Here is a 69,539-nt window from a genome sequence, read left to right on the forward strand (position 1 = left end):
TCCTCTGTCTTCAGTTCATCGTCACCGGGATCGTTTCCGTGGCGGCCGGACAGTCGTCCTCTTCCTGCCTGGTGGGTAAAGAGATCAAAGCTCAGCTGGAGGTTTATCTGGAGATGCACCAAAACCGGGACCAGGACCAGGACCAGGTCCAGGACTGCAGAGTCCACATGACAGGTCCTGGTTCGTCCCAGCGGGTTTCACATGACGTCCTCCGTCAGCGAGAGGACAAAAGGAAGACGGACTGGAACCGACGTTCTGATTGAAAATCAAGAGGAGGCTTATTTTCCTAACTAGAAAATAAACCAGCACTTAACCAGCATCTTAACTGGCAACTTAACCAGCACTTCAGCAGCAGCTTAACCAGTAACTTAGCCAGGAGCTTAACCAGCAACGTAACCAGCAACTTAACCAGTAACTTAACCAGTAACTTAGCCAGAAACTGTATAAACAACTTAAAGAGCAACTAACCCCCAAATCACTTTTTTTTTTGCTGATAAACTGTATAAATGCATGTCTTATATTGTTGTCGACTCGTTTCTGACATTACTTTTACAATTTAGTGAAAACTTGTTGAAAATCCTATTTTTGTGACAGAAACCGTCTCACTACCGCCCCAAGTGGTTTAACAGCGTTTACTGCATTTGAATTTCGTGATTGGCTGGATGATGGCATCCAACGCACGCTTCGCCCACGCCCCTGCATCCATCGTACGTCGAGTACAGCCCTATATAAGCAGATGCCTCCCCTACAAGTTGGAGTCGGACCAGAGCGAGCCATCTTTTTCATAGCGATTATCAGATTAGCATTGTTTTAGCATTAGCATCATTTTAGCATTAGAGTTAGTTGGTTAGATCATTTAGCGTAGTCCACAGGCGTGATTTACGTCGGGTTGGTGGGTTATGAAAACCCACGGGCGCCGTGTTCCGAGTGAGCACCGCTCTGCGCCGCTCCGACGCTCCGTGTGAGCGCCGCACCGCTTGCCACCGCTCGGACTCGCTCGATGCCAGCGTGCGCTGTCACAACAACTCAGCCCCCCCCTTCCAATCCGCTGAGCTCGCCTCTTGTCAGATCCTGAGGGGGGCGGAGTAAATCTCTGTCAAAGGGGTTAGTTGCTCTTTAACCAGTAACTTCACCATCAGAGACGTTTGGAGCAGCAGAGTTCGAACAAAGTGGTGCCGCAGTTTACCTGCTCTGAACTGTGGTACATGCTAGATGCTACATGCTACAAGCTACCTGCTACCTGGTACAAGCTAACTGCTATATGCTACCTGCTGCTACCTGCTACAAGCTAACTGCTAACTGCTACCTGCTACAAGCTGCATGCTAATCCTGCTGACTGCCACACCCAGCAGCTCAGTCCCTCAGTCCAGGGTTTCCCAACCCTGGTCCTCGGGGAACACTATCCTGCGTGTTGTGGATGTTTCCCTCTTCCAACACACCTGATTCACATGACCAGCTCGTCATCAAGCTCTGCAGAAGCCTGATAACAATCCTGATCATTTGGATCAGGTGTGTTAGAAGAGGGAAACATCCAAAACACGCAGGATAGTGTTCCCCGAGGACCAGGGTTCAGTCTGCAGTTTACACAGTTCAATTCAACTTTATAGAACGCTAAATACAGCGCAGCCATTTCAAGGCTGCTGTTACAGAGAAAAGCCAGCAGATCCATGTGAGCAGGAGAGACTGGGGACAGACAGACTGAGGACAGGAAAAACTGCCTTTTTACAGGAAGACTGTAAAGTCTTGTGGCGTAGCACTAACTCAGAGACTGTTGGAGGTGGTTCAGGACAACGTTCAGATTCCACAGACCGCCAGCGTCTGGAGTATAGATGAGGTTCTGTTGTATTTAGTTCTGGTGTCGGTGCTCAGTGTCAGCAGGCAGCTAAAGGTTAGCGCTCGCAGCTAAAGGTTAGCGCTCGCACCCGTCCGTCGGCGCAGTGGTCCCGGTGCATCTCCAGGTTTACCTCCACCTCTGTCCAAAACAAGAACACTGGCTCAGTGACAACGGAGGAACGTTGCTCTCAGATGCGCTTCGCCGTGCTCGTGAACATGGTCGGCGCCGTCCTCGCCCTGACCGGAGTGGCGCTGTACGTCACCGACCCACAGCGTTCCTCCCTGACCTGGAGGTGTGAGCGTCCAGCGGACGACGGAGAACCTGAGGAGGACAGATGCAGAAAGGTGGCGCTGCTCGTACAGGTGCGCAGATCAGCTGAGATCTGTTTCAGCCACAGCCTTCAAAAGTAGTCTGATTACAGTTACTTCATACAGAGTCAGTAGCTGTCAAAAATAAACAGCTGATATTAAAGTAGCTCCTCTGGTCATTTAATGTATTCTGTTAACAACGGTCACATGGCTATGATGTTGAAGTGTTAGCATTAGCATTAGCAGTGTTTGACTCAATCATTAAGTTCAACCTAAATTGTTAGAAGAAGAAGATGCTCTATTGTCCGGATGTCAGAGGAAGAAGATGCTCTATACTCCTAATGATAAACAGCTGAGATAATAATATAATATATATAATAATAATAAAGACAGCTCTTAGAAATAGAAACTAATAGCTAATTTTTCCCATTCATGATAATACTAGCTAATGTGGAATCAGGCTAATGCTAATGCTAGTTGGTTATTTTTGCTCTCAGGAGGACTGAGTCCAAGATCAACCATCAGGACTACAGCATTCGCTAATGCTAATGCTAATGCTAATGCTAATGCTAATGCTAGAAGCCAGTAAAGGCAGCAGGACAGAGGAGCAGCTGACTCATGAAGCAGTTTTAACAGGACGTGGTCCAGCTGTTGGTCTCCTGATGGTTTTCATCGTGACGCTGTCTTCTCTGTCCATCCTGTCAGAGTGTGTTGAAGACGACGGACGCCGCCGTCGCGTCCCTCACCGTCCTCCAGATGTGTGTGAGCGCTCGCTTCGCTCTGCTCGGCATCACGAGGAGGACGAGGCGACACGGAGACGCCGCGTTTCAAACTGAACCGCTGTGAACCGACGACTGTCTGACAACTACAATAAAAGATCAACAGACGTTCTGCTTCCGCTGTTTTCCTTCAGTCTTCAATTGAAACATCATCAAAATAAAGAAGGATTCTACTTTAAGGCTCCATTTACACGGCGACGGTTCCAGTGGAAACACATCGGTTTTTTTCTGTTTCAAAAGAAAAGTTTCATGTTTCCACATTTTGACATCATGGTGACTGTTGACGTGTTCTGCCCTGCTTCTTTTCAATGCCTTGGTGGAAAGGGTCATGTGACCGGCTGCTGGGGCGGAGCGACGCTGCTCTTTCCCTGCCGAGCCGTGAGGCCCTGAACGCACCGCCAGGTGAGCGTGAGGACACTGAGGACGCTGGACAGGTGAGTCAAACCAGCAGGACGCCGTTTCAAACTTTATCCGTCCAGAAGGAACTTCTTCACAAACAGAAACAAAAAAATGAAATGTTAAACTTCAAATGACATAACAGCCAATAATAATAATAATAATAATAATAATAATAATAATAATAATAATAATAATAATGATAATAATAATAATAACCTCTTTATAGCCTCGTGAGTTCAAGTTTGATCGACTGTTATATAAAAATGATTGTTTATGTTTGATGGTTCGGATTCCGATTGTGTGTGTCTTTGGTTTGTATCTGTATTGCGTGTGTGTCTCAGTGTGTGTGTAGAGTGTATTGTGTGTGTATTATGTGTGTGTGTGTATGTAGAGTGTATTGTGTGTGTAGTGTGTATTGTGTGTCAGTGTTTGTCTAGAGTGTATTTTGTGTATTGTGTGTCAGTGTGTGTCTAGAGTGTATTGTGTGTATTGTGTGTCAGTGTGGGTGTGGTGTGTATTGTGTGTCAGTGTTTGTCTAGAGTGTATTGTGTGTCAGTGTGGGTGTAGTGTGTATTGTGTGTCAGTGTTTGTCTAGAGTGTATTGTGTGTCAGTGTGGGTGTAGTGTGTATTGTGTGTCAGTGGTTGCAGCAGGAGGAAGTTCTCTTGTCTGTTAAACTTCCTTCCTGATAAAAACTGGTTTTGATCCCAGAAGAGCAGAAGAGCCAATCAGATCAGATCAGATCAGGTTCCTAAATTTCATCCTCTCAATAATTCAGGACGACGTTCTGACAAGAAGGAGAAACAAAGAAGAGGCGAAACCAAATCTGGGAGGAAAACAAAATATTAGAGGAAACCCGGTGAGACGAGAAGCATCAGAGAATGGGGGGATAAAAGCTGCGTGTAAAGAATCGGTGTCAGGCAGAGAAGAAGGAGACCGAGTCCACATGCAGAGCATGAAGGGTGATCAAAGATCAGCCTGACCATGTGAAGGATTATGAGGTTACAAGGTGATGATGGTTGCAGGATATTGTACCGTACAGGGTCGTTGCTCATACAGTGGTTGTCCAGTCTGAGCGATGGACATGAAGGACCTGCTCTGTCCTGCTCTGTCCTGCTCTGTCCTGCTCTGAGGGCGTCTCAGTCGGCTGAGCTCCTCTACCGTCTGCTGCAGTGGCTCAGAGCTGATGTCCGTCATGGATGTGAGCTGGGCCAACATCCACCTCTCAGCCACATCTTCCACAGAGTCCAGAGGACAGCCCAGCCTGGAGCCCCACCCTGGAGTCAGGCCCTGGAGCCCCACCCTGGAGCCCCAGCCTGGAGCCCCAGCCTGGAGCCCCAGCCTGGAGCCCCAGCCTGGAGCCCCACCCTGGAGCTCCACCCTGGAGCCCCAGCCTGGAGCCCCAGCCTGGAGCCCCAGCCTGGAGCCAGGCCCCGGAGCCAGGCCCGGGGTGGGGCTCATATGTGACAGCCTGGTGGACGGGCCCCGTGGCCCCGGCTGGGCTCAGTCCAAACCAACGACATGGGCCTGACCTCTGGAGGACTCGCCACCTGCCGAGGCTTGTGAGGGAGGTTTAGAGGTACTGGCAAGATACAGTCAGGCTCACCTCCACACACAGCCTGGACTCTGGAACCCAACCCCTCCAGAGGAGCTGGACTCTGGAACCCAACCCCTCCAGAGGAGCTGGACTCTGGAACCCAACCCCTCCAGAGGAGCTGGACTCTGGAACCCAACCCCTCCAGAGGAGCTGGACTCTGGAACCCAACCCCTCCAGAGGGGCTGGACTCTGGAACCCAACCCCTCCAGAGGAGCTGGACTCTGGAACCCAACCCCTCCAGAGGGGCTGGACTCTGGAACCCAACCCCTCCAGAGGGGCTGGATTCTGGAACCCAACCCCTCCAGAGGGGCTGGACTCTGGAACCCAACCCCTCCAGAGGGGCTGGACTCTGGAACTCAACCCCTCCAGAGGAGCTGGACTCTGGAACCCAACCCCTCCAGAGGAGCTGGACTCTCCACTTGTCTGGCGTTGCCGCGGTGAGAGGCAGTGGTCTGGTGCGGTTTGCTTACAGCCCCACAGATCAGCCTCCATGTGTTTGAGTTCACCCCAGTGAACCAGGCGGTCATGACCTTGGTCCTTTAGGTTGCAGACAGGTGCCTCACTGTTGTCTCTTCCTCTGGACCGAACAGCAGAGCAGAGTACCCGGCGGTCTTGGAGTCCGCAGGAGGGGTGCTGGACAGAGCTCCGACTGGGGACTCCATTATTCTACTGGGGGACTTCAACGCCCAAGTAGGCAGCGACCAGAGGGTGTGCTCCAGCTACAGGGGGGTCACACTCACCTCCCTGGGAAGGTTCCCTCCAGGGTCCTGGAGAAGAAGATTCCACTGATAGGAACAATATGTTTTTCACCCTGGTTGTTGAACCCTGAACCAGATCCAGACCCTCCACAGGGTGCTTGACGGTTTGTTGGAGTTCGCCCAACCTGTCCACATGTGTTTTGTGGGCTTGGAAAAGGTGTTTGACCGCGTCCCTCATGGTGTAATCATGCACTGGGGCGGTTCACAGCCGAGTGTGAAGTGATGGGGATGAAGATCAGATCCTCCAGATCCAAGGCCCTGGTCCTGGACCAGAGGAAGGTAGTCTGTCCTCTCCAGGTCAGGAGAGAGACTGGTCCAAGTGGAGGAGTTCTAGTATCTCAGGGTCTTGTTCTCGGGTGGAGGGAGGGTGGAGGAGGCTGACAGGAGGGTGGAGCAGCAGCTGCAGTGACGTTGTGGTGAAGCTCTGGATTCATGGTCAGTCTACGTTCTCCCCTCACCTCTGGTCCTGAGTCTGGATCAGGACCCTCTGTGGGGGGGCTGGACGCTGCCTTAGAGACAGGGGGAGGAGCTACATCACCAGGGAGGAGCTCAGAGTAGAGCTGCGTCTCCTCCACGTCCAGAGGAGGAGGCTCAGCATCTGTTTAGGCTTTAACCTCCTGGACGCCTCTCTGGAGGAGTTCTGGACGTGTCCCGCCAGGAGCAGGACCCGGGGAGACCCAGGGTACTCTGGAGGAGCTATGTCTCATGAGGGTCTTCAGGTGTTAGATACACACATACCCATATCTTGCCGTCAGGTTCATAGACCGGGTGTGTATTTATTCCGGAGTGTGTGGTTCTGGCAGGATGCAGATTATAATCTGGCTTCCTGTGTTGGATGTGTAACGTTGTAGTGTCGAGTCAGTCCTAAGCTGTTCCTGCTGTCCTCACATCTTCAGCCACTGAAGGGTCTGCAGCCACCTCCACGCTGGCGAAGAGCATGTTCCTCCCGGCGATTCAGGCTCGGGGCGGCCCCTCCCACACCATCTTCATCTTCATCATGTTCGGGGTGAGAACTGCTCAAACTCCTCACGTGTCCGACACTGAAGCACTGAACTCCTGGGATGGTGACGAGTCGGGCGTTGATCGGCAGCCAGACCAGGATACCGGGGTCACCAGGCGGTGCCGTGATATTCTGGACAAAAAAAAAATGAATATAACACAAGAGACAGTCTAGACATGGGGGTTTAGTTCTGCAGTCCACTGGATCATGGGGGGTTTAGTTCTCCTGGATCCAGAGCTGTTAGATCCACCATGTAACGTTTCAGTCGGTGTTGCAGTCGTACGTCTGCACCAACTTAGCAACTCTGATGAACTGACTGATGCCTTTGTGTGGGTGCTGCAGGTGGTCCAGGTCATGGGGGGTCTGTTTAACGTCGGACTGGGTCCCGGCCGGACGAGCCTCCATCCTGACGACCTGAGCGATGAGGGAGCGGCGTACTGGCTCGGCGCCGTGGTAACGACTGTCCTCCTCCGGACCGCACTCCGGGAGATTCACTAAGTCTCACATCAAAACAACACGACAGCCACACTGTTCCTCCTGTCCTGTGTCAACTTTTCACATTTAGCTTCGTTCACGCAACGATTAAATGAGGAACCTGATGACTTCTGGGTGCTTGTTTCCACGGCAACGGTGCTCCAATTACTGAAACCCACTTTTTGTAAAGGATGTGGTCCTGTGGGCCAAAACGTGACTTTCTGAAGAAAAAAAAAAAAAAACCAGAGCTGTGGACATGAGATCTGCATGGTTTCAGAACGTTGCCGTGGAAACGTAAAACATTTCTGATGTGTTTTCACTGGAAGTGTCGTCATGGAAACGGCGTCTACAGTTTGTTCATGACGGTGTTTTGCTTTCAAGCTGTTGGTGCTCCTGGCAAGGCTTCGGGTCGTTCGCCTCTTCTGCTGCAGTTTGAAAAACTGCACATCAGAACGTCGGGAAACGGCGGTGCTGTGCAGTGAAAACCCATTCCCAGAAAATTCCCCCAAGAAACGCCATTTTTCCCCCATGTGAGCAAATCTGAGACAAATCATCCCCCAACAACTCTGCTGTGCCTCACCATACTCTGACGTAGCAATGTCATTAATTATCAAAACGTTGCCATTTTTGTCCTCTATCCAGGTGTGAAAACCTCTTTTCAATAACTTCTATCAAATTTAAACTGTGAGCTTTAAAGTGTGGTGAGAATTTCAGCCGTTTCTGGAGTTTATAATGGGAGTGTAGTGGAGAGGGCAGAAGGCCCCATGGCCACAGTCCTGGCTCAATCTTCACAAATAATGCATCAAAATGTAGGTATTTTTCTTGTGATTCTCATCAATGCTTTGCTTTTCTTCTCCATCTCAAACGGTTCTCTCTCCAGATGCATTTGTTTGAGGAGAGTGCAGATTTTTCTCCCATCCGCTCCAATGCATTAACAGAGAGATTTTCTCCCTGAATCCAAAAATTCACACATTTCTACAAACTGGCTGTGGATGAATGGATAAATCTACAGATGGGAAAACCTCAGGATGAATCCATGAAAAGCTTCTGACGCTCACAGTAAAAAAAAAATCATTTTCAACTCTGGGTTCTCAAGAAATGACATTTCTTCAACCATACACACTGGATGAAATACTGCTGATTCACTGCTGAGTGCAGCTGGTCTCCATGGCAACACACACACCTGCTGGGTGCACCTGGTCTCCATGGCAACACACACACCTGCTGGGTGCACCTGGTCTCCATGGCAACACACACACCTGCTGGGTGCACCTGGTCTCCATGGCAACACACACACCTGCTGGGTGCACCTGGTCTCCATGGCAACACACACACCTGCTGGGTGCACCTGGTCTCCATGGCAATACACACACCTGCTGGGTGCACCTGGTCTCCATGGCAATACACACACCTGCTGGGTGCACCTGGTCTCCATGGGAACACACACACCTGCTGGGTGCAGCTGGTCTCCATGGCAACACACACACCTGCTGGGTGCACCTGGTCTCCATGGCAACACACACACCTGCTGGGTGCACCTGGTCTCCATGGCAATACACACACCTGCTGGGTGCACCTGGTCTCCATGGCAATACACACACCTGCTGGGTGCACCTGGTCTCCATGGGAACACACACACCTGCTGGGTGCACCTGGTCTCCATGGCAACACACACACCTGCTGGGTGCACCTGGTCTCCATGGCAACACACACACCTGCTGGGTGCACCTGGTCTCCATGGCAACACACACACCTGCTGGGTGCAGCTGGTCTCCATGGCAACACACACACCTGCTGAGTGCAGCTGGTCTCCATGGCAACACACACACCTGCTGGGTGCAGCTGGTCTCCATGGCAACACGCACACCTGCTGTGCTGCCTGCTCCTTGATTAGTCTGGATTTCTTGCTACTGCTGGAGCTCTGTTGATCGTCTGTTACTGTCACACTCACTCTACTGCTGTTTACTGTTGATAGAACTTCATTAATCTCTTTCTACTGTCATCGGCACTTCAGTCAAGACTTTCTTTCTACTTTTTCATTTTTTTTCAGGTTTATATAAACTTTTTTTCACATTTCCAGCTGTTTTTTCAGCTTTTTCACATCCTTTCCTCTCGCTGACTCCCTGTCATGGCTGATCTCATATTAGAGCTCACAGTCTAACAGAGGGTGTTGTGGAAACACACACACCGCTGGTACTTTGCTCAAGGTTTACCTTGAGCTGGTAGGCTCAAGGTAAACTTTCCTCTGGAATTTTCTAGTTTGTTTTCATTCTGCTCCTGCTGTCGCCACAACATCTTCAAATGGAGATGAGAAACCTTCATGGTGCTTTGAGAGTCTGTTTCCATGACGACGCTGATGAGCGGCGGACGTTCTGTCTCGTTCCAGTTCATCTCGGTGGGGATCGTGTCTCTGCTGGTCGGTTCGGTCCGCGGCGGCTGCTATGTGAGTACGGAGGATGGTGTTTATGGGTGGCGTTTCCGCTCTGGGCAGTTGCTAACGGGTCTCTGGTCTCAGCTGGGGTTCTGCGCCTTCATGAACGTGGTCGGCTCCGTCTTCTCAATCGTGGCCATCGTGCTCTACGCCGCAGACCTGTCGGACACGTCGCTCCTCCAGATGTGTGGCGAGGCAGACATCGCCGACCCGTGCACCGACGTGGCCAACATCGGTCAGGTAGACGAGAAACACGACAGGAATCAAACCGTCACTGCTTCACCTTCAGTCCAACATGGAAACACTCAAAACACATAAAAGACCAACAGGAACACAGGAACAGGAACCCGCTCTGCTTTCTGTGCTTCTCAGCGTTTGTTGACAGGAATGAACGTCAGTCTGATCGTCCTGTCCGGCCTCCTGCTGGCCGTCAGCATCAGCCTGACTGTCACGTCCATCTGCGCCATCTACAGGATGAACGGCCAGGTACGGACTCACATCACAGAGGAGGAAGATGCTCTACAGTCTGGTATTAGAGGAGGAAGATGCTCTATGCCAGGGGTATGCAACTAAAATTCACAGAGGTCCGGTCAGGGATATTTTGTTAAAGCAAAGGTCCGGAACATCATAATGTCTAACTGAATTAGTGTGATATATGCTGCTGATGTAACTTAGTAGTTCTATGAGCGTCTGCATGTCATCAACAGCTGACTATCAAATCAAATGAATTCATGCCCTCCTTGACAGCCTCCCATCACTAAATGGTTTTTTGTGGTGCCCCAAAATCCAAGTAACTCTGAGGGAACATTCATTTGCACGGTGCTGGGCGGTGAGTGACTGTCAGGATCCTGGTGGACTGATCATACTGGGCTCCAGGCCCGCCGACAGGGGGGAAAACGGGTCTGTTGTCCCAGGCCCAGGGTTGGGGGGGCGGGGACAGAATTAAAGGCGGGGGGGCCCATCCAGCACCCCACTCACGGATCCCGACGCAGCAGGCAGGCACCGCACCACTCCGCGCCTCCCCAACCCAAGGCTGGCCCATGCTTCACATGTACGCGTTTCTGCGTCCGCTTTGGAGTGTCCGCTTTGGAGTGTCCGCTTTGGAGTGTCCGCTTTGGAGTGTCCGCGCTCCACCGATGGACACGCGCTTTCTCCCATAGTTCTCCCAGACTACATTTTGAGCTCAGTTGTGCACAACATTCAATGCTGGAACACTGACCCACGCATCCTCGAAGCTTTTCCGGCACTACAGACTGTTTATCTGCTCCTTTATTACAGATTATTTAGAGAAAATTAAGCACATACATTGTCAGTACATTATCATTAAGTATTGAAGTTTATTTAGCCTTTTTTTCCTGTTTCTGAATCGCGGGGCGGCGCCGGAGCGATTAGTTACTTTCACTTCTGTCTGCAGACCTTCTCCTCCCTCCAGACAGAGTCTCTCTCTCTTTCCACGAGTTTTTCACTCTTTCGGTGTCTTCAAGTGGAGCCATCAGGCTGCAGCTCCGTCTACTTTCACTTTTCTCGTCATGTTTGGTTTGCTGTGGCGCTCCGGCGCATATGGATCCTGCTGCGAGCTGCGCGCAGCACGGTCTCAAACTCTGGCTGCTGCGCGGACGTCTGCGGATCGGTCCGCGGGAGCCTAGCGGACAGGAATTCATGACGATTTTTACGTCACGCGGACCAACGCGCAACGCGCACCCACGCGGACACGTGAAGCGTGGACGGGCACCGCATGCAGGCACCGTGCCGCATCGTTCTGCGCGCCGCCGCACCGATCCGCGCGTCGCACGCCGTACTGCTCTGCACACCATGCTCCGCTCCGCTCAATATAGTCCGGGTCCGTATTGGATGGCGTCTGGGTCCGGATCCGGACCGCGGTCCGCCAGTTAGTGACCCCTGCTCTATAACCTGGTGTCAGAGGAGGAAGATGCTCTGCAGTCTGGATGTTAGCTGAAGTTACATGTTTGTACAAACTAAATTCATTATTTTCAGTCTTCTTCAGTTCTTTGCTGAACTCTCCTCCACTCTGACTGTTTCGTGTTTCAGGCTGACGAGAATGTTGGATTTTACTGTCCGCTGCCGAAAGACGTCCAGATCTCCCGTCTCCATGTTTGACTCCGCCCTGCTGACTGGAAACTCGTCAGATTCAGCTCAGCTTCATGTCTCCAACCAAACCCTCCGTCAGAGAAAATCCTCAGAAACACTAAAGTCTTGATTCACTCATAAACCAAATAAAAGAATTATTTGAGAAGATTCTTGAGAAATGTGTGATTCTATGGCATCTTTTATGTATCAAATGTTCTCCTCTTGTATATAAATCCTCCTGACGTTCCACAGGAATTTCCAGGAACTGAGTGAGAGGTTTGTCTTCTCGATCGTCCTGCTGACTTCAGAGCCTGCAGGATGAGAAACCTCCTCCAGAAACAGCCTCAGCCATCAGAACCGGGCCCGGGTCCCCGTCCAGGACCAGAGTGTGGAAGCCTGCCCCGGCCCAGACGACCACACTCAGCACAGCGCCACACCTGAAGCTCCGTTTGGACTCCGTTTGGGCTCCGCTGGGCGTCGGCCAGTCAGCATCAGCTTCACCTGCTGCAGATCCACGCCTCCCGTTCTGCTGCAGAGCTACGCCTCCCGTTCTGCTGCAGAGCTACGCCTCCCGTTCTGCTGCAGAGCCACGCCCCCATTCTGCTGCAGAGCCACGCCCCCATTCTGCTGCAGAGCCACGCCTCCCGTTCTGCTGCAGAGCCACGCCCCCCGTTCTGCTGCAGAGCCACGCCTCCTGTTCTGCTGCAGAGCCATGCCTCCCGTTCTGCTGCAGAGCCACGCCTCCCATTTCGCTGCAGAGCCACGCCTCCCGTTCTGCTGCAGAGCCACGCCCCCCGTTCTGCTGCAGAGCCACGCCCCCATTCTGCTGCAGAGCCACGCCTCCCGTTCTGCTGCAGAGCCACGCCCCCCGTTCTGCTGCAGAGCCACGCCCCCCGTTCTGCTGCAGAGCCACGCCTCCTGTTCTGCTGCAGAGCCATGCCTCCCGTTCTGCTGCAGAGCCACGCCTCCCATTTCGCTGCAGAGCCACGCCCCCCGTTCTGCTGCAGAGCCACGCCCCCCGTTCTGCTGCAGAGCCACGCCCCCCGTTCTGCTGCAGAGCCATGCCTCCTGTTCTGCCTCTGGAGGCCTCTGGACCCCCGGGTGGAGGCGGAGGCCTCTGGACCCCCGGGTGGAGGCGGAGGCCTCTGCACTCCACCGCTGATGCTGTGAAGTTTCCGGGTGGAGCAGGACGGATGGAGGAAAGGTTGAAGAAAGTTTTGCTTTCCAGCCTTAAAACTGAGCTGAAATACAAAACAGCAGAACCTCAAACATCCTGTTCAAAATGACCTTAATCAGGATGAACGCAGGAGATTCTGAGATTAATCAAATCGAGACATTCATCTTCCAGCAGCCTCGTTTAGATAGCATGTTTGAAATCTTCCAGGTCTGAGGCGGCAGTGCAAACCACTGATCCACTGCCTCACATCACTCCTTCCTCCCTCCAGGCTGCCATTTCTCGTTTGCCCACTAGGTGGAGTTCTCTCTTCTTCAGCTGAGGAAGTAAAGCAGACGGTTCAGCTTCAGGGAATATTTACAACAGTGTTTCTCAAACTTTTTAAACCAAGTACCACTTTGGAAAAAATTAGGCTAAAAATTAGGTACCACCATTATGACCAAAGTAAAAAAAAAATCTTTTCAAATGACGCTAACACACACAGGAAGCAGGTATATTTCTAATGGTCTTGGTCTTTATGTTTTTGTTTAATTCTATAAGCCACATTTAGCAAAGGCAGAACACTGGAACTGTCACACACAGAGTGGCAACTCTCCCTCTCTCACATCCTCACTCTCTCTCCCTCTCTCTATCACACACATGCGCACACACTCATGCAGCACCGTTTGTTGCTAACGCTAGCAGATGCCGGTGATGCTTCGGCTACGCTACTCAAATAGCCACCTGATAGCTTCGTGTTCGCTTCACTGTCGTCAGCTTCAGGTCCAGCAGGGCTGCTGGTTCTATTCTCCTCCTGTTCTGCACCTCTTCCCCTCACAGCTCCTGTTTGGAGCCACATTTGTGGAGTTTTCGGACCTCTCATTACACCTCTGCACGCTGATGACCGTGAAGCTAAGCTAGTAGTTTAATCGTCGATGACGTATGTGCACGTTACTACGTGACTGAACGTGACCACGTCGCAGTCCAGCACATTATATTAGAAGAGAAAAACTGAATGTGAATACACTAGAGGGAGCTCACGTACCACCAGTGGTACACACACCACAGTTTGAGAACAGAGCATGAGAGCAGCTGATCACAGGGAGAACATGCAAACGACACTTCAGATAAAATGAGGGTATTGTGAAACCCAGTCAGAGGAGAACCGAGCCGCCAAACGTTTCCTGAAAACCTCGCGTCTCTGTTTGGAGCGACGCTTCGCTCTGAGCCTCACGCTTCAGGAAAACAGGAAAAAAATCCCAGAATCTGACTTCAGGAGAAGGAAAAGTAGAGAAAAGCTTCTGGAACTGAAGAAAGATACTCCAGAGGAGGAAGTCAGAGCGGTGCAAAGGATGATGGGACATTCCTCCCTGGGACTTCATTTCTACATAAATGTAATGAAGTCAGACTTGCTCGTGTTGTATTTGTGTCATTTTCTCCTCATCAGTCGCCGTTCCTGTGTTCTTATCGTCTGGTTCCTCATGTGGAGCTCAGTGTCGCTACGCTAAATCACCAGGGCCCTCATTTATCAAACGATCTTTCAAACGGGTGTATATCTGAGCGGTGAGCTCATCGTACGACGGGGTTCGCACGGCATTACAGAAACTTCCGTACCTCGCCGATCTCAGCGTTTGAGTGATCGGGTGTTGATAAATGCGGCGGCTGAATTTTATCGTCATTAACAATGTTCCGCCCTGAAATATTCATAGTTCCCAAGCCGCGCCCAGTGAGGTCAAACACGGAAAAGGAGCGATTTTGGCGAAAAAAGAAACTTTTGGGAGCTGGAAATGGATCCTCTCAGGTCTGAGGTGGAGAGAAATCAGGAGGAGCTCTTTGGAAGAAAAAAAACTGAAATTAAAGGAGAAAAGAAAAACGCAGTCTGGAGGACGCTGTTCACGGCAGCGGTGAGCAGCGTCACCTGGATGAACGGGCACCGGCTGAGGTCTGAGCAGGTTATAGATCCGTTAATTTAACCCTGATATTACAAATAATGAAGCCGACTCATGTTGTACAGCTCAGAGTTTTATTGTTTTGTTTTATGATGTCTCAGAGTCAGACAGCGTCTCCTTCACACAGCGGGGACGGTCCCACCGAGACGCACCTCGGACCGAATGGGACACAGCACAGGACCGAACAGGACCCGGGACTCAGGCCACCGGGGGCGGCGCGTGCCCCCCGCTGCCGGTGCTGCTTCAATTAAAAACAATTTATAGAAGTTTTCATAAAATGCTTGACTAAACGTTCTCTGTCTGTATTTAACCTCCCTTTAGTTCATATGTTATTTTCCAGGCTGCTGGCATCACATCACTGATTAAATAAATAATTTTCTACACTTTAGAGTTTATTTACTTTTCAGTCCTGTCTCCTCCTCCAGACCCATGGAGGCTCTGCTGGTTCCCGCATCCTCTTGTGGCGCAAGCGCATCAAAGTAACTCTGTCGCAAGTGCAATGTTGTGTAAACTACCTAAATAAAGTCACACACCTTTTCGGGGATGAACAGGAACAGCAGCGTTTCCCCCGCTGGATCTGAGCGTCTGAAGCTGCTCCGCAGCAGCAGCTGTGCGTCTTTGCGCACTGATAAACTGCTCCTCTCCGTGGCAGGATGGACCAGCGGACTTATTGAAAGTTAAAAATCCTTTATTAATCTCACGAGGAAGAATTTTATTAGATATTCCTTAAGGGCATCATTTTATTTTTTTTTTATTTATTTTTTAATCTGTACTGAATGTGTGCTGCTCCTGCTTTATGGCGGGTTTGAGATGTGCTTTATAGTTATTTTCACGGTCCGCCAGGTTCTTCTGCGCTGCACCGCCAGTCCGCACTGACTGAAACTTGGGTACACGATCTCAGAGCTGTCGTGAGATTTCATCTTTCCGAACGATCACGACCAAATTGATAAATAACCAACCCGTCTTTCATATGGACGTACGACGGGCGTACGCCCGTATACGGTCGTACTACCATTTGATAAATGAGGGCCCAGGTATTTCACTGGCGCTCAGGTGAAGCAGTGTGGCCGCCATCTTGGATGAGGACCCAAGCAGAATCCTGGGAGTTTACAGCATTTTTTAATTTAGCTTGTTAAAACATACATGTTGAAATGATCCAGGATGCCTGTGTGTGTGTGTGTGTGTGTGTGTGTGTGTGTGTGTGTGTGTGTGTGTGTGTGTGTGTGTGTGTGTGTGTGTGTGTGTGTGTCATGGCCCTGTTGGCCACAGGGGGGCGGTACCTCTCCAGTTTTGTCCCTGCTGAACCTCAGTCATTCCTCTGCTACTAAAATATCAACTTATTTCCCTTAAACCGGTTTAATCCTTGAAAATAATTTTAGAAATCATCAACATTTCAGCACCGAATCAGAATTTGTGATGAATCAGCGGTTTTATTTGAAACATGCTGCAGTTGAACGTGTTTTATTGAGCTTCCTCTGGTTCTGATCCCGGCGGATCCTCCTCATCAGACCAGAACCACAGGACCGGATCACTGACAACCTCCACATCAGAGAGAGAGAGAGAGAGAGAGAGAGAGAGAGAGAGAGAGAGAGAGAGAGAGAGAGAGAGAGAGAGAGAGATACTGTGTGAATCACCTCTCATCCACAGACTCGGGGTTTCTTCAGATGGTTTCTCAGACGTTTGTTCAGAGAACAAAGCAACGTGAAGCAGAGCAGATTAAACAGGGATGTCTGAAGGAAACACTGAACGAGAGAGAGACAGAGAGACAGAGAGAGAGAGAGAGAGAGAGAGAGAGAGAGAGAGAGAGAGAGAGAGGGAGAGGGGGACTGACAAAATGGTTTTGAGTTAAACTTTTGATGAAGTTCACGGAATGTCACAATGATGAACTGTAACCATCATCCAACAGTCATCCATCCTTCATCCATCCATCATCCAACCATCTCTGTCTTCATCCATCCTTCATCCAACCATCATCCATCATCCATCATCCATCCATCCATCTCATGACTCACACTTTTGACAGAAGTGTGACTTTTATTGTCAGTTGATGAAGCTTTTTTTGATGAAGCAGTTTTTTTCAGTCCTGTCATTAAGTTTCTCTGTCAGCTGATTCCAGTCGTCCTGAAGATTCTCTGCTGGAGGAAATCAGCCAATCAGTAGCGAGATCAGGCTGGACCTGGTCCCTCCAGCAGCAGGCAGGTTCTCACATTCCCCACATTCCTCCTCCTGCCGCCGCCGAGGATCCGTGAGTCATCCTGATGGCAGCAGGAGGCGGGAGGAGGCAGGAGGAGGCGGGAGGAGGCGGGAGGAGGCGACACGCAGAGCCAGGAGGCCTGTCGGGTCCTGCCCGGGCGCCGGAATGTGAGGGAGACCAGGACGAAGAGGCGGACCAGCAGGGAACGTCTGGGAGTCACAGCTGTGATCTACATGTTAGCTGGCAGCTCCAGTGAAAAGCTGATTTGTTGCTGCTGGACTCAGGGACTTCCAGTCCTGTTAGATCTGGACCAGGGTCCACCTCAGGGACCAGAGTCCACTTTGGGGACCACAGTCCTCTTCAGGGACCAGAGTCCTCTTCAGGGACTTTCTTTAAAGTTCACTTCCTCTGGTTCTTGTATTAAAGCTCCCCTGAACTTTCACATCAAACCAGTGAACTCTGGAGGTCAGAGGTCAGAGGTCAGAGGTCAGCTGGTGAGGAAGAGCAGGAGCTCGTTGATAGATGGTCGGTAGTTTAGACACCACGGCTGTTTGTAGCTAGCTGCTAGCTGCTAGCACGCTAAAGGGGCGGGACTTCCTGTCTGGGTGTGGACCAATCAGTGAGCAGGTTTCTTCTTCTTCTGCTTTGCTTCCTCTCTGCTCAGTGCTGGTTTCGGGTGACGGCGCCTCCAAGCGGCCGCTGCAGGAACTGCAGGACCACGTCCAGCCGTCCGGTCCGGTTCTCAGGAGGGAAGCGTGATGGAGAACCAAAGCAAACCAAGGAGTGAAGAAGAAGAGAACCGAGTCCAGGACTGTCCTGGTCTGAACGCAGCCTGAGTCAGGAAATTAGCATTAGCATTAGCATTAGCTTGTGTCGTAATGAATTCTCCTGAAACAATGAGAATTAAGCTGAACCACAGTATTCCATCAGCTGCTGCCTACACAGGATCTCTGTTTCCACGCATTGTGAGCGCTGAGCTGCGTTCCATATGGACCTGGCCCCGCCCCCTCGCCGCCCGCTGGAACAGCGTCCTCCTGATCCCTCGTGATGTTTGCCTGCGTTCCTGAGGTCACCTGACGACTCGGCCTCAATGCTCCTCTGTCAGGACGGCGAATTCCAGCCTCATGAAGAGCATCGCCTCGGCCATCAGCGGCGGCGGCGCCCGCACACCCGGGCGGAGACGGACGTCAGGCGGAGACGGACGTCAGGCGGAGACGGACGACAGACTCAGACTCAGACTCAGTCTCAGTCTCAGTCTCAGAATCAGGCTTTATAAAGACCTGTGATGATGTCAGACAGGTGTAGTTCTCTCAAAGCCCGGACTGGGATCCAGCTCCATCCAGCTCCATCCAGCTCCATCCAGCTCCATCCAGCTCCATCCAGCTCCATCCAGCTCCAGGCCCAGCTCTCCTCCCACCTCTCCTCCTGTTGTTAAAGGGGGGTATCAGGTGTTTTTTCGCCCTTCAGTATCAATCTGCAGCACACTCAAGCAACAGCTTTGCCCAAAGTTGGAAGGTGAAAGCTGCATGTGTCAAAAACAACTTAAATCAAATGTTCCTCTGCATCAGGCTGCCTCAGACACTGGAAATGAGTCCCTGTCTCTTTAAGAAGCTCCTCAGCTTAGAGACACGCCCCCTCAGAGTGGAGAGGGGCGGGGAGCGAGCTGTGCAGGAGGAGCTGTGCAGGAGGCAGACTACATCAGAGCTGGGGCGGAGCAGTGCATTATGGGTGGAGCAGTGCAGCACCTAGCGTTTCAGCGTCCAACATGGCTGCCAGGGGGAGACTCAGGGATTGCTCAAATATGCGTGAATGGTTCAGGAAACAACTCCGTGCGTCTTTTCAATGGGGGAATGACACCATAGCTTTATACAAAGCTCAAAACAGTGGATTTTGCATGATACCCCTCCTTTAATGTTCTACTGTACTGTTCTCTGTGTTCTCCCATTGTTCATGTTCTACTGTATTTTTCTGTGTGGTTTCATTAGCACCACCTAGTGGACCAACAGAAGAATTACATGATTTTGACTGTAAAAGTTAAACTTTTCCCAGGAGAAGACTGAACTGGTCCTTGTCATCAGAACGTCTTGTGAATGTCTTCTGGGGATCAGGAACCTTCCTGGTTCTTGGGCGAAGCTGAACCTCTGAAGCGTTAAAAGTGGATTTCAGGGAAGCTGCTGGTTTCTCTCGCTTCCTTCCTCTGCTGCGACTCATGAGTCAGTCAACAGGCCGAAGATAGAACGCCACAACCACATAATGACAGAGAACACTGGGTGTTTCCGGAGAACCTGGTTGTTTCCAGAGAACCGGCATTCCTTCCCTCTCTCTGTGTTCTAGATTCTAGCTCTGACGGTCCAACGCCTCGCACGGCAGATTCACATCAACCTGGAGATCAGCAGACGTTGTAAACTGTCGGGGTTCTCCTGAATCCTGCTGGAACCTTGAGCGATCTGATGAATTCCGTCGTTCACGGCTGAGAGGAACCGACTGCTCCAGCGCATCACTCGGTTCTGCACTGGGTTCCCTCTGTTCTGAGGAAGCTGACGGAGACGTTCCTGATGGGGGAGCAGGGAACGGCTCTTCACAGACAGGAGGGGCGGCTGGGCGGCCGTTGGACGAATCCTGTGATGGAACGCTGAAATGCTGCAGTCCAGTGAAACACAGCCGCTCGGTGTGGATCATTCGTTCCCTTCTCTGTGCAGCATCCTTTCAACTGAGGAGCTGATTTCCTAAACTTTCAAATATGCAGAGAGAAATGAGAAACAGGATAAATTCAGTCACGCCGAATTGAGCCTCGTACTGACCTTTGTTAAGTCAGATTGTGTGTTGAAGGGAAATGTACTTTGTTTTGCGTGTTTTCAGCGCCTGAAAAAGACCCAGTGGGCCAAAACGCTGCGTCGGCAAAACACGCGATTTAAGTTTCACTTACATTTTTTTCCATGTTTGCGCTCCTTATTTCAGTTTGTGCCTCATACCAGCCTTTTCCTTGGGATTTCTCTGATAATTCGGCGGAGTTCACTCTGGCAAATAATGAGGAATGGAGCGTGTTTCACCACAAAAAGCGTGAGTGTGATTTTTTGAGGCTCAGCCGGCAGACAGCCACACTAAAATATCTCAAAGTGAATTTCATAGCTTGCATGTAGACCCAGCTCCCAGACCCAACTTTGAAAAGCAGAGATTAACGGCGACATTTTTTTCTTGCGCGATCAGAGTCTTGTGATAATGCAGCACGTTACCGCCGTTAACGGCCCAGCTGTAGCAAAAACTCACTTGACTTTATTTTTACCACAGAAAGAGTCAGAAGAGGAGCGTAGATCTGGTAGATCTATGAACAGAGACCCAGGCCTTTAAAAAAGTGGCGTCAGTGCATCTGCAGGAATGTTGTTACGATTCTGTATTGTGATTCTGCCGGATCTGAGCACAACAGGATAAGAAACGTTTCACATCATCACAGTGAATCAAACTGACGAGGAGACAAACAGGAGTCAATCTCAGTCCTGCTGTTCAGGGAAGCATGTCGCTTTGCTCAAAGGCAAGCGGCTGCTCAACTGCTCTGGCCTGGCGACCCTGGTGGGATGTTTAAAAAAAAAAGAAAGAAAGAAAGAATTCCAGGAACTACATTTGAAATGTGAAAAATTTAAACCAACACTAAGGAACTTTTCAACCTTAATAAAACATTTTAATATCTTTTGTGATGATACATCGACTTACAGCCAGCTGAATGACCCTCTGTCAGGCTGAGGGCGTCAGTACTGCTTCACTTGGACTGAGCAGCTGTGAGGAGGGTGGGAGGAACCCTGCTCACTGAAACACTCCACATGTGCGGACTGCTTTACGGCGTGCGTCACGTCATGATAGAACATTGTTTAGCCACCATTAGATTCATGACCTCGTCGCTATCCGTCCTTCACACAGCCACTGGAAACAAATGTCGGCGAGTTCAGTCCGACAGCACGCCACCGGGAGCAGCATTTTACCACGCCACGCGCTAGGCCTCATGGGAACTGTAGTATTCCTTCAGGCAAAACACTACCGCTTTGTCCACTGGCACCGCCAAAATCAACCAAAACTGAAAGTTCCTTAGTGTTGCTTTAACTGCTGTGAAACTTTCTGGTTTCTGATGAATCTGCTGGTCTTCATGTGGCTGAAGGCGTTCCCCAAGGCTCCATCCTGGGCCCCAAATATTCCGCCTGGATTCAGTTCAACAACAAGGTTCATTTCCTGTGGAGGGTTCGAGTCCCAGCCGTCGCTCGTCACCAACCGTCTGTTCCTGGTTTAAAGAGTTCCTTCCTGGTTGCTTTTTTTTGCAGGTATATTAAAAAAAAACATCAATGTTTCATGAACTTCACCTTCAGGAAGAACTTCTGTCAGACTTTATTCATCGAATTAAAATTCTGAAAGCAGTGAAAAATCCAACATTTTTTGCATGAAAATCATTTATTTCATCACCAAAGACACAAAAGCAAAGTTTGAACATCAGAATATTTGATCTATCAGGTCTACAAGAGAAGAACATGAAGTCTCCACCAGCAACAGAACGTTTGTTCCACCGGCCCGACTCGACTCGACTCGACTCGACTCGACTCGACTCGACTCGGCTCCGCTTGTGGGCGTTTCCATCAGCCCGCTTTACCGCAACCCGGGTCGGTTTTCGGCCCTGTTCAACAGTAGGGCCGAGTCGGGCCGAGTCAGGCTGGAAATGACACGTCAGACACATACTGGTCACTGATTGGTCAAAATCACTGACCAATCAGCGACCAGCTGCATCTCAAGTGAAATCCAATACCCGAAGTACCGACATTTTTATGCTTTGTGATTCGTTTCCCCGCCCACTGAAAACGGTATCCATGGAGATGAACCAAGCCGAGTTGAGTCGAGTAGCGCAGGGCCGGTGGAAACACTGTTAGTGTTATCCAGAACTTCCAGAGTCCGAGAGGCGGCGCCCGAGAGAGCTGGCACAGGGGTCAGGGTCCGGGTTCAGGGTTCGAGGTTCAGGATCAGGTTCAGGGTTTAGGGTTCGGGTTCAGGCTTGTGCTGTTGTTTGCTCTTCATAATAAAAGCTGTTAAAAGTTTCAGTTGAAGTTTTGTTTTGATTTCTTAATAACTTCTCTGGACGAATAAGTCTCTGGAGGAACGTCTGTCTGGGAAATAGAGCCGGAGAGGAACGTGGGAGCGAGGTTCTGCTCGGCGTTCTTCCCTCGGAGCGGAGAACGTGGGGGCGTGCGCCGTCAGGCGGCGTGGACGCAGACGTGGAGGTTCTTGTGTTCCTCCCAGTAGTGGTCCAGGTCCTGGAAGCTCCAGGCGCAGGCCAGGTCCCTGCTGGTCTTCACGCTGTGAACCACCCAGTCTCCCGGCAGCGCCTCGAACAGCGCCTCGGCCACGCCCACCACCGCCAGCTTCCTCTGCGCCTGCAGGAGCTGCTGCACGGCGCCCCGGTCCACCGGCGCCGGCGCGGCGCTGTAGGACACCCACACGTTCAGCTTGTCGTCGGACGCCGGCACCCGGAAGCGGCTCTTGCCGGTGGGGCAGTGGAAGTCCTTCTTGCTGGAGAACAGGCCGGACGGCGAGCGGAACACCCGCGCCGACCAGCTGACCCAGTCGTACTTGCGGCGGAGGTCGTGGACCAGGGCGTCGGCCAGCTGCTGGGCGGTCAGGTCGGGCCGGTCCCTCACCAGGCGCCGGCAGTCCAGCTCGGCCTGCTTGGGGAAGCTCTGGACGCAGTCCTGGACGGCGGCGTCCATCCTCAGCTGCACGGCGCTCATCTTCTGACCCCAGTCCTCCAGCAGCGCCTTGTCCTCGTCCTCGTAGCCCTTCAGGGCGGCGTGGCCCAGCAGCGCGATCAGCCCCACGCAGAACAGCTTCTTCAGCCGGGCGCAGAAGTCCTCCACCGGCCGCCGGCTCTTCTCCTCGTAGTTGACGGTGATCTCCAGGATGGACTCGCCGCTGAAGTTCTCGCCCGTCACGGCGTTGTACAGCATGTTCAGGTTCTTGTCGCCGCCGGTTTTGGCGAAGTGCTCCAGGAACAGCTTCTTCTTCACCTCCCGGAACTTGGGCTTGGCGTTGAGGATGTCCATGTACTTCCTGAACTGGTTGGTGATGTTCTCCTCCACGGAGAAGTACGCCGCGTCCACGCCGCTCTTCTTGATCTCGTCGTTGATGCGCCGGTTCTCCTCAGAGATCACCTCCAGGCGGTCCCGGACCTTCTGGAACTGCTCCTTCATGAAGATGGCCTCCTTGCTCTCCACGTTGTCCAGCGCCAGCATCACGATGGGCGCGGCGATGGAGAAGACGGGGAAGAGGTCACCTGCGATGCTGGCCACCACCTCGGCGCCCTGCTCGAACACCTCCATCACGTGCTCCACCACGTCCTTCTTTTCGGCGACGAGCCTCTCCAGCTGGTTTGCCATCTCCGCTGCCGTCCGGACTCTGAAACGAGACGCTGAGACGGTGAGAACCGACAGGCGGCGTCTCCAGACACCGTCTGGACGCCGAGGAAGAACTTACAGCTCGGTTTCAGTGTAGCTGGACTGTGCTATCGTCTTCGTCTTCTTCTTCGCTCGTCTCGCGGCGCCGCAGCTGATCAGGACAGAGAGAAAAGCCGAGTGAGACTCAGAGCTGCCTGTTGGCCACACCCGGTGAGTCAACAACACCAGAGCCCGGCGCCGACGTCAGACCGGTGAGGCCTGTTCCCGTTCAGCACCTGCAGACGACTCGACTCCGTCTGACAGAAACAGCTGCTGAATCTGCTGCCGTGATCAGAGGAATCAGAGGAATCAGAGGAGCTGTGATCAGAGGAATCAGAGGAGCTGTGATCAGAGGAATCAGAGGAGCTGTGATCAGAGGAATCAGAGGAGCTGTGATCAGAGGAATCAGGGGAGCTGTGATCAGAGGAATCAGGGGAGCTGTGATCAGAGGAATCAGAGGAGCTGTGATCAGAGGAATCAGAGGAGCTGTGATCAGAGGAATCAGGGGAGCTGTGATCAGAGGAATCAGGGGAGCTGTGATCAGAGGAATCAGAGGAGCTGTGATCAGAGGAATCAGGGGAGCTGTGATCAGAGGAATCAGGGGAGCTGTGATCAGAGGAATCAGAGGAGCTGTGATCAGAGGAATCAGAGGAGCTGTGATCAGAGGAATCAGGGGAGCTGTGATCAGAGGAATCAGAGGAGCTGTGATCAGAGGAATCAGGGGAGCTGTGATCAGAGGAATCAGGGGAGCTGTGATCAGAGGAATCAGAGGAGCTGTGATCAGAGGAATCAGGGGAGCTGTGATCAGAGGAATCAGGGGAGCTGTGATCAGAGGAATCAGGGGAGCTGTGATCAGAGGAATCAGAGGAGCTGTGATCAGAGGAGCTCATTAGTCTCACATGATCTGCAGACTCTTCAGCCCCGAGGCGTTGCTGACTCTGCCAGTTTCACCACCTTATAAGTGGATCTAAAAGTCTTTCCTTCAGACTGAACCATGAAGATGAAGGATGACGGCTTCCATGGCAACCGCAGCATCAACAGCGCCCGCATGAACGGCTACTTTACTCCCGCCGGGGCCATCAAACCCAGCCCGGTGGACAGTCCACAACCGGAATCAGCCCACTGAGACGCCCCCCAGCCCCGCGATCTGCGGTCTGCCCTGGAGGCTAACGACCCCGGAGCGCTCGGAGGGAAATCCCAAAAACAGGAGGAGGAGAATATACCTTATAAGAAATAAGCAACATGAAAACTACACTGGCGTTTCTGCCGTTTCCATGGCAACATACATGTTTTTTTTTTTACATTTCCATGAAAGGTGAAAGTTTGCTGAAACAACGGGTTCCGTTTGGACCGTTTCCATGGAAACGAGGCCCTTTTTTAACTCCTTCACTCCCTTTTGCTCCAGCTGTTGGCCCAGATGTGCCAGTGTGTTCGCTGACGGACCGCCGTGTGACGCTGCCTCTCGCTGTTCTTCCTGGCTTTGAGGAGCCGCTCCGCCTGTTGTGAGAACCGCCACTGCTGGTTCCCGTCCGGAAGGTTGAATTATTGATGTGTGATTGTTGCGGCAGTAACCAGGCAGGAAGCTTTCAGACTGTTATTAAACCACGTCGCTCCGTTCACCTTGAGAACCAGACATGTGGAACATCTTAATCTAATCAGGAACGATGGAGGGACGCCGAGCCGGACTCAGACGGTGGACATGTTCAGACATGCCTCCTCTACAGCTGGAAATGTTTGATTTAGGGAGGAAATCAGTTTACTGTGAAAAAAAGGGGGCGGGGTCATATTCTGGACAAAATGAGTCGGATTAGGTTTCCATGACGACGGTTCCAGCAGCAGATTGTAAACGGTGGCCTTGTTTTCAGATGAAAAGTGCGTTTGAACAGAATTAATCACAGTTCCTCAGTGACTTTCTGGAGGGGCTGCGCAGCGAATCCATTAGAAACCAGAAATCAGCTCTTTCTTCAGCCTGAAGAAAAAGTGGAAATCAATTTTTCTATTAACTCTGGAAATTCCAGCATGAAACACACACACACACACACACACACACACACACACACACACACACACACACACACACACACACATCTGAAAGCAGGAGTTGAACCACTGCGCCGCAGGCCGCCATCTTTCTGCGTCAGTCAGACGAAACAACCTCAGCAGGAGGGACGACCGGCTGACATCACTTATCCATCGTCTGGGTTTCCATGGCAACCAGCTGAGCCTCAGAACATGCATGTAGCATCATCAACAATGCTACATGCTAAATGTTTTCCAGGTTCACACACCAACCATGCTACATGCTAAAGAGTTCCAGGGCTCACACGCTAGCGATGCTACATGCTACATGCTAAAGAGTTTCAGGGTTCACATACCAGTGGTGCTACATGCTAACAAGATACAGGCTCACACACCAGTCATGCTACATGCTAAAGAGTTTCAGAACTCACACACCAGCGATGCTACATGCTACATGCTAAAGAGTTTCAAGGCACACACACCAGCAATGCTACATGCTACATGCTAAAGAGTTTCAAGGCACACACACCAGCAATGCTACATGCTACATGCTAAAGAGTTCCAGGGCTCACTCACCAGCGATGCTACATGCTACATGCTAAAGAGTTTCAAGGCACACACACCAGCAATGCTACATGCTACATGCTAAAGAGTTTCAAGGCACACACACCAGCGATGCTACATGCTACATGCTAAAGAGTTTCAAGGCACACACACCAGCGATGCTACATGCTACATGCTAAAGAGTTTCAAGGCACACATACCAGTGGTGCTACATGCTAAAGAGATACAGGCTCACACGCCAGTCATGCTATGCTACATGCTAAAGAGTTTCAGGGTTCACACGCCAGTGATGCTACATGCTACATGCTAAAACTGATTAAAGCCTGACTGATACTGTCAGCTGGTCCTTTGGTCTCACCTCACACAGTCGAGTGTGTGGACAGAAGCTACACTGCACGATGCAACACGCCTCCATCAGTGTGGACTGACGGAGGTGACGGAGCATCGGCTCAGGCTGGTGGAGGAGGTTCACCTGAACACACAGTTTACATCCTGGACTGAAGAAGGCTTTATGGTATTTAATAAGCTCTGCTGTGGCGCTCAGCTGTAAAGTGACAATAAAGTGAACAAACTCCATTTAATTCAGAAAACAGAGAGATAAGTGTGGATGGACAATCTCTCTCTCTCTCTCTCTCACACACACACACACACACACACACACACACACACACACACACACACACACACACACAGTCTCGTATTTCTATCCTTGTGGGGACCTTCCATTGACTCCCATTCATGTCTAGCCCCTAACCCTGACCCTTACCCTAACCCTAACCCACACCACAATAAAGCCTAACCCTAAAGAAATGTTTTTGCACTTTTACTTTTTTCAGTAACAACAACATGGTCAAGAAAACACTGTTTCTCCTACTTAGGACCGGAAAAAGGTCCCCACAAGGCACGTCGTTTCACGTTTTGCTATCCTTGTGGGGACATTTGGCCCCAACAAGGATAGAAATACGAGAACACACACACACACACACACACACACACACACACACACACACACACACTCTTCATCTGATAGCTGGAGGAGGCTGTCCCCCCTGACCTCAGATTATAAACAAACAAACAAACATCGGGCCGCCGCGGAGCCTCCTCCACAGCGGGGCCGTTTTTACGCACTTCCCGGAAGAAAGCCGCACCGGAGGCGGACTGACAGGCGACCAACGCCCAGAAAAACTCCGGGATTCACGAAAAACACTTAAAACTGCTCTAAAAGGCGACCTTTGACCCGAACACGCGCTGAGCAGAGGGAGAACTTCTACGGTTTAAAACAACTTCTGCGCAACTTTGCGCTTAAAGCGGAGAAAAGGAGCGACAGAGCCGCAGCCTGTTATGTAATCCGCCTGATCACTTCTATCGAACAGCGCGCGCTGATCCGTGTGTCCGTGTGTGTGCGTGTGTGTGTATGTGCGTGTGTGTGTGTTGACCATGAAGCGTTCAGAGCAGAAACACACTCACCTCTTGGATAAAAGTTTGCGGAAGAAACTCTCGCGCAGTTCGGACTGTTTGCCTTTGGTCACGTGACTCTCTCAGGGAGGCGCACCCATTCGCGCGCGCACACGCGCGCACACACCCGTTGTGCGCGCGCACCCGGCCTTTAAAAATGTCGTTAGGTTGATATGGGTTGACGTTGTGCAGAGAAGAGAAAAGAACAGGCGACTCCCGCTGATCAAACAGGAACTCCTCTGGTTCCACCCGCCAGGACCAGCCTTTCACAACCACACTTTTAATGTGTTCACAAGAAGAGATTCACAATAAAGTATTCATACTCAGATTACTGTAAAATTACCGTTGAAGTCAAATTTCTGTGACTTTTCTTCTGAAAGGTAACATTACACCTGTAGAGTATTTCATCCATCCAGCTGAGAACCGTCAGAACCGGCTGACTCAGGGTCTTAGAGCATCTTCCTCTTGACTGTGGCTGTAAATTCAGCGCTCGCGTCTCTGATTCTGCATCATTTTTAGCAGGTTGTCCATATTTCAGTAAAGCAGCTGAACTTCATGCTGCTGCTTCATTACATGTAGTTAAAGTAACTAATACTTTGATGGGAGTACTGACCGGGCCCAGCTCCAGCTCTCTGACGTGGATTTCCAGAAACTCTTCGTCTGGGATTCACAGTAAAGACGACAGAGAAACGTTCACATTCATTCATTCATTTTGTTTATTAAAGTAAAATATACAAAATAAAAGCCTCTTGAAGTGATTGATTGGCTGAACAGCCGCCCTGCAGACCTGAATGCTGAGTATTGCACCGGAAGCCGTGGACCGCCGCCGCCGCCGCCTCGTCGTAGTGTTTACATCAATCTGTCCAGGCGAGAACCAGCGAGACGCTAAAAAGAAGCTAACTGCTAATGAAACTCAATGACCCTAACCTCCAGTAAACAGGAGTTTAGAGGCCCAGCCGCATTGTCAGAAATGCTAATGCTAATTTAAGTTCCTGTGGATGGAAGCTAATGGGGGGGGCGGGGCATTTTACATACTTCTGTAAACAAGAACTGAATAGCAGCGACTCACAAAAGCTTTGGCTAATGCTAATGCTAACAGCGAGCGCAACCCAGCCACTAGCATGCAACTGACTGACGTATCGCTCACTAGCTTAATGTTTGCAAAGCGCTAACTGCACGAATAAATGATGGATTGCTATTGGAACTAAACCTAAACTAGTCAACTGAGTCAGGAATGAAGGATAATCTTTAAACTCCATCACATTTTCATGTTTTCTCCATCAACATCTTTAATGTTGTGAGATTTAGCGGCGTTCACAGATAGCTGTTAGCATGTCTTCTTGTAGCTTCGGTTTCTCTGCTGTACGGCGGTGGCGTTGTCCAGCCCGAGTGATTTCCAACAGGACGAAGATTAAATCATGAAGCCAAAGCCGAAGAACGTCTCTGAGGTCGAAACGCAAGAACAGACGAAAATCTTTCAAAATTAAAGTCATTGTAAAAACCAAAGCCCAGACGGAGCAGATTACACATCAACCCAGATATTCAGGAATCATTACTACAGGCTGTCAAAAGATTAATTTTCTTAATCGCGATTAATCGCATAATCACTCTAGTTTTGAATTGTATGTTTAAAATTCTGTTGTTTTGCATTTCAAGGCAGTTTTATGTCCATGATGTGAAACTTTTATCAGTCCAATCAGGAAGTTCCACTGCTGCAATTTCAACATTTATTTCAAATACAACCAATCTCAGTGAATGCTGCGTCAAGCAGAATTCACCGGCATTGGTTCAAATCAATCAGATTAGAATTAACCGCTGAAATTGCTGGAGTTATTGAAAGAATTTCCATTTTGAACTTTTTGGATTTTCCTTTAAATTAAAGCATCATGTAGACAAATTTAGTACATCTACACCAAATACAGTTTTGAAATGGAACAAAAAGAAGAAGATCTCAGCCCTAATCACGTCATTGATTATGATTATTAAAAACAAACCTTACATTAATTAATCGCGATTAATGCGATTAACTCTGACAGCCTAGATCATTTCTATAGTTGAGTTATTTCATTTGTTCAAGTCTCTGTTCAAAACATTCATGATTTCTGTTTCAGCACTGCGTGGGTGGGTCAGCCTACTGCGGGTGGATTAACCGGGTGGTGTCCCCCGGGGTAGGAGCGGTCCTCGGTTGGCCTACGGTGGGTGGATGCACCGGGAGACCGGGTGGAGTCGGAGCGGTCCTCGGTCGGCCTACTGCGAGTGGATGCACAGGTAGGCTCGTTTTTGCTTGCCGTAGTAGTAGCAGTCCTCGTGGAAGTTGTTGGTCTCCACCACCACCTTGTAGTGGCTGACGGCGTGGACCAGGCAGTCGGGGAAGCTCTTGTTGAGCGCCAGCGCCACCGCCATCATGTTCCCCTTCAGCTTCTGCTGCTCGATCTGCTCCTGGATCTCCCTCTTGTTGATGGGCTTGGGGTCCACGCAGAAGGAGACCACCACCTTGATGCCGTTCTTGGTCAGGATGTCGAACCAGTTGGCGCCGCCGCTCCCGTGGTACTTCTTTCCGGCCAGCCAGTTGAAGAAGAAGAAGCGTTCCCGGTCGCTGAAGGCCCTGATGGACCACTTCACCCAGTCGTACTTCTTGACCAGCGTGTCCAGGAGCGAGTTGGCAAGCTCCTGGTCCGCGGCGCCGGGACTGTCCTGGAGCAGGTGCTCCAAGTCCTGCTTGGCCTGATCAGCAAATTTCTCCGTGCACTCGTCTACGGCCGCTTTCATCCGCTTCTCCACATCCTCCATGCGCTGCTGCCACTTCTTCACCATCTCCTCCCCGACGGCGCCGTCCTTCAGGGCGGTGTGGCCCATGACGGCGATGATGCCCACCACGAAGAGCTTCTTCAGCCGGGCGCAGAAGTCCTCCACCGCCCTGCGGCTCCTCTCCTCCGTGGCAACCACCGTGTCCAGCATGGGATCCCCTGCGGTGTTCTGGCCCATGACGGCATTGTAGAGGGCGTCCAGGTTCAAGTCGGCGTCGGTGTTCTCGTAGTGGCTCAGGAACTTTTCCATCTTCTTCTCCTTGAACTTGGGCTTGGCGTTGACAAAATCCTGGAACTTCTCGTACTGGCTGACCATCTGCGCCTCACGGTCGAAGTTCTGCTTGTTCATGGACGTCCTCTGCAGCTCCAGGGCGATCTTATCGATCTCGTCCTGGATCCCCTCCAGCTGCCGGTTGACCTGCTCGAACTGCTGCGTCAGGTAGCGCGCCTCTTTGCCATCGGGGTTGTTGAGCAGCTCGGCCGAGGCCATGAAGACGGCCTCCAGGACCGGGTGGAGCTGGCCCACGGTGGACGCCAGCACCTCGGAGGCCTGCCCCATGATCTCCACGCCCTTCTCGATCTTGTCCCTGTTCTGGAGCAGCCAGTCCGCCACGCTGTTCATCGTCGAGTTCGAGTCTTTTCACACCAGCTAATCTAAAGACTTTTCCAGAGACTCTGCTGGTGCCTGAAAGCAGAAGAAACATGAAACCTGTTCAGGACTAGATGACATTACAGGAAGCTCTCGCTTTGGACCATCAGCTACGCGGTTCTTGCTTTGGACCATTTTAAGCTACGTGGCTCTCGCTTTGGACCATCCATCCATCCATCCATGCATCCATGCATTCATCCATCCATCCATCCATCCATCCATTTTCTACTGCTTATCCGGGACCGGGTTGTGGGAGCAGCAGTCTACGCAAGGATGCCCAGACCTCCTCTCTCCAGACCTCTTCTCCCCAGACCTCTTTGTCCCCAGACTTTCTGTCCCCAGACCTCCTGTCCCCAGACCTCCTGTCCCCAGACTTTTTGTCCCTAGACTTCATGTCCCCAGACTCTTCTTCCTGCTCTTCCTGAGGCGTTCCCAGTCCAGCCCAGAGACATAGTCCCTCCGGAGTGTCCTGAGTCTCCCCGGGTCCTCCTCCTGGTGGGACATGTCCAGGACTCCTCCTCAGGGAGGCGTCCCAAACAGATGCTGAGCCTCCTCAGCTGCTCCTTTGGATGTGGAGCGGCTCTACTCCGAGCTCCACCCTGGTGGCGTAGCTCTGCCCGTTGGTGATGTAGCTCCTCCCCCTGTCTCTAAGGCAGCGTCCAGCCCCAGTACAAAGAGGATACCGACCCAGAGCTCCTGACCAGAGGTGAGGGGAGAACATAGACTGACCGGTATATCCAGAGCTTCTCCTTTCAGCTCCTTCTTCACCTCAACGGACCAAAACGACTGATCACAGCTGCTGCTCCACCCCCCTGTCAGCCTCCTCCACCCTTCCTCCACCCGAGAACAAGACCCTGAGATACTAGAACTAATCCACTAGGGCCAGAGTCTCTCCACCGACCTGGAGAGAATAGACCACCTTCTTCTGGTCCAGGACCAGGGCCTCGGATCTAGAGGATCTGATCCTCATCCCCATCACTTCACACTCGACTGCAAAATGCCCCAGTGCATGATGGTCCAGGTTCCATGGAACCAACAGGACAACATCATCTGCAAAAAGCAGAGATGAAATCCTGTGGTTACCAAACCGGATCCCCTCCGGCCCCTGGTCCCTGAACCAGACCCCCTCCGGCCCCTGGTCCCTGAACCAGACCCCCTCCGGCCCCTGGTCCCTGAACCAGACCCCCTCCAGCTCCTGGTCCCTGAACCAGACCCCCTCCAGCTCCTGGTCCCTGAACCAGACCCCCTCCAGCTCCTGGTCTCTGAACCAGACCCCCTCCAGCTCCCGGCTGCACCTAGAAATTCTGTCTATGAGGATTCTCAACAGAACTGGAGTCAAAGTTCAGCCCTGCTGGATTCCAACATGCTCCAGACCAGGTCTGACTTCCTGCCTTCAATGTGGACCAGAGTCCTGCTTCTGAGGTCTCAGAGGAAGACTTTGGGCCATTTCGAGCTGCATTGATATCGTTTTTCCCAGGAAGACGTTTTCCTGACAAACAGGCCTGACAGCGGAGCCAGCGGCGGGGCATGTCGGCGCACGTCGGCCTCGGGTTTCAGGCCACACCCTCTGGGCCCGGGCGGATGACGGGGACCGGGTGGCATCGGCACGGCGAGCCGCTCACGGATGGATGGAAGAACAGAGCAAATACCAAACAGGCCGTGTGTGCTCATGAGCGCAGGGTTGGGTAACGCGCCGCTCTGGGGTTTTTCTTCCAAACCAAACACAGATGGTCAGAACCAGACAGTGAGCCCGGACCGGGAAACCGCTTTGATAGCCAGTTAAAGAGTCTCAGGAGGAATGAGCAAACTTGTTCCCTTCTCCCTGGAGTCCAGATCCAGCTCCGGACCGGCACACCCAGAGTGTGGGAGCAGAAACCCCCACCTCCTCCCCCTCCTCCACCTCCTCCCCCTCCCCCCCCTCCACTGCTGCACTTGTTCATTAACATAATGAGCCTTTCTGCCTCTTTTCAGCGAACGTCTTGATGTTTTTGTCTAAAAGCAGCCGTTCTGGACAGAAGTTCTTCCGGCTGATTGCTGCAGTGATGAGATCAGTGGTGTCATTTTACAGCCTTTCCTATCACGCCGCTAATTAGATTGACTTTTCTGTTCAGTCACATGCCATCACGGCTCTTTCTTACACAATCCTGCCATTTCCACAAAATGCCAACATTCAGATCCGTTATTTTAAATTCCACAACGACAAACTCAACTTGTGTACCACTGGAAAATACAGAACAAAACTCAGAAAGACACAGAACACTCACTGAGGGCTTATCTTGTGGTTTGTGTTTGGATAAATTTTCTCATGTTTAGCAAAAAAAGAAAAAAAGAAGATTGTTTTTTACAGCAGCCAAAGTGAGAAGAAGAGGAAGAAGAAGGCAGAAAACAAGGCGAGTCTCACAGATCAAACTCTGTCCTTCAGCTCTGTTCAGCTCCTTATGCAGCTTTAGCAGATCCACACAATCAAGACACAACATCCTCACACAGGGGCTTTTATTTTGGAAATACAGAATTCCGCTCTTCTCAGGCATTTAAAAACAGCCCAGCAATCTTCAAAATCAAAGTCTGAAAACTGAAACACATTTTTAACTTTCCTCTCTTTGCTCCAGGGTCACAGTGATGAAGATGTTTGAGAAAAAATGGAAAAAAAATGTTGAATTAAAGGGAAAAACTCACCTTTTTGGGAGTTAAATATCCAGAGAGGCTAAAGTCCAGTAACCAGCAGTCCAGCTGTGCCAGTGAGCAGCAGCCTCCCCAGGAGCGAGAGATATACTCCCTCCCTCTCTCTCTCTCCCTCCCTCCCTCTCTCCCCCTCCCCCCTTCTATCTCCCTCCCTCCCTCTCTCTGTCTCTCTCCCCTGTCTCTCTCTCTCTCTCTCAGTCTCTCTCTCTCTCTCTCATTCTCACCCCCTCCCTCTCTCTCTCTCCCTCTCTCTTACCCCCTCCCTCTCTCTCTCTCCCTCTCTCTCTTTCTCAACCCCCCCCCCCCCCTGTCACTCCCCTTTGGAACTCCTCCATCGCTCCAGCATTCCTCCTCCAGAAGGCCCAGTGAGGGGTGATGGGGGGGCCGGCGCTGAGACAGATAACATCCTGTAAACACTGCGCCGTGCCGGCCGCCGTGCACCCTGGGAAAACCACAGAGCTGGTTCCTCTGAGTGTGTGTGTGTGTGTGTGTGTGTGTGTGTGTGTGTGTGTGTGTGTGTGTGTGAGGAACAAAGAGGGCGCCCGGTCCTGAAAGTGGACAAACCCCCTCTTGTTGTGGCTCAGAGGTGGTCGCCATGGCGACGGCACTGGCTCCCCCGGCCTGTGTGACGTCGTGAAAAAACCCCGAGTTGCTCAGAGGGAGGCGACCGAAGCCGTTTCCATGGAAACCGCTTCAGGGGGAAACGCAGAGCCTGTGTGAGGGTCGCTCCGTCACGCCAGATGCAGGACATTCCGTGTTCTCCGAGCTGAAGGATGGGGCAGGACGCTCCGTGTTCTCCGAGTTCTCCGTTTGGCATTTCGCTGTCAGGAGAACTGAGCCGGTTCCTGGTTCATCATGTGCAGCGGTGGAACCAGATCGGCTGAGACGAATTCCCATGCCAGGTGGAAGCTGTCACTTCTCCTCTGACCTCTGACCTCCAGGCAGTTTCCACTCTCTCTCTTCTGATTCATGTTGTTGACCCTGTTTGTTTATTACCCACCATGCAATGCACTCCACAGCACATCCTCTCACTGCAGCTGCGGGACAGTCCAGCAGTCCAGAGCTCCGGCGCCCGGCGAGGCGGCCCATCCTGCTCGGCAACCGATGGAGAACTTCCTGGAAACTGGAACCGGCTCATCCGACAGACGAGCTGCCGAGTGGAGCGGATTACAGGATTCATGAACACAAACACGGCAGCTGGGAAAAAAAGAAGAGGTGTGGCCGACTCCCGTGGGAAAACACAAGTGGGCGTGGCCTAACAGGTTCTGTAAATACACCTGAGCTCATCAGCAGAGGCCAGAGGGGAGGAGGAGGAGGAGGAGGAGGAGGAGGAGGAGGAGGAGGAGGAGGAGGAGGAGAGTTTTGTGCTCACTGAACTCCGTCTTGCTTCTCTATAGGAGGCTGTGTTTCCCAATTCCAGTCCTCAGACCCCTATCACTCCATCACTCCACATCACCCCACATAACCCCACATCACCTCACATCACTCCACATCACTCCACATCACCCCACATCACTCCACATCACCCCACATCACTCCACATCACCCCACATCACTATACATCACTCCACATCACCCCACATCACTATACATCACTCCACATCCCCCCACATCACTATACATCACCCCACATCACCCCACATCACTATACATCACTCCACATCACCCCACATCACTATACATCACCCCACATCACTATACATCTCTCCACATCACCGCACATCACTCCACATCACTCCACATCACCCCACATCACTATACATCACCCCACATCACTATACATCTCTCCACATCACCGCACATCACTCCACATCACTCCACATCACTCCACATCACCCCACATCACCTTGCCTCACTCCACATCACCCCACATCACTCCACATCACTCCACATCACCCCACATCACTATACATCACTCCACATCACCCCACATCACTATACATCACCCCACATCACCCCGCGTCACTCCACATCACTCCACGTCACTCCACATCATTCAACACTGCCCCGCATCACCCCACATCACTCCAGGCCGCCTCAGCCCGCTGCCTCTGGCTGTAGGGAGCTGTGTCCAGACGCTGATCTCACGGTGACAGAGGAGGGCGAGTCAGCCCAGGTCACAGCTGATCAACCCACTCTCATGTGGAAGTTCCAGGAATAGCAGTGTTCTCCTCCTCGGGTTCTCACTAAGAGGAAACGCATGTGAGCTCATCAGAACCGAGAGCGGAACCCCGTCCCCGCTGACGTCTGGAGGCACTCGTGGTTTTCAGACGCGTCGTTTCTGTTCCTCTATTTTTATAAGATAAGCTGAAAGCTGCTCAACACATCCTGGACGACGAAAAGCTCCTCCTGCTGGAACGGCGGCCATCATCAACCAAGACCCCTGAAACAGAAGAAGAAGAAGAAGAAGAAGAAGAAGAAGAAGAAGAAGAAGAAGACATCAGCTGACAGCAGTAGAACTTACAGAGGTGGAACGTTGTTTACAGCAGTAGAACGTTTTTTTTTTCAGTGGTGGAATGTTTACAGCAGTGAAACGTTGTTTACAGCAGGAGAACGTTGTTTACAGCAGGAGAACATTGTTTACAGCAGTAGAGCATTGTTTACAGCAATGGAACGTTGTTTACAGCAGGTGAACGTTGTTTACAGCTGGAGAATATTGTTTACAGCAGTAAAGCGTTGATCAAAGCAGTAGAGCATTGCTTACAGCAGTAAAACGTTGTTTACAGCAGTGGAACATTGTCTACAGCAGTCGAGCATTGTTTACAGCAGTGGGACGTTGTTTACAACAGTAAATCGTTGTTTATAGCAGGAGAACGTTGTTTACAGCAGTGGAACATTGTTTACAGCAGTGGAACATTGTTTACAGCAGTGGAACATTGTTTACAACAGTCGTGCATTGTTTACAGCAGTGGAACGCTATTTACAGCAGTAGAACATTGTTTACAGCAGTGGAACGTTGTTTACAGCAGTAGACATTGTTTACAGCAGTGGAACGTTGTTTACAACAGTCGAGCATTGTTTACAGCAGTGGAACGCTATTTACAGCAGAAGAGCATTGCTTACAGCAGTAGAACATTGTTTGCAGCAGTCGAATGTTGTTTACAGCAGTGGAACATTGTTTACAGCAGTGGAATGTTGTTTACAGCAGTAGAGCATTGTTTACAGCAGTGGAACGTTGTTTACAGCAGTGGAACGTTGTTTACAGCAGTGGAATGTTGTTTAAAGCTGTGGAACATTGTTTACGGCAGTAGAGCATTGTTTACAGCAATGGAACGTTGTTTACAGCAGGTGAACGTTGTTTACAGCAGGAGAATATTGTTTACAGCAGTAAAGCGTTGATCAAAGCAGTAGAGCATTGCTTACAGCAGTAAAACGTTGTTTACAGCAGTGGAACATTGTCTACAGCAGTCGAGCATTGTTTACAGCAGTGGGACGTTGTTTACAACAGTAAATCGTTGTTTATAGCAGGAGAACGTTGTTTACAGCAGTGGAACATTGTTTACAGCAGTGGAACATTGTTTACAACAGTCGTGCATTGTTTACAGCAGTGGAACGCTATTTACAGCAGTAGAACATTGTTTACAGCAGTGGAACGTTGTTTACAGCAGTAGACATTGTTTACAGCAGTGGAACGTTGTTTACAACAGTCGAGCATTGTTTACAGCAGTGGAACGCTATTTACAGCAGAAGAGCATTGCTTACAGGAGTGGAACGTTGTTTACAGCAGTGGAACGTTGTTTCCAACAGTCGAGCATTGTTTACAGCTGTGGAACGCTATTTAAGGCAGGAGAACATTGTTTACAGCAGTGGAACATTGTTTACAGCAGTGGAACGTTGTTTACTGCAGTGGAATGTTGTTTAAAGCTGTGGAACATTGTTTACGGCAGTGGAACGTTGTTTACAGCAGTAGAACGTTGTTTGCAGCAGTCGAATGTTGTTTACAGCAGTGGAACATTGTTTACAGCAGTGGAATGTTGTTTACAGCAGTAGAGCATTGTTTACAGCAGTGGAACGTTGTTTACAGCAGTGGAATGTTGTTTAAAGCTGTGGAACATTGTTTACGGCAGTGGAACGTTGTTTACAGCAGTAGAACGTTGTTTACAGCAGTCGAATGTTGTTTACAGCAGTGGAACATTGTTTACAGCAGTGGAATGTTGTTTACAGCAGTACAGCATTGTTTACAGCTGTGGAACGCTATTTAAGGCAGGAGAACATTGTTTACAGCAGTGGAACGTTGTTTCCAGCAGTGGAATGTTGTTTAAATCTGTGGAACATTGTTTACGGCAGTGGAACGTTGTTTACAGCAGTAGAGCGTTGTTTGCAGCAGTTGAATGTTGTTTACAGGAGTGGAACATTGTTTACAGCAGTGGAACGTTGTTTACAGCAGTGGAACGTTGTTTCCAGCAGTGGAATGTTGTTTAAATCTGTGGAACATTGTTTACGGCAGTGGAACGTTGTTTACAGCAGTAGAGCGTTGTTTGCAGCAGTTGAATGTTGTTTACAGGAGTGGAACATTGTTTACAGCAGTGGAATGTTGTTTACAGCAGTAGAGCATTGTTTACAGCAGTAGAGCGTTGTTTACAGCAGTGAAACGTTGTTTACAGCAGTGGAACGTTGTTTAAAGCTGTGGAACATTGTTTACGGCAGTGGAACGTTGTTTATAGCAGTAGAACGTTTACAGCAGTCGAATGTTGTTTACAGCAGTGGAACATTGTTTACAGCAGTGGAATGTTGTTTACAGCAGTACAGCATTGTTTACAGCAGTAGAGCGTTGTTTACAGCAGTGGAGCGTTGTTTACAGCAGTGAAATGTTGTTTACAGCAGTGGAACGTTGTTTACAGCAGTGGAATGTTGTTTAAATCTGTGGAACATTGTTTACGGCAGTGGAACATTGTTTACAGCAGTAGAACGTTGGTTGCAGCAGTCGAATGTTGTTTACAGCAGTGGAACATTGTTTACAGCAGTGGAATGTTGTTTACAGCAGTAGAGCATTGTTTACAGCACTGGAACGTTGTTTACAGCAGTGGAATGTTGTTTTGCAGTGTCGTCTGGCAGGAACATCAGAGGTAAACAGCCTTGTTGTTGTTGATCCTGCCCGGATGTTTCAGCTCATGTCTTGACTCTTTCCTGGTTCTGCTGAGTTCTTGTGGAACCTGCTGACTCGGCAACCTCGTGCTGTCAGCGCTCTTAGTTCTGATGTTGACTGGAATCTCCGGCCGGTTCTCCTTGTCTGGCTGAACCGTCGCTGAGGCGGGTTCCGCCCTGAGTGTTCCTGGACGGTCCCGCTCCAGATGTTTCCAGGTCACACAGGACGTTCCATCTGAGGCCCAGATGGCCGAGCGGGAACGGGAGAACCTGCTTCCTGCTTTGAACCATGATGTCTCCCCACCACAACAAGTTCCTTCTGCAGGGAACCAAGAACAAACCTCCGCTGGTAAAACATGGTGTGTAAATAACAATAATAATAACAATAATAATAATAATAACAATAACAATAACAAAAAAAATAATAATATTATTATCATCATCATTATTATTATTATTATTATTATTATTATTATTATTATTATTGTTATTAATAACGTTGAAGTGCAGAAAAGCCGTAATTCCACTGGAATTCCAGCAGGGGACGATGATGCTGATTTCAAAAAGAGCCGGAATCTAATTAGAACCCATTAAACCCACAAAAATGATGATTTTCAGTGCATAAATAACCTGGTTCCAGACCAGGTTCTAGTCTCCGTCCCTAGTTTCTACAACCGAGTTGTCGATTTAATTTTATGAGTTAAAGATTTATATAAATCAGCCAATCACAGCTCCTCCTCTTTCCACGTGATGCGGTCAGGCCCGTCGATTAGGGGTTGGGGGGGGGGTTTGGGGGGGGGGTCAAACGGGGCCTAGAATTAAAGGTGGGGGGGAGCCCACCCAGTACCCCACTCACGGCTCCCGACGCAGCATGCAGGCATCGCGCCGATCAACCCTCACCTCCCCACCTCCCCCCCCGCTGCGGTGGTCGGGACTGGGCCCAACTAATAGTAAGTTGTCCAGGCAAAGCTGAGGCCAGCCGAGAGACATGGTCTCTCCAGCGTGTCCTGGGTCTTCCCCGGGGGTCTCCTCCCAGTGGGACATGCCCGGAACACTTCCCTAGGGAGGCGTTCAGGAGGCGTCCTAACCAGATGCCCGAGCCTCCTCAGCTGGTCCCTCTCGATGTGGAGGAGTAGCGGCTCTACTCCGAGCTCCTCCCTGGTGACTGAGCTCCTCACCCTATCTCTAAGGGAGCGCCCAGCCACCCTACGGAGGAAGCTCATTTCAGCCGCACACTCGACTGCGAACCGCCCCAGTGCATGCTGTAGGTCTGGGTTCGATGAAGCCAACAGGACAACATCATCTGCAAAAAGCAGAGATGAAATCCTGTGGTTCCCGAACCGGACCCCCTCTGGCCCCTGGCTGCACCTAGAAATTCTGTCCATAAAGATTATAAACAGAACCGATGACAAACGGCAGCCCTGCCAGAGTCCAACATGCACCGGGAACAAGTCCGACTTACTGCCGGCAATGCGGACCAGACTCCTACTCCGGTCATACAAAGACCGGACGGCCCTTAACAAGGGGCCCCGGACTCCGTATTCCTGGAGCACCCCCGACAAGACACCACGAGGGATGCGGTCGAACGCCTTCTCCAAGTCCACAAAACACATGTGGACTGGTTGGGTGAACTCCCACGAACCCTCGAACACCCTATGGAGGGTAAAGATCTGGTCCACTGTTCCACGACCAGGACGAAAACTGCATTGTTCCTCCTGAACCCGAGGTTCGACTATCGGTCAAATCCTCCTCTCCAGTACCCTGGAATAGACTTTCCCAGGGAGGCTGAGGAGTGTGATCCCCCTATAGTTGGAGCACACCCTCCGGTCCCCCTTTTTAAACAGGGGGACCACCACAACAGTCTGAAAATCCAGAGGTTCTGTCCCCAAATGCCACATGATGTTGCAGAGACGTGTCAACCAAGACAGTCCCTGCACATCCAGAGACTTAAGATACTCAGGGCAAATCTCGTCCACCCCCGGCGCCTTGCCACCTAGGAGCTTACCGACCACCTCGGTGACTTCAGCTTGGGTGATGGACGAGTCCACCTCTGGGACCTCAGCCTCTGCTTCCTCCACGGAAGACGTGGTGACGGGATTGAGGAGGTCCTCGAAGTATTCCTTCCACCGTCCAACAATATCCCCAGTTGAGGTCAGCAGCTCCTCCTCCACTGTAAACAGTGTTGGCGAAGACCTGCTTTCCCCTCCTGAGGCGCCAGATGGTTTGCCAGAATTTCTTCGAGGCCGACCGATAGTCCTCCTCCATGGCCTCCCCGAACTCCTCCCAGACCCAAGTTTTTGCCTCCACAACCACTCGGGCTGCAATTCGCTTGGCCTGCCGGTACCCGTCAGCTGCTTCGGGAGTCCCATGAGCCAACAAGGCTCGATAGGACTCCTTCTTCAGTTTGATGGCAGCCCTTACTTCCGGTGTCCACCACCGGGTTCGGGGGTTGCTGCCACGACAGGCACCGGAGACCTTACGACCACAGCTCCGGGCAGCTACTTCGATAATGGAGGTAGAGAACATGGTCCACTCAGACTCCATGTCCCCAGCCTCCCTCGGGACATGAGAGAAGCTCTCCCGGAGGTGGGAGTTGAAAGCCATGCTGACAGAGGGTTCTACCAGACGTTTCCAACAGACCCTCACAATACGTTTGGGTCTGCCAAGTCTGTCCGGTTTCCTCCTCCGCCAGCGAATCCAACTCACCACCAGGTGGAGATCGGTCGACAGCTCTGTCCTCTCTTCACCCGAGTGTCCAAAACACGCAGCCGGAGGTCAGATGACATGACAATAAAGTCGATCATCGACCTTCCACCTAGGGTGTCCTGGTGCCAAGTACACTTATGGACCCCCCTGTGTTTGTTAAGGGCAAACTGTGGCTAGCACAGAAGTCCGATAACAAAACACCACTCGGGTTCAGATCAGGGAGGCTGTGCGATCCAATCACCCCCTTCCAGGTTTCATTGTCACTGCCCACGTGGGCGTTGAAGTCCCCCAGTAGAACAATGGAGTCCCCAGTCGGAGCACTGTCCAGCACCCCTCCCAGGGACTCCAAGAAGGCGGGGTACTCTGCACTGCTGTTCGGCCTGTAAGTCGAGACAACAGTGAGGCACCTGTCCTCGACCCGAAGGCGCAGGGATGCGACCCTCTCGTTCACTGGGGTGAACTCCAACACATGGCGGCTGAGCTGTGGGGCTATAAGCAGACCCACACCAGCCCGCCGCTTCTCACCGCGGGCAACGCCAGAGAAGTGGAGAGTCCAGCCCTTCTCCAGAGGTTGGGCTCCAGAGCCCAGGTTATGTGTGGAAGTGAGCCCGACTATATCTAGCCGGTACCTCTCAACCTCCCTCACAAGCTCGGGCTCCTTCCTGCCAACGAGATGACATTCCATGTCCCTAGAGCTAGTCTCTGTGTCTGTGGATTGGGTTGCCGGGCACCCTGCCGTCGGCTGCCACCCAATCCACATTGCACCCAGCCCCTACGGTTCCCTCGGTGGGTGGTGAGCCCACTTACAGCACAGTCATTTCCAGACACTTTTACAGAGAGAACCCAACAGATCCACACAAGCAAGCATAAGCGACTGTGGAAAGGAAAAACTCCCTTTTAACAGGAAGAAACCTGTAGAACCAGGCTTAGTCAGGCCTGTTGCAGCTTTCAGACGATGGCTAATGTTTGTCTCCTGTTTTGGAAGAAGCTACACAGTGATGGGGTCACTTCCGGTTTTGCCACCGGAATTTGCCAAAAAAAAATTGAAAACAAAAAGTGGCAACACTGATTGGCTCAGCCGTTGCACTGCTCCATCGCCTCGTCTCCAGACCAACCCAGCTCCACAATCCAGATGTGGATGTGGAGTGGGCGGGGCTGGTTTACGAGGCTAGAATGAACCATCAATCCCAGAGAGAGAGAGAGAGAGAGAGAGAGAGAGAGAGAGAGAGAGAGAGAGAGAGAGAGAGAGAGAGAGAGAGAGAAATAGAGAGAATTAGCAGAGAGATCATTTTATTTTCATTGACGTGGACATGGCTCAATCCACGACTCCATCAAGCTCATTTTCCCAACACCACCTTACAGAACAGTTCTAGTTACCAGTCACATGACATCAGTTTTACAGTGTTCAGTGTGGAGACGTCCTGCTGGAAGCTTCAGAACGGGATTTGGGAATGCTATGGGGAACGTCAGGAAAACGGAACAATCAAGTATGATTGTGATTCAGACTCATGGAAAAACAAGAAGCTGTAGAACCGCTGTGGGTTCCTCTATCGGTTCCTCTACTGTTGGTTCTAGCACTGTTGGTTCTGCTGCTGTGGGTTCCTCTTTCCCCACAGTTCGGACAACTTTCCATTTCAGGTTCTCCTTGTCAGGATGTGGTCTTGGAGTTTGTTTGATGGTTCTGGTAGAAACGTGACTCACTTCCCCCTTGATGGTCACAGCTGGTAAAACAGCTGTTTCTTTTGTATTTGTATTTGTTATGATCTTCCTGGAGTCATCACCACAAGGCAATACAGCATGCTTCTCACATACAGTATTTTTACACCCGTTTAACAAAAATACCAAACAACAATTCCCCTTTCCCTCCCACACTCCTCTTTTCTCTTAAATGAATCAAACTCTCAGAAAAGGCGTTGAGTGATTCATGGCCAGGTTTGGTCAGGAACCGTGTGACGATCAGGGCGGTAAAAGAGAACTTTACCCTCTCAGCTGATGAGTCAGCAGGTGAGAACAGCAGGAGGCATGAAGGAAGGAATCAGCAGTCTGGGAAACAAAGAACATGTGTTCCCAGCTTTCTGTTTCAGGAGAGTTCCACGTTCACACAGCAATGCTCTGAAAACGACGTCCATTACCACGGAGACGGTGCGTCGTCCTATTTTCACAAGCATTTTCGAAAAGTTTCACCTGTTGATGCGTCGTCCTGGAAACGGACAATCGTTTTACCAGAAGCTTGTTGTCATGGAAATGAACCGTACCATCGTTTATGGTATGGTGGGAATTATTGGGCTTTGAAATGATCAAAGTTTTTACTGCTTTGTTGAATTGAACTGAAATGACCTTTGACCTTGAACATTCCCTTTGACCTTGGGAAATCCCCCTGCGCTGCTCCGTCATGGTTCCAATCACTTCTGGCTTCAATGCTTCTTCTGAAAGCATTTCCTGTTTCCACAGGAAGCTCTGGGAGCAGCTGGAGAAAAAGGTTCCAGAATCCAGAATCAGGATCAATATCCTGTCATTTATCCTCAAATCTGTAGAAACGTCACAGTTAGAAAGCTTCACCAATCACATCACAGGATCGGGTGACAAATTTATATGGTTGAACACTATGAGGGCCCCAGGGACCATCGGGATCCAGAGGGCCACAGGGACCATTGGGGGCCACAGGGACCAGCAGGGTTTCTAATTCTTACTCTAGTTTTCTTCATCTGCAAAACCCTGAGGAGCCTCATGAATGAGTCAATATTTATTTTGAAATTCCAGGTGAGACTGCTGCCAATGCTAATGCCTTAGCCTGTGGATGGGATTTCTAGTGTTCAGTTAGCATCAAGCTAACTGCTGCTGCTCATTTCAGAACACTGACGTGTACCTGTCTCCTGATTTGTTCTGCAGCTGAACAGGATTTCTTCAGTCGTTTCCTTTGGATCTTCACTGTAAAAACGATTTATCTAGAACCCAGATCTACCTCGCAGCGAGGGCAGAAAATTCTATGAGATTGATGTTTTTTCTGTTTTTCTGCTGATGGTCTAAAGATTCTGGATCTCAAGCTCTTGGTTTGATTCTGCGCCTGATGTGTCTTCATTGATTTCTGCTTCCATTGATTCCCAGACTAAGGCCAATCCCATTTCACCCCTCAGCCCTCCCCCTTGGCCCTACCCCTCCGTTTTGCGCGTTCACGTGGAGGGGCAGGGGCGTCCCGATTGTCATTATTACGTAGGGGTCAGGGGAAGTGGTAGGGCTATCCACCCCTCGAAACAGAGATTCTCCCGAGGCACACTCCAAACGGAGGGGTATGATGCAGTGTCGGCTGGTGGCGAGGGGCGGCGGCGGGACTGCTTGTTTTGTCCGCCTACACTGCGAGTGGCGGGCGGGGTTAGTTCACTTCTGCATTGGCGGGAGCGCTCGTTTCCACACCCGCACATTCCAGGCGGGCGGTGTTGAAGAAATCAGTTTATTGAAAATAATCGTCTATCTGTTGTGTTCGGAATGCGTCTGGAATGTGCGGGTGTGGAAACGAGCGCTCCCGCCAATGCAGAAGTGAACTAACCCTGAACACCACTCGCGGTGTAGGCGCCAAAACAAGCGATCCCGCCGCCGCCCCTCACCACTGGCCGCCTCTGGGTATGACAGATTTCCCAGAAAGCCTTGCAAGATCAGCAAGATGGCGGCGTCGGCAACGAAAGAAGTTCATGAATGTAAATATTTTCTCAATTAGTAAAGTTTTAAAATGTAAGAAAAACATTCTTCTTCGGCAAACAATTGTCGCATCTGACTACGTCATCGGCAGTGGCGACTACGCGATTGTCGAAGGGGTGTTCCAATTCGGAGGGGTTTACTTTCGGCCCTACCCCTTAGCACTGCGTTTCAAAGGGGTAGGGCCAAGGGGGAGGGCTAGAAACAGAAATGGGATTGGGCCTAAAAGTCACTGAACAGGACTTCCTGTTCCACAGACAGCAGGGTCTCGTGTCTTATTTTGTTAGTTTTTCTGAAAGGGGTCCGTTGTCTTCGAGTCCTTTTAATATTTAAGCTTCAGTGAAAATATGAAAGAAAGAGCACAATGACTATTAACACAGCCGGTAGCTAGAGAAGTGTTTCTTAATGCTCAGATGAGACTGAGGTGGTTCGTGGGGGGGCCCCAAATCCAAATCTGCATCGGGCCCTGCAGACGCTCGGACCGGCTCTGGCTACAAGGTTACAGTCACTGGAGCATTGTTATTATTATTATTATTATTGTTATTATTATTACTATATTTATTTTTTTATTATTATTATTATGTTGATGATGATGGTGTTGATGGTGTTGATGCTGAGGATGATGGTGTTTGAAGTTGTCAATGCGCTGTGGACCGCAGCCCCCTGCTGGTCCACAGAGGAGTTGCAGCATCAGAGCTCATTCACAGTCTTTCTCTGGAGACTTTTCAGGATTTCAGTGACTGACTGTGACTTTACTGTAAACAGATAAACCTGTAAAGCTTTAAATGCAAAGTAGCATATATAGAGAAACCTCATTTCCTTCATTTTATCGTGTGCTGTCCAGATAAGTGTTGTATAAATGTGGAGGACACGGTTCTGGAGTTCAGTTAACGATGAAGTTCTGCAGTCGTCGTGTTTCTGGACTGAATGATTCTCGGCCTCGTCCTCCAGCCAGGGTCCACATTTTTAAGTCTGTTTCAGGAACGCTGTGAGAACCTTGAGATTTCTGAGCTGTTGTATAAAATATGAAGAGGCTGAAACCCTGCAGAGGGACAGGGAGCGGATCGGAAGGTGGAGCGGATCGGGGTTCTGGTCGCGTCTGCTGGACTGACTGAGTGGATCAAGAACCAACAGTCGGGATTTCAAGTAAAAACGTAAAAAACCTTTGGAGAATTTCAGGGTTCGTTTTCACGATGACGGCTCCGAAAACACAAGTTTCTGAAACCAGCTACGAAGACGGAACTTTCTAAAGACGCTCCGACTCGCCGTCTCCATGGAAACGGGAACGGTGTGAATGGTTCGTCGGGCGGAGACGTGGCCCGGTGTGATTTTCCGTTGTGCTGATGAAGCCTGAATCGCGCTGACGGCAGATAAAGGTTAAAGATTAACTCCAATAAAGCGTCTGGAAGGCTGGTTTGTGGACCAGAGGGCAGCTGGACCCGCCTCGGTCCCCGGCTGATAACCGTCCTCATTGCTCCTCTTTACAGCCGCTTCCTGTGAACTTTGACCCGCTGGACTCGAACCGTGTGCAGAGGACAGCCGGCCGGTCCGATCGATACAGAGCCACGGCCCGAAACAGATCAAGGATCAGAGGCGACAGATCGGTCCCAGACGGGTCCACCAATCAGTCCATGTTCTGGGACCAAAAACAGTCTGAGACCAGATCAAACAGAGAAGGGAAAACCAGGCCCTTCAGACGAGGTCTGGGAAAACCAGGACCTCTAAATGAGGTCTGGGAAAACCAGGTCCTCTAGAAGAGGTCTGGGAAAACCAGGTCCTCTAGACGAGGTCTGGGAAAACCAGGTCCTCTAGATGAGGCCTGGGAGTTTGAGGGATTGAAGAACATCTGAAGCTTCAGTTGAAAAGAGGGCCGTCTCAGGGACAGGGTGGACACAGTGCAGAACCACCAAAGTCCCAGACCTTGGACTCCAGTAGAGGTCCCCAGACACCCAGGACTCTGAAAGAGGATCTCAGACACCTGGGATCCTGGTAGAGGTCCTCCAACCCCCCTGACTGTGGTAGAGGCCCTCCAGCCCCCATGACTCTGAGATCCTCCAACCCCCCTAACTCTGGTGGAGGTCCTCCAGCCCCACTGACTCTGGTAGAGGTCCTCCAGCCCCCATGACTCTGGTAGAGGTCATCTAACCCCCTGACTCTGGTCGAGGTCCTCCAGCCCCCCTGACTCTAGTAGAGGTCCTCCAGCCCCCCTAACTCTAGTAGAGGTCCTCCAGCCCCCCTGACTCTAGTAGAGGTCCTCCAGCCCCCCTGACTCTGAGGTCCTCCAGCCCCCCTGACTCTGGTCGAGGTCCTCCAGCCCCCCTGACTCTGAGGTCCTCCAGCCCCCCTGACTCTGGTAGAGGTCCTCCAGCCCCCCTGACTCTAGTAGAGGTCCTCCAGCCCCCCTGACTCTGGTAGAGGTCCTCCAGCCCCCCTGACTCTGAGGTCCTCCAGCCCCCCTGACTCTAGTAGAGGTCCTCCAGCCCCCATGACTCTGGTAGAGGTCCTCCAGCCCCCCTGACTCTAGTAGAGGTCCTCCAGCCCCCCTGACTCTAGTAGAGGTCCTCCAGCCCCCCTGACTCTGAGGTCCTCCAGCCCCCCTGACTCTAGTAGAGGTCCTCCAGCCCCCCTGACTCTGGTAGAGGTCCTCCAGCCCCCCTGACTCTAGTAGAGGTCCTCCAGCCCCCCTGACTCTGAGGTCCTCCAGCCCCCCTGACTCTAGTAGAGGTCCTCCAGCCCCCCTGACTCTAGTAGAGGTCCTCCAGCCCCCCTGACTCTGGTAGAGGTCCTCCAGCCCCCCTGACTCTAGTAGAGGTCCTCCAGCCCCCCTGACTCTAGTAGAGGTCCTCCAGCCCCCCTGACTCTGGTAGAGGTCCTCCAGCCCCCCTGACTCTGAGGTCCTCCAGCCCCCCTGACTCTAGTAGAGGTCCTCCAGCCCCCCTGACTCTGGTAGAGGTCCTCCAGCCCCCCTGACTCTGAGGTCCTCCAGCCCCCCTAACTCTAGTAGAGGTCCTCCAGCCCCCCTGACTCTGAGGTCCTCCAGCCCCCCTGACTCTAGTAGAGGTCCTCCAGCCCCCCTAACTCTAGTAGAGGTCCTCCAGCCCCCCTAACTCTAGTAGAGGTCCTCCAGCCCCCCTGATTCTGAGGCCCTCCAGCCCCCCTGACTCTGAGGTCCTCCAGCCTCCCTGACTCTGGTCGAGGTCCTCTAACCCCCTGGTTCTGGTCCAGGTCCTGACCTCAGGGGTGATGCTGACACTCCATGGTGGAGGAAGCGGTTTTTTTCACTTTTAATTCAGCTTTTAGTTCACATTATAATGAAGTTTGTTTAAAAGGAAATAAAAAGGATCCAAACTCCAAACAGTCGGTGGTGAAAACGCTCGACTTTGTCTTCTGGACGGAGAATCTGTCCGGAGCAGGAAGTGATGGAGCTGCGGCAGGAAGCTGCTAATCAGCTGATGAGGAATCCGTCTGGCGGCGTCCAGCAGCAGGTCGGTGACCTGAGAGAGGCGATGGAGGCAGAGAGAAGCTCCGCCCTTCACACCGGATGACGTCATCGGTCCGCTTCCATATATGGGCATAAGAGTCACATGACCCCAGAGTGAGTCAGCAGAATAAAAGGTTCCTCCTCAGAGGAAGGTGCTCTCTGATCGCCCCTTCGGCCAAATGTGAGAGAAAACATGGCGTCTGACAGGAAGCTGCTGCCGTCAGACTCTGAGTTCCGTCGGCAGACGCCTCGCCTCGGGAGGAAGGTGAGCCGGCTCCATGAGCCCCGCCACAGGCCCCGCCCCTCTGTCCTGATAACGGCCACGTCTCAGCAGACAATCCGGTACGTTACCGTGAGACGCTCCACATGTGCTCGGTTTGTTGACTGGAGCCACGGTTTTGGCCACGCTCGCCACTGTTTTGCTGATGTGAATTTTTCCATGACGGCGGCTGGGGAGCAGGGACACGGCGGTGTTGGTAGAATCCACACTGTGTGACTGGAAAGCATTTTCTCGGTATGATTTTGCCGCAGGGCCTCCTCTGTCATTTCGTGGTGTTTTCAAGTCTCCATCAACAAACGGTCATTTCGGTTTCAGGACCAAATTTGAGCGTAAACCTTATTTTGAAAGTCAGATAGCCGACTTCCTGTTGGATTCAGGTCAGTGGTGTCGGGATGTGATCGGTAGGTCTGGATGCGAATGAGCGCTGGTTTGATCTCTGTACCAGACCCGGCGCCAGAGGGCGGGCCAGTAATCAGGCCCCCAAGACAGACTACAACATGTTTTTAAATAAAGTTGCAACCACTCCATTGGCTGTTTATAAAGATGCTTATCACGTCATCTTCTCCAGACAATGAAACAGGAGAAGTGTCATTTTCCGTGGTAGCATTACCTAACGTGTTTAAAATGGACATCAGAACGTGGCTAAACAAAAGTAAGGTCACGGCGAGCGCCAGCAGTAATGAGGCTCCAGCGTCAGCGAGGCAAGTGCAGCCAGGCGCTGCAGCGACCAGCGCATCAGTTTCACTCCTTCCTTCCCCGCATCGGCTGCCTCGCCGCCTCTCCCCTCCCCATCACCGGCCGCATGTCCGCCTGCTGTGTCGGAGCGTCCACCGCCGCATGGCAGCAGCAGCAGCAGCGCTCGTATGAACTTGTGTCCTGATGACCTCGGCGTAGATAAACCCAAACAAGTGTGCCTCAAAAATGATCCAGTTCAGTATTTCTCTGGGAAGAAACGCAGTTTCTCCCATGCATGGTCCAAAAACAGATGTTGGTTAGAATATTCAGTGAAAATGGATGCTGCCTACTGTTTCCCACGCAGACAGGTTTCTCACACATCACCATCTGATTCTACACTGACAGAAAAAGGCTTCAGACACTGGAAACATGCCTTAGAAAAAGATGAAGGACTGAACAAGCACGGCTCCTCTGAAGAGCTTGTGTGAGAGCCGCTGGAGAGAGGAAATGATGCGTCTCTCTTGTCAGGGAAAATGGGTGGGGTTCAAGCACTCCTGCGAGATGAGCTGGGCAGAGAAATCCCACATGTTCACTGCTTTAACCGCCAGCTCCACTCGGCGATCGTTCATGTCATGTCGACTGAGAGGGCTGCTGAAGACTTCTTCAGTGTCTGCAGAACCCCGTACAAGTTTACACAACAGCCCACCGTCGCTGCTAAATGTCAGGGGAACACAGTGAAGCGTTGAACGAACAGCGCTGGACGGGCCTCCTGGCTGCAGTGCAGGTTATTTTGAAATCCTTTCAGGATATAAATGAAGTGCTGGATCAAGTTGAAAAATCCACATCGTTTTCAGCAGAGACACGGATGGAGGCAGCAGGGCCGCTTGGTGCTGTATCCAAACCCAGCTTTAGATTTCACGCTCTTGTGATGCAGAAGATCCTGGCAATTCTTGAGCCCCCTAACAGAATGCTACAGTCGGAAGAAATGGATCTCCGAACAGCTGTCCATCTTGTGAATAGTGCCGCAGAGTGTGTTGTGGCCCTGCGCACTGAAGAAGCATTTATGGATTTGCGGAGTGAATGCGAAGGAGCAGAGGCTCCTGACAGTGTCAGCCAAGAGGAAGAGGAAGTGCACTGCCAGCAGGAACCTGAATGACGATGAGCAGACATCAGGAGCAGGAGCACAGGAAAACCAGGAGCTCTCAGAGCACCGACGGCTGTAAAACAGCTGCATTGACTCCATTGCAGGGGAACTTGCACACCGTTGTGGAGAGCGAAATAGCTCATTTATGGAAACCATTGCTTCACTTAACCCAGACAACACCTCCTTCCTGGACCCTGAAAAAGTGAAACCCCTGCTTATTCTAACAGGAACCCCAGTCGCTGAAGCTGAGCTCATTGTTGCCCGACAACACATTCTGAAACACACACAGAGCTTCACACCTCCAGATGAAGGGAAATGGACGGTGAAAACAGAGCTTTGTGGTTTCCACAGCAGCCTGGAGGCAAAGCCCAGCGTCCTCACAGCCCTAGCCTTTGGAGCTTCCACAGCCTTGTGTGAGAATTCATTTTCCATGCTGAAAAATGTGTTCAGTGAGCACAGGAGAAGCATGTCACACATGCGAGAAGCTTGTTTAGTTCGACTTGCTTTTGAGAAGGACCTGACCAGGAAATGCAAGACGGAATGGAAGGACAGATTGCTGAGGAGATTTCACTCATCTGGGAAACGCAGACTGCAGCTGCATTAGGCCTGGATTGGAAAGGCAACACAGATTTTGTCTTCAGGATCCTGAAAAGATGCTGCAAAATTCCAAATGCGCCTGTTTGATGAAGACGCACAAAAACACACATTTGATTTCAGTGTTTTATCTTGTGAATTTTCCATGTTTCTGTTTTTCCTTACATTGAAAGTTTGTGAAAAAAAAGAGTGGAAATGTTCTAATGTCAAGAAACATGTTCAAGAAACATTTTAGTTTCCCTTGAGAAGTTCATGGACTGTCAGCTTCAAGGTTCTGCACCTCAGACGTTGCTTTTTTGTGAGCACTTTGATTAGAATACAGTGCTGGAGATTATTGTTTAGTGTATGATCTCAGTATTAGTTCAGCTGAGTGTATTTACAAGTCACTGAGTAAGTGATTATTTTATTTTATTGTGTATTAAAGACCAAATTCCTCATGTTTTATTAAAAGGTTAAACATATGCATTTAAAAATAAAATAAAATGAGTGCTTACTGGGCCCCCCCCAAAAAGAAATCCAGGGCCCCCCCAGCTAATTTCCTCTGGAGCCGGGTCTGCTCTGTACAACACTCCTACGGGCTGTGGCGGCCATTTTAGTGCATCTAGGTGGCGCTGGAGAGCAAAGTTTGGCAGTGATGGGGTTAATTTTTCCATTTTATGAAACCAGTAAGGATGTGTGGACCGAATGTTCTGAGTTTGGCTTCATGTAGTAACAGAGACGCAAACGCTCCGGTTACGATGAGGTCCTGGACCTCCGGGCGGCTAACTGCTAGCAGCTAACTGCTAATCCGTAACTCCATGAGCTCTCCAGAAACTCCTAAACGACTAAAAGACGTGGTTTGAGTCGGACATGCTGAGAGGCTCCAGGCGTTCTGGGAATCGTGGGACATGCTGTGAGTCCGTCCTCCCAGCCAGGTCCCGTGTCCGTCCAGACGTCCCACTCCAGTGTCTCACTGTGACATGATGGAGGCGAACAGGGTGGAGGTCTGCCCGGGCCTGGAGACCCCCCCCCCCCCCCCCCGAGGACTGGAGTCAGATTGTTAGATGAGCCCAGCGAGCGTCACTTCCTGTTTCTGCTCTCCTTCACTTCCTCTTTCTCACGCTGTGACTCACGTTGATCCGCGACGTGACGGGCGTCCTCGCCGTGTTAAAACCATTCAGACCAGGTGGGGGGGGGGGGCAGACAGGCCATTAGCATGGACACCACAGGTGGGGGGGGGGGGGGGGGGGTGGAGCTGCAGGAGGACGGGCAGAGGGACTGAGACTCTCCAGCTGTGTGTGTGTGTGTGTGTGTGTGTGTTGGCGGGGGGGGGGGGGATTAACATGACTGGGTCAGACCACACAGGCCCAGACTACCGGATGGCAGCGGGGGAAGAGACGCTGCTGGACAGACACATGTCCGCCACCTGCTGGACGTCTGCTGGAACGACAGACTGATGGAGACTCGGCTGCTTGAAGGACGGAAGAGGAAGAGTCTTCATGATGGACGGACACTCTCAGTCCATGTTCCACTCAGTCCCGTCCAGCTGCGGCGTCTTCAGGGAACCCCAAACCGTCCTTATTCTGTCTCACTCATGTCCAGACCATAGAGCATCTTCCTCCTCCTCCACCGATCTTGACGAGTTCATCGGTTATTAAACAGACTCACACAGCTGTGACAGTTCTGCTAATGCTAACGCTACAGTAACCCAGCTGTTTCCATGGTTACCACACTCATTAGGAAACACATTTAGGCTGAAGACTGAAACGACGCCATGGTCGAGGCTCACAGGATCTTTGATTCGCTTCAGCTCGATATTCTATTACTTCAGTAACTCGCTGAACAGATTCTCCTGCAGACAAAACACTTTGAGCAAAGCGAGGTGGAGGATTGGAACCGGCGGCGCTGTGGCCTCTGGGCTCGGAGCAGCAGCCGCTGTGTCACTGAACAAATGTTTTAATGCTTCTGATTGAGTTAGAGCACTCAGAGAGCAGCGGGCCGGTCGATGGCCGCTCGGCCTGATGGGTAATGGGCCCGGACTGACAGATCGATCGCCGCCCTCCAGGGCACTCGGGCCGCCAGCCTCCATCCTCTCCTTCATTTGTTGATGAAATATTGATGCTGGCTGTTATCTGGTCCTGCAGACGAGCAGCTGACGGCGAGGGAGGAAACCAGCGGCCTTCTGGAGGATTCAGCAGCGTTTCCAGATCCGCTCGCATCTCCCTGCCCTGCAGACGGATGGCCGCATTTATCTGCTCACAGTAAACCTGCTTTATGGGATGGAGAGGCCGATTCTCACTCTGCCACTGACTCGACTGACTGTGTTATTTATCTGCTTGGATTTGATATTCTGTTGCTTCTGACTGTGATAGCAGGCAGACCGGCTTCTCATTCATATGAATAAATGAATGAATGAATGAATAAACGACGAGTATCTACATTTTTATTTTTATCAGAGAGCAGTTCAGATCTTAATCAGTCCACTGTGTGCAGTAAAACCTAAAATGACAGAAATCCGTTCAGTCTGGAAACTCTGCTTTCACAGCAGCAGATCCAGGCAGGACGAAGTGGGCCGGGGCCCCGTTAGGGGCCTCTGGAGGTCCTCCATTAGCCTCTATATGGGCCCCGTTAGGGGCCTCTGGAGGGCCTCCATTAGCCTCTATATGGGCCCCGTTAAGGGCCTCTGGAGGGCCTCCATTAGCCCCTATATGGGTCCCGTTAGGGGCCTCTGGAGGTCCTCCATTAGCCTCTATATGGGCCCCGTTAGGGGCCTCTGGAGGGCCTCCATTAGCCTCTATATGGGCCCCGTTAAGGGCCTCTGGAGGGCCTCCATTAGCCTCTATATGGGCCCCGTTAGGGGCCTCTGGAGGGCCTCCATTAGCCTCTATATGGGCCCCATTAGGGGCCTCTGGAGGTCCTCCATTAGCCTCTATATGGGCCCCGTTAAGGGCCTCTGGAGGGCCTCCATTAGCCTCTATATGGGCCCCATTAGGGGCCTCTGGAGGTCCTCCATTAGCCTCTATATGGGCCCCGTTAAGGGCCTCTGGAGGGCCTCCATTAGCCTCTATATGGGCCCCGTTAAGGGCCTCTGGAGGGCCTCCATTAGCCTCTATATGGGCCCCGTTAGGGGCCTCTGGAGGGCCTCCATTAGCCTCTATATGGGCCCCGTTAAGGGCCTCTGGAGGTCCTCCATTAGCCTCTATATGGGCCCCGTTAGGGGGCTCTGGAGGTCCTCCATTAGCCTCTATATGGGCCCCGTTAGGGGCCTCTGGAGGGCCTCCATTAGCCTCTATATGGGCCCCGTTAAGGGCCTCTGGAGGTCCTCCATTAGCCTCTATATGGGCCCCGTTAGGGGAGCCTGTGACTGCAGACAGTTTAAACTGGAGCCATGTCCGTCCTCTGTCAGGCCCCTCCCACCAGATTGGACCCCTCCCACCAGATTGGACCCCTCCCTGCAGGTTGGGGCCCTCAGGAATTGTGGGCCCTGTTTCAGGGGCCCAGAGGAAAGGTGTTTTGATGGCGTCTGAATCTCTTGCGCCTGATGAGACTCCGGCGCTTCCTGCATGTCGACGGCGCCCTCTGTCTGCAGGATGCCCGCGGTGCTGCGTCTCCTCTGCCTGCTCCTCTTTCATGGTGAAACCTCCACCTTTAACCCCAGCCTGACCGCGGCGGGGGGGCCGGCGGGGGCCGACGGGGGCCGACGTGCCCCTGCACGGCGGAGAGGCTGCAGCGGCATGTTTCCGTAGCGACCGCCGACCGCAGCCGCAGAGTTTCACACTGGAGACGAGTTTCCCGGATCGATAGCCTGAAGCCACACGACCACTAATGAATCCTCTGGCTTCCAGCAGGCTGCCCCGCTGCCCCGCTGCTCCACTGCTCCACCGCGCCGCCGCTCACACAGAGCGGGGCGGGGACCTGTGGAGGGTGGAGGGTGGTGGCAGAACCGACCTGATAACAGGTTACTTCCTGGGTTCCCAGTCACACCATCGGTGAAACGGGGGTTGCAGGTTGAATGATGTCCAGTTCTGGATTTCCAGAAGTCCAACCTGAAGCAAAGCTGTCAGAGACACACTTCTGTCAAATACCAGCAATGCCATAAATTACCGTATTGGTCCGAATAGAAGACAACTCTGATTATAAGACGACTATTTTCCAAATATCATTTTGTGAAAATCAAAATATGTAAGAAATAAGGTTACTCATCACTCATAAGAGAACTTTTTATTGTACAATTATTTAAACTCAAAAACTCACAACACAGATAACATTTCATGTGACTTAAGGCAAAAAAATATTACTGCAGTATTAAATAAAAAAATATTCTCTTTCTCAAAATAAGCAGCAATAAGCAACAATTAAGAACCTCAAAGGTTCAATAACTGCATTAATGGTGTAAATAACTTTATAACCATCAAACTCAAGTTCTATTCAGCTTCATGAACATTAATAATTCAGCCCTCCTGAATGTTGGGTTCAGTTTGGCCTGAAGAGAACAGTTCTTCAGAGAGAAAGCAGCAGATTTCAGCTGCTCTGAGCTTTAATTACTTTCTCCTGAAGGCTGTAAAACTGAAACAAACCAAATATACATATAATTAATAGCTACTACGTAACTCCAGTTCTACGAGTAAGTGCTTAGCCCGCCTACGGACTTCACTAGTGGCACTCCTCTCTCTTAGCCAATCCACTGAGACAAGGAAAGCTCGACGCACCACTGGGCCTCCGCGATCCACACACAGGAAGTGGCAGCCGGGCTAGAGAATCCAATACAGCAAGCCGCAACAACATGCAACAACATCCGCAGACCGCGGCAAAGCCAAGCGGCAGGCGGGGAAACCCCTGGTCCGCGATCCACACACAGGAAGCGGCAGCCGGGCTAGAGAATCCAATACAGCAAGCCGCAACAACATGCAACAACATCCGCAGACCGCGGCAAAGCCAAGCGGCAGGCGGGGAAAGCCCTGGTCCACGGTCCCACTCGGGATGCGGCAGACAGGCTAAAAGACCGAAATGGTTAAGAGACAGAACTTGTGTTCTCGCTGCAACCCAACATGGCCACAGAGTCTGTGCACATATCCATCAGATATAAACGCACGAAGGTGGATGCAGAGGCCCAAGAGGCAGCCTGGCAGATGTCACCCACCGTGACCCCCCTGCACAGGGCCGCAGAGGCCACCACACGCCGTGTGGAATGGGCACGAATCAGTGAGAGATTCTGTGCCTAGTAAGCAGCTGCGATAGCGCCCCCCCCCCCCCCCCCCCCCCCCGAGACGCTGAGAGGTCAGTGGGGCTCCACGCCCCCGGTGTCTTGATCACAAAGGTCTTGAAAGGCTTCTGTAAGTCTCAAGGGCTGAGGAAGAAGAAGGGTTTGCGGAAGCGTCCTCCTGGGTAATATACCCTCCAGGGTGTGGCGCTGCGCCATCACGCGTCGGGGATTGGTGCGTCGAGCTTTCTTTGTCTCAGTGGATTGGCTAAGAGAGAAGAGTGCCACTACGAAGTCCGTAGGCGTGCTAAGCACTTACGAAGTAGAAGTGAACAAATACACAAGATGGATCACAGCACACATCACTGTCTAACAACAAAACAAGTCAGTATTTAAAATCAAAGCCGCTAGCTCAATGCTAACTATTAATGGAAACGCCATTGACATGCTAACGAAATTAGCATCAGCATTAAAACTTCAAAACAAACGGCCAAACTCACAAATATCAGTGTATCGGCGACTCCATGCCAACGTTGTTGCCCTGAGAGGAAAGGTGAGGGTTCCTGTTTGTCCGACGCGCTGCCGCGTCCTCCAGAAAACACACGATTACGTAAGTGCAATTCAAATCGTTTTAATTCACATCCGTCTGCAAACGCTGTCGGCTGCACCTCCAATGACCTCTTTGTGTGAACGTGCATCAACCAAAAACGGGCAAAAACACAGCAAACGGTCAACAAAAATTATGGCGACCCCGCTCTCCTCTCTCCCTCTGCCTGCAGGTGAACACACCTTTTAATAACTACAGGACAGTGACCGCCCACCACCGCATGCGTCACGTGACCAAGCACCCGCGCATTACCATGGAAACCTTAAACACCCAGTGACACATACACACCCTATATTATGACTCCTACACACCAGCCCCTTAATTATTGTTCAATAATTACCAAATCAGAAAATACATTGAGCCAGAATATCAATAACAATTTACAAATCACTGAAATAATGTCCATCAAATAAGAATAATCCACATTGGAATCTTCTTTCTTCTTTTCAAGTCTTAAGTATAAACTTCCAAAAAATTAGGAATAGCCAAAAAACGTCCAAAAAAAAGGCGAATTCACAGACAGCCAACTGTGATCAAAAAAGAAAAAAAATCAAAAGGATAATCCCACACATAGTTCCTCGAGATAATCCACAAAACCAATGTCTCTACTGGCAAGCTATTCTTCAACCATCTTCAGCCTCCTGCAGCAAACCGATCTCGGTAACAGGCCGATCCAGACAGTTGTTTCGCGCTTTTATCCGAACCTGACAGACAAATCCACGACGGTCTGAAGAGGTTTGAATCATTCATCTCATCGGCCATGAGTTCCGAGGTGCGGTGCTGTCCATGATGAGGTCGAAGTCTCACGCTGACGTTCTTCCTCGCTCCTGTCCATTTCTGGTGCCCCTGTAGTTGAGGTAAGTGTCCTTCCACCAGATCCTTTCCAAGACATGCTCCATCCAGACATGTATTGGACTTGTGCCAACCATTGTGGCTCCTTTTTCTTGTTCTGAAGTGGCTTTGAAATCTGCTCCTCTTTGGTGTCGATGTTTCATGTGATTTCTCATTCTCCTGAAGAACACTGAATGAGAGGTTCTGCCACCGCTTCTCCATGAACTCTTTCCAGTAGGTGGGGGGTGGCGTTTCCTTAACCATCAGTTCATTTGCTTTTTTAGAGGTGTCCTCTTTAGAAAGTTCAACATCTTCTGCTTGAGTAGCTTTAACTTTTATTTTCACTGTCTTTGGGCCCTTGTATTCAACCAACTGTTTCTTCTGTGAATTGATCTTTGATGCATGAGTCGACCTTGAAGTATTCACGACAGAGAGGTGGAGGAGTGGAGATGATTGCCTCCGAGGCTGCCAGACCTCTCCCAGGTTTGCAACAGAGACCCTGTTGACAGTTATTGGTGGCTCTTTTCTGTTTGCAGTCATCTCACTGCTGCCTCCTAGTGGTCCATTTACAGTCCATCCGAGCCTGGTCTAAGTGGCAAAAGGTCCTCCATCCACACTATGCACCACCTCCAATGGCTCCAGGGCTTCTGGCACATTAGTTCCAATAAGGAGCTCTATTCCAGCATTGATTTGAGGTAGCCGAATGTGTTTCAGGTGAGGCCATTTTTTAATATCCTTCCTTGTCGGGATGTTCCTTTTAGACACTGGCATGGACTCCTGTGTGTACACATTAGGCAACTTGAGGAATGTGTCTCCGTGCAGCGCAGCCACCTCCAGTCCAGACAATGTGTTGCTGCTCACAACCTTCTGTTGTCCGATTGTGCGTAGAAGGATGTGTTCCTTTCTCCCCGTGAGATTGAGTTTATTCATCAGGCTTTCTGCACAAAACACTGCTGTGCTCCCTTCATCCAGAAATGCGTAAGTGGTGACAATTTTATTTCCTTTTTCAGATTTTACTTGGACGGGCACAATTGGCAGTTTACAGTCCTGGTCTCCACCCCCTGTTCCAGCCCCTGTAAGACCACTTAACACCAGGGTGTTGACACGAACCTCTGCATCCTTCTCAGCTGGCTTTGAATCCTTTTCTCTGTGGAGGACAGTGGGGTGCTTCAGGTGACACTTTGAACAGGAAATCCTTTTGCGGCAGTGTTTACTGATGTGTCCTATACACAAACAGCCAAAGCAAACGCCATTTTCCTGTAAGAATTTAATCTTCTCCTGGTGTGTCATTCTTCCCAACTGCGCACACATATCCAGAGTGTGTCCTGCTCCACAGAAAATGCAAGTCTTCTTTTCTGGTGTTTTGATTTCTTTGTCCTTCTTTGCAGGCTGAGGGTTGTTCTCCACCGGTCCAACTGTGGTAGCGAAGCTTGACCCTTTGGCTTGAGGCTGTAACCTTGGTTTGTATGTTATCATAGCTGGATCTTGTATGTTGCCAAAAACAGGATCTGTTAGAATCTTGACTTGTTTTTCCATGAAGTCTGCGATATCAGTGAACCTTGCTCTTCTTAGCTGATGTTCCTGCAGCTCACAAGCTTGAGTTCTCCATCCATCTCTGAGCTTGTATGGCAGCTTCCTCACGATGTTCAGCATGTTCGAAGGCATGTCCAGGTCATGGAGATACAGCACGTCCTCCATGGCGTTACAGCAGCCTCTGAGGAATAGACTGTAGTCCAGCAGCGCCTTCCCGTCCTCTGGTTTTATTGCAGGCCATGAAAGGGCTTTCTCCATGTAGCAACAAGCAACCTTGTGCTCGTTACCAAACTGCTCCTTCAGTAAAGTCTTGGCTCTTGAATATCCACGGTCTGGGTTCATATGTTGACAGCTCCTCACCAGTTCTCTGGCTTGTCCTCTAGTATGCTGCTCCAGGAAGTACAGCCGGTCCGAGTTGTTTATGGTGTTTCTCTCAACTCCGTTTTCAAATGCTCTGATGAATGTGTGGTATTTTAATGGATCACCGTCAAATATTGGGATCTCTCGCTTTGGTAGTGCTGCGAGGCGTTGTTGTTGAACAAGCAAAGTTGTTATTTCATTTTGCTTCCTCATAATGCTGAGAACATCATGGTTTTCCATACCAGGTGCATTCGTATTTGAGTTTGAGTTGAGTTGCTGGTGACTGTCCTGTGTTTGGGCTGCCACATTTTCAAACACTGAGCATTGTGGGACTTTATTTTGTGAGGATGTTACATTTTCCACCGCTGTGCGTTTAATTGACTGATTTCCGTCCTTTATAATTTTTGGTTTCACAGCTGCTGAGGGATGAAATTGTTCTGCCGTCACACTGAGCTGCTGTTGTGCCTTTTCTTTTTCCAAACAAGAATTAATTCCATCTGAAACCTTCGATGATCTTTTCCCACTTGACGTGCTTTGTGCCCTGAGAATGTTCAATTTTGCCATTTTCTCTGCGATCTCACCTTCCAGTTGTAGTTTCTCTTTCCTCTTGCGCAGCTGCTCCTCCTCTTCTTCCAATGCATGTCTTTCATCCAGTCATCTTTGTCTTGCAGCTGAAGCAGCCAGCTCAGCTTCAGCTACCAAGCGTGCAGATGAAGTTGTGGAGCGCATGGTTCGAGAGGTTTTGTGAGATTCAACATTAGAAATACTGTCACTTGGTTTTATTTTGTCCTCTTCATTCTCATCACAAGCATTCAATAACGGTTCATTCGTTTCAGTTTCCACAAGACCATCATTCTCATTTACTTGAATTAACTGTTGTTTGGTTTCCTTTATCCACTGTCTTGCATCATTTTGGAATGTTTCAGTGTATTTCATGATGCTAGAAAACCATTCAGTCTGTTTATCAACTTCCTCTTGTGGCAGCAATGGCATCAGTTCATCATGAATTTTTTCAGCAGACACACAGAGTTTGTTCAAACTTCCCAGAAATTCTTTTATTTGAGGCACGTTGTCCCTTTGCTTCATAAGCGCTTTAATTTCCGGTATCATTCCTTTCATTTTATTCACAAACCCTTTGCGCTCGTTCTGCAGCTTTTCCACCTGATACATTAAAGCCTTTTCAGTGAGTTTGCTGACTCTTTTTGCAGACTCAATTTCAGCACCATCTGAATGACTCATTTTGACTTCTTTTGTGAATTGTCAGTCACAAGCAGCATCAAACACAATCAAAAATCAGTCCACAGTGCGTGATGATGAGCATTTTATTCAAAGAGCGGCCGCATCGGCATTTGAATAGCAAAGCGTCAAGTCACCAAGCCCGTCGTAAACGATGACGTCATCGCTGTGCGCCCGGAGCCACACGTCGCACAAGCATCCTACCCGAGCCGCACTTCCTCACTCAGAAACCCTTCCGCAAAGGGCTCTTCGGCGCCAACGTTCACAGAAGGTTTATCCACACAAGCATGAAGCAGGCAGCTTACCTGCACTTCACGTGTGGTGTGTGGATGTGGCGTTGTGTCCGGTGTTGCCGTGCGGCACGGTGCGTCCTACTGACGTCGCTGTAGGCTCCGAAGCTTGTGACTTGTCTTGTGGCTTGTCGCGGGCGATTCCTTTTTGAATGCCTTTTTTTGTTGACAAAATTTGTATCGGCGACTCCAAGCCAACGTTGTCGTCCTGAGAGGAAAGGTGAGGGTTCCTGTTTGTCCGACGCGCTGCCGCGTCCTCCAGAAAACACACGATTACGTAAGTGCAATTCAAATCGTTTTAATTGACATCCGTCTGCAAACGCTGTCGGCTGCACCTCCAATGACCTCTTTGTGTGAACGTGCATCAACCAAAAATGGGCAAAAACACAGCAAACGGTCAACAAAAACTATGGCGACCCCGCTCTCCTCTCTCCCTCTGCCTGCAGGTGAACACACCTTTTAATAACTACCGGACAGTGACCGCCCACCACCGCATGCGTCACGTGACCAAGCACCCGCGCATTACCATGGAAACCTTAAACACCCAGTGACACATACACACCCTATATTATGACTCCTACAATCAGTTCCACCTCCATCCTGAACATCAACTAAGTATACTCGAGTACTGACAGGCAGGTATTGTCGATGCTGTTTGAAATGAACCTTAGAAAAACCACCAGCAGCCGCACTGCTCAGTCTCTTCTCTCACTGCTGCAGGCTGACACTCTGTCCAGCTCACTAGCTCCCCCTAACGGGGGGCGGAGCCACTGCATGAAGCAGAGGCAGGACAGCTCCCCGGGACTCTGGCTCCATCCAGTCCTCCATTAGAGCACCACCCCGCTTTTTGAGAATACCATTTCTGGAAAAACAAGTCGTCTTATATTCGGGCCAATGCGGTACTATTTTTTTCATGCATGTAATTAAAATAATTTGTTCAAAACAATTCGCCATCCTGTAATGTCTATATGGTCTTTTTTTCGGAGAAATGTTTGAAAAATAAACAGTTTGAATGAGTAAAGCGAACTGAATGACTGTTGGGTTTTTAGAACAATGAGATCATTTATCTTAGAACAGATTTGTGAACTCAGTCCTAATTTTAAAGAACAATTTGTCTTGGTTCCCAGTTAAACTTCACGCAAACAGCAGCACTGTGGTTGGATTAGTTTCCTTCGATTGAGACAATAAGAGAGCTCAGTTCCTCTCTGTGATTTTCAATTTAAAATCCAAGTTTTTCAACTTCTTCATGAAAGCAGTAATTTTTTATTCTTTTAAATGTCTTTTTTTCTCATTTAAAGATTGATGCATGCTAAAATGAATGAATGAATATATAAATAAACAAATAAATAAATGTTAAATAAATTAATCTTGAAGAAATTCCTTTCCTTTGAGAGGTGCCATTTTTTGACATGTGTAGAGTTGCCCCTTTTCCCAGGTTTCCCTGAACGCACCATGAACACACCTGAAGCGAATCAAGCGGCCTGAGAACACCTGAGCTGCAGGCCAGGAAGAAGTAGAAGAAGCAGAAGAAGCTCCGTCAGACAGCAGAGGGCTCTTAAAACATAATTATCTGGATCAGAAAGCTGGATTCACTGAGGGGAACGGATCCTCTGACACCAGGTGTGGGGGCTGTGGGGGACTAGTTTGTTTGGATCAATCCTCACGTGACTGCAGCAACACAAACAACAGTCATGACAATAAAAAGGAGAAAATCTGAACTGTCTGGACAGAAGTGGTGACTTTCATCACATGAGGCTCGAATTAAAAACTAAAGTGGAGGTTTTTGTCTGAAACAGGAGTTTCCTCCACCTGCAGGGAGACTGAAAACAGAACCGAGAGACAAAGTTCCGGCAGGACTGCTCCTGTTGTTCCATCAGTCTGAAGAGTGGAAAATGTTGTCATTGAATTGAAAATGTGGAGAATAATTTAGATTTGTGAATACATGAGTGCAATGTGCTCGTGGTTTGATGCACGTGCATCCACACTTCAGGTTATCTGTGTGGAGTTTTTTAGATGTGTTGATGCATCCAGCCTTGAGGTGCAGGTTTTATTGACTGCTGTTATCTGCAATGGTTGCATATAATTGGGCAAATGACATACATGTGATTTCACGCACGATTGTGTAATTCGACATTTACAGAGCACCTTTACAATGTAAATCACAAACGCCAACACATGCACATGCTCGTGTGGACACCTGAGTGAAGCAGTAGACGCTGAAGTTATCAGCAGCAGTCTGAGACAAATACAAGCTACTTTTTTAAACCATGAGATTTCTGACATCATTGTTTTAACGTTCAACATTAGATAGTTGTTTAGATTGGAATGAAGACATCATCGATCGTGTGCGCCCCCCCGCCACCCCCCTCCGCCCTCCCGCCAGCTCCACGATTCGACTGCCCAAAAGAAAACTTGGCCCGGATCCAATTCAAGTTGCCGAACCCTGCTGTAGGTTGTTTGTGTTGTGATTTGCAAACATGTCCTTCAGAGCTGTGTTGATGCATCCAGCCTTGAGGTGCAGGTATGATTGACTGCTGTTATTTGGGCAAATGGCATGCATGTGATTTCAGGCAAGATTGTGTGACTGGACAACACTTACATAACACTTTTACAATGTTAGTCACCATTGCCGGCACACACAAACACTCAGTAGAAGCGTCTGCCATGCAAGACCCTCATTCCACCCCCTGGGAGCAGTTTGGAGTTCAGCTGACCAGCAAGAAAACTACTGCCCTCAACTGGACGACTACAGAAGGTAGGACTGGTTTCCTTTATCTTTCTCTTGCTTGGTTGTGTTGATGCATCCAGCCTGCAGGTGTTTCGTTCTGTTAGTCGATACAGGACTTCATAGCTGTTCCTGTTGAGCAGACGCATCAACCTCCTTGGGGGTCGGTGACCCTACATGTTTTAGATCTCTCTTCGTAACACAGCTGACTGCAGTGATTGGGCTTTTCTACACTCCTGAGCCTGACATCAACATGAGGATCACTGCAGCAGGAAGACGGCAACACGTCCACGGCCCGGGGTGCCGGCCTGTTCAGGATGTAGTTCGACGCCCCTGCTGTAGAGTCTGTTCTGTGTTTCTGAATTCTCCCTCTTTCAACACAACCTGGGTCTAATCCTCGGTTCTCTGTGTGGCGGAGGCGGAGGTGAGGGATGCAAAGCGTCGGCAGTGTCGTCGGTCCCTGGAGGATTTCTTTCCAACTGTCTCCCGTTTCCAGGTTGTTTGGTCAGCTGAGCGTTCTCTGGCTGGCGGCTGGGCGTTGATGGACTGATCGGTATTTCTTGGTGTGAGGAGCGACGTCCACCTCTTCCTGGAGCGAAGTCTGAGCTGTCAGGAAGGATGAGCGGCGTCGCCTTCGTCTGGACAGAGTTGCGATGTCGCCTTTTTCTGGAGCGAGTTGCATCGTGTCCTCTGAGGAGAGAGTTGCAGCGTCTGAGGAAAGTTGCAAGGTCGACTGTCTGGATAGAGGAGCAATGTCACCTTCAGCTCATCCCTCTGAGGGCTCCAGTGTTTTGGACCAACAGAAGACCAGTGAGAGACGACTAGCAGTAGTCCAGCTGAGATGTAGTGTCATTACTGTCAATGCTGGAACCAATCGGCTCAGTGCCGCTCCGCTCGATGCAGCTGGAGGATCCAGGAGGATCCAATGAAGATCAGGTGATAAATTAACGTTTTTCTTCTGACATCAAACGAGAACAGCAAGACATTGAAATGCAAGTCTTCAAACTGTCTTGAAATGCAGCATTTTCCACCCACAACAGAAGAGACGTCAACAAGTTTGTCATCGGAGCAGCAGAGAGACGAGACGTGTCCCCAGTCCGACGGCAGGACTGCAACAGTCCATCGTGACTCGTCTCCACCATGCTGTGGACCAGCGGGGCTGCTGCAGTCTGAAGGGACGTGTCTTGAGGTGAGCTGGTGTCTCCAGGCCGTCGCTCTGTGTAAGATTTTCAGTTGTTGTGATGGCTCTTACAAGCCCAGGACGGCCAGCACATCTGAGAACAAGAAATGAACAGCCCAAAGTCTTGCAGAGCTCTTCCATTTATTCTTAACACCAGGACACAGTGGCAGCATCTCCCCTCCACAAGCAACAGGCGAACCAGGTGTGTGTGTGCAAACCCCTTAAATAACCAGGGGCTAAGCCACCCACCCAAAACGCAGAGGGTTGTGCTCACTCACATTAACAATTATTGAACCAGTGCTATCTACAATTAAGTATCCTATTTATGTCATTCAACACTCGCTCTACGTACGAAAACAGTTCTATCTTCACCACCCTAAAGTTATACATATAAGTTCCCTTTAAACCAAACATTGCAAATCCCCAAGTGAAACCTCCCCTCTCTTGAGCTCCACTTGGGCCAGTCCAATAAGGGTGATGATGTGCAGCTGGCCTGCACTCACATGGCCACGCCTCCATGCCAGTGCCCCAGCCAATCACCTCAAAGAAAGAACTGGTGAGAAGTCAACACAAACAAATGGATGTGGAAACTGAATAAGGATCCAATCTTCAGTTAACACAAAACCATCTGTGAAAGAAATGCAATGTATGAACCTAAATGAAGACCTAAATAAATGTGTGAAGACAGAAACTAAATGAAGATGTACAAAATATAATGTGGGAGGCAGAATACACCTGATCAGTGAGGAAATGCTTTCAGCTTCCTCACACTCTGTCAGAACTCTGGCTGGAAGACTCCTCCCTCCATCCAGTTCGACTTCTGCCTTTCTTGTCTTGGTGCAGGTCAGTGACTCCAGGATGGGAACGACCAGAGGACCCCGGACGCCAGGCCCCGGGCTCCAGGCCCTTGGCTCTGGGCCCCGGGCTCCGGGCCCTTGGCTCTGGGCCCCGGGCTCCAGGCCCCGGACGCCAGGCCCCGGGCTCCAGGCCCCGGACGCCAGGCCCCGGGCTCCGGGCCCCGGACGCCAGGCCCCGGGCTCCGAGCCCTTGGCTCCGGGCCCCGGGCTCCAGGCCCCGGGCTCCAGGCCCGGGGCTCCGTGCCCCGGGCTCCAGGCCCCGGGCTCCAGGCCCCGGATGCCGGGCCCTTGGCTCCGGGCCCCGGGCTCCAGGCCCCGGGCTCCGGGCCCTTGGCTCTGGGCCCCGGGCTCCAGGCCCCGGGCTCCAGGCCCTTGGCTCCGGGGCCCCGGGCTCCGGGCCCTTGGCTCTGGGCCCCGGGCTCCAGGCCCCGGGCTCCGGACGCCAGGCCCTGGGCTCCAGGCCCCGGGCTCCGGGCCCTTGGCTCTGGGCCCCGGGCTCCAGGCCCCGGGCTCCAGGCCCCGGGCCCCGGACTCCGGGGCCTGGTCTCTGCTGCTGTGATGCTTCAGGAGGAAACAGCTGAAGCTGGAGTCAGAGGAAGAAGAGAAATGAAAGCAAGATGGAGCTCAGTGAAGCTCCACAAGACTCTCCTCCTCTTCCTCTTCCTCCTCCTTCTCTTCCTCCTCTCTCCTCACCTCTTCCTTCTCTCTCAGCTCCTCTTCCTCTCTCCTCTTCCTCCTCTTTTTTTTTTTTTTCCCCTTGTCCTGTTCGGCAGCTGGGGCGTGCAATATTGTATGATTGTAGCCTTTTACTATCCGAACAGATTTTAATGTCAGCAGCAGGACGAGACTGAGTCTCCTCCTGCTGCTGCCTTTATTTAAAGCTGGCATCCGGCATGGCTGCCGGACAGGACCGGGACGGAAACGCTCAGAGAGCAGGGACAGAAAGAGAGAAAGATAAAGAGAGGGAGAACGGAAGGGGGGGGGGGGGGGGGGGGGGGGGGGGGGCGCACAACCTATGTACAAAGTCACAATACAAAACAGTGTTGTCGACACACCACACGCAACCTAGAACAATCCCAAACCCCCAATCTAGACAACACCAAAACAGAGCCGACAACCAACACAGAAAATTACAGAACCACACATACATTTTTTTTTTTTCTTTTTTTCCGAACCATATTAGTGAACAGACCAGGCCACAAAAATAAAAGGAGGTGTAGGGGAGGAAGGAAATGCAAGGACACCACAAACCGTATTTTTTTTTTATTTATTTTTTTTTGAATATAGCTAGTAGTAACTAGTAGTAAACTCGGGGCGTGCATCAAGAGAGGTCTGCTACAGATCACCATTAGTCTAACCACCACAAGAAGACAAGGTAACCCAGTATGTGAAGAGTGATTAAAGATCAACGTGATCATGTGAATATGATGGTGACAGTGATGGTGATAGTGATCATGCATATATGACCTCTGACCTCTGAGAAGGCCAGAAGCAGGCCAGAGAGGCCCTCAGAGCCCAGACAGCCGGCGGTCATCACAGAGCCCGGATCCAAGCCGCCCCCCCAGGCAGACGCCCACGCTCCAGTCCAGAAACGGGGCAGAGGAAAGCCCCGGCCGGGGACCCCGGCAGCCCCGGGGCCCGGGCCCCGCGGAGCCACGACCGGCAGGAGCCGGTCCACCCCGGGCGCCGGACGCCCGGGGCGGGCAGGACCGAGAGCCCAAGGCCCAAGAGCCCAGGAGCCGACCCCCCACCCAGGCGGAGGGCCATGACCCCCCTGGGAGAACCAGCCCACACGGGCGGCTACCCACCCCGGGCCAGTACACCCCCCCAGCGCCCCCGCCCCGCCCCCCGAGATCCAGGGCATCACCCCCCCCCCCCCCCCCCCCCACGACCCCCACCCGGAACCCACCCCCCCGTCCACCGCCCGGCCCACCCCTCTTCCTCCTCCTCCTCTTCCTCCTCTTCCTCAGCTCCTCCTCTGCTCAGTCTGGATTTGAAGACTCAGACGTGACTCCTCCTCAGTTCCTGCTGATCTCAGCTCTTCTCCACCCGCCTGCGGAGCTTCAGGTCCTCCGCCCGCCGTCAGGGTGGAGCTGGCTCAGGAAATGCTGACCTACGTGTAAACATCAATTCCATTAGGCGGAGAGCAGCGTGGTTTTAACGCTCTGACAGCGCAGCAGCATGAATCACCTCAGGACAGGAGGAGCGGCTCCTCCACCTCCTGGAGCGTCAGCTGGGAAGAGGAGGAGGAGGAGGAGGAGGAAGAGGAGCCGGTCTGGACCGCAGACTGTCACCTCCTCCACGCTGACAGGATCGATCAGGACCGGCTGCAGCGGCGTGAGAACAAAGCTTCAGTCAGCAGCTCATCTGCTTTACATGGTTACGTTCCGTCAGAGGAGGAAGATGCTGTTAAAGCACCAAACCGGGATCATCTCCAGGAGCTTCTGGGGATTCAGGCTGATCTTGAAGTTTCTCCAGTGGTTTGGATGAGCGTGACTGTTTTCCTCAGTGACAGTGGATCCGTCAGTGGATCAGTAAGTGGATCCGTCAGTGGATCCGTCAGTGGATCTGTCAGTAGATCCGTCAGTTCATCTCAGTCCAGACATGCTGATCTGTGATGCTGCTGTCAAAACAGTTATGTGAAAAGTCATGAAGTCTGCTGCTGCTGCTGCTGCTGCTGCTGCTGCTGCGACTGTTGATGCTGCTGCGACTGTTGATGCTGCTGCTACTGCTACTGTAGCCGCTGTTGTTACTGCTACTGCTGCTTCTTCTTCTCTGGCTCACTTCAGTCATTGTCATGTTTCTTTTCGTTGCTCTTTCACACAAATGAAGCAGAAGCCTCTGGTCATGCTTTAGCTTTATTGACGTGCAGCAGGAGTGTGGAACACATTCATGGTTATATTGAAAAGCTCTTCATGACACGCTGTGGAGGATCTGTGAATGCTCTGAATCGCTGACGGTCGTGTGGTTTGGGAGAAATGATCCATGAATGAAGGGAGGCTTCGGTGTGATCAGGAGCAGCAGCGGTGATGAATTATTAACCGTCTGGAGGCAGCAGAGCAGCTTCAGGGCTTCAGCTGCTGCTCCCACTGCTTCGGCTTGAAAAGCAAGGCACGTCCTGGAATCCTGCAGCCAAACCCTCGCCTCTGTGTGAGGAGGAGGGGGGGCTGGAGGGCCGAACGGGGGGCTGGAGGGCCGAACGGGGGGCTGGAGGGCCGAACGGGGGGCTGGAGGGGGCTGTGGTAAATCTTCACAATCATACTAAAACAACCCTCCAGAACTGACCTTAGTTGTGTGAATTTGCAGAACAGTCAGTTTGATGAAGACACACAGTGACACACACAATGACAACAGTGACACACACACCAGCAGTCTGGACTAGAAGGACCGGAGTGTCCTCCGACTGAGACGTTCTCAGTGCAGGACAGAGCAGGTCCTTCATCCCCGCCGCCGTCAGACTGGACAGTTCTACTGCGTAGAATATGG

General features: G+C 51.0%; 2 protein-coding genes across 3 annotated transcripts; both read right to left on the reverse strand.

Moving 5' to 3' along the window:
• Positions 1 to 21,367: 21,367 nt before the first annotated feature.
• rpz4 (rapunzel 4) lies at positions 21,368 to 27,624 on the reverse strand. 2 transcript variants are annotated; one of them, XM_030102951.1, is made up of 4 exons: positions 27,475 to 27,624; positions 23,465 to 23,536; positions 22,173 to 23,386; positions 21,369 to 22,020 (listed from the first exon to the last, which is right to left on the reverse strand). In XM_030102951.1, exon 3 carries the CDS (start codon positions 23,365 to 23,367, stop codon positions 22,189 to 22,191), a length of 1,179 nt encoding a protein of 392 aa, XP_029958811.1. In that variant the 5' UTR covers positions 23,368 to 23,386; positions 23,465 to 23,536; positions 27,475 to 27,624; the 3' UTR covers positions 21,369 to 22,020; positions 22,173 to 22,188. The 2 variants fall into 2 exon arrangements, with proteins under 2 accessions (XP_029958810.1, XP_029958811.1); XM_030102950.1 differs by having other exon boundaries at positions 21,368 to 23,386.
• Positions 27,625 to 28,160: 536 nt separating this feature from the next.
• Positions 28,161 to 33,675, reverse strand: rpz5 (rapunzel 5). Its single transcript, XM_030102949.1, has 2 exons — positions 33,595 to 33,675; positions 28,161 to 30,954 (listed from the first exon to the last, which is right to left on the reverse strand). Exon 2 carries the CDS (start codon positions 30,889 to 30,891, stop codon positions 29,710 to 29,712), a length of 1,182 nt encoding a protein of 393 aa, XP_029958809.1. The 5' UTR covers positions 30,892 to 30,954; positions 33,595 to 33,675; the 3' UTR covers positions 28,161 to 29,709.
• Positions 33,676 to 69,539: the final 35,864 nt, after the last annotated feature.

This window comes from Salarias fasciatus, chromosome 11, assembly GCF_902148845.1.
Source record: "Salarias fasciatus chromosome 11, fSalaFa1.1, whole genome shotgun sequence".
NCBI lineage: Eukaryota > Metazoa > Chordata > Actinopteri > Blenniiformes > Blenniidae > Salarias > Salarias fasciatus.

Bases quoted from the DNA above. Each gene is read 5' to 3' on its own strand.
- rpz5 (XM_030102949.1), bottom strand. From the start codon at position 30,891: ATGAACAGCGTGGCGGACTGGCTGCTCCAGAACAGGGACAAGATCGAG.
- rpz4 (XM_030102950.1), bottom strand. From the start codon at position 23,367: ATGGCAAACCAGCTGGAGAGGCTCGTCGCCGAAAAGAAGGACGTGGTG.